General features: G+C 45.8%; 3 protein-coding genes across 4 annotated transcripts; 2 read left to right on the forward strand and 1 right to left on the reverse strand.

Annotated features, from left to right (window-relative positions):
- Positions 1–26,041: 26,041 nt before the first annotated feature.
- Positions 26,042–34,953, forward strand: LOC136531856 (protein TIC110, chloroplastic-like). The gene is made up of 15 exons (XM_066524542.1): positions 26,042–26,729; positions 27,247–27,306; positions 28,642–28,765; positions 28,902–28,970; positions 29,055–29,153; positions 29,673–29,739; positions 29,938–30,002; positions 30,270–30,358; positions 31,233–31,357; positions 31,442–31,542; positions 32,023–32,236; positions 32,753–32,907; positions 33,031–33,153; positions 33,293–34,270; positions 34,371–34,953. The coding sequence occupies exons 1-15, from the start codon at positions 26,203–26,205 to the stop codon at positions 34,620–34,622; spliced, it is 3,048 nt and encodes a 1,015-aa protein (XP_066380639.1). The 5' UTR covers positions 26,042–26,202; the 3' UTR covers positions 34,623–34,953.
- Positions 34,954–35,414: 461 nt separating this feature from the next.
- On the reverse strand, positions 35,415–36,191 carry LOC136485344 (ubiquitin-ribosomal protein eS31 fusion protein-like). The gene has a single exon (XM_066482260.1). The coding sequence runs from the start codon at positions 36,055–36,057 to the stop codon at positions 35,578–35,580; it is 480 nt and encodes a 159-aa protein (XP_066338357.1). The 5' UTR covers positions 36,058–36,191; the 3' UTR covers positions 35,415–35,577.
- Positions 36,192–36,333: 142 nt separating this feature from the next.
- LOC136485353 (uncharacterized) lies at positions 36,334–38,284 on the forward strand. 2 transcript variants are annotated; one of them, XM_066482269.1, is made up of 4 exons: positions 36,334–36,542; positions 36,647–36,700; positions 37,367–37,486; positions 37,840–38,284. In XM_066482269.1, exons 1-4 carry the CDS (start codon positions 36,507–36,509, stop codon positions 37,969–37,971), a joined length of 342 nt encoding a protein of 113 aa, XP_066338366.1. In that variant the 5' UTR covers positions 36,334–36,506; the 3' UTR covers positions 37,972–38,284. The 2 variants fall into 2 exon arrangements, with proteins under 2 accessions (XP_066338366.1, XP_066338362.1); XM_066482265.1 differs by having other exon boundaries at positions 36,367–36,542; positions 37,837–38,272.
- The last annotated feature ends 33,558 nt before the right edge of the window (positions 38,285–71,842 follow it).

Genomic DNA, 71,842 nt, shown 5'->3' on the forward strand with positions numbered 1-71,842 from the left:
CGACCATCGTCTGCTGAAGTTCGAAGAAGGTCGGCTACTAAATGAAAAGACTTCCACAAAGCTTTCCAGTTTTCAGTAGCCGTGGCCAACTTGCCAGTCAAGTCCTCGATGGTCTTTTGGGCCTGCACAAGATCTCTGTCAGCTCCATGCCTAATCAATTTAGCAAGCGCGAGTTCTTCTTTAGCTTGAGTAATTACCTCCTCAGCCTTATTGTGGCTAGTTTGAACGAGCATCTTCATCTCCTCGATACCCTCCGAGAGCTTCTGCTTTTCAACTCGGAGAGCTAGACCAAACAAGAAAAGACAAGTCAGCAGAAAAGCAAATTTGAATACAAAGGGAAGCGAAAAAGAACTCGTGATACCATGGCACTCTTTCTTCATGGACTCCATATTTTTTAGGGCCTCCTGGGCAACCACATCCCGCTGTTTTTCCACCTCAACTACCTAGGCACGGAGGGCCTTCTCCTCATTCTGATGCGTCTGACGCTCAGACTCCAACTCGGCCCGACAGAGGTCAAGCTCAGTCTTTAGAGTACTCACCTCAGAAGACAACCTTTTCTCATTCTCAGACGAGAAAAAGAAGCCGGTATGATCATGAGAAAAAGACTGAGCAAAAAGAAAGAGAGAGAAAAACAAGTAATGAGGACAGGAGAAAAAACGAACACCAAAAGAAAGAATTGCAGAAAAACTTACCTAGAGCCTTTCCCCAAAAGAAGTTGCAAGGGTCGACAAGCTTCCCTAGGCGGCGGTTAGCTCCGACAATCGATGAGTGGCATCAAACTGCTGCACCACATCATCAGCCGAAGGTGGACCACCGGAAGCAAGAAGAGGAGAGGGAGAAGATGGCCGAGGTGAAGAAGGCACGACCAGGGCAATCTCCTGGGAAGCAACGGCCAATACCTCTGATGAACCCACCGCCATGGCCACGGTCACCTCGGGAGCCGGCAATTCAGCAGTAGTGGACTCCGTCCCCCTCACAGTCACCTCAGCGACTGTGCATTTCGAGTCCTGAGACTCAGTACGCAAGGGCGCACCAGAGGTTTGACAGGAAGTCGACTGGAGGCTCGGGGAAGACGAAGGCCTGAAAGTTGATAAGGAAACTCGTCAAAAAGAATAAGAAAAAAGGAGAACAGAAGCAAAGAAATAAAACCAGAATTCACTTACCCAGGTATCTTCTTCTTCATAAAGCCAAAAGAAGACCTCGCAGGGGGAACCACAGCGGCAAAAACATCACCGCCACCCTGCGACAGGAGCAGCATAGCCGGTACCAGAGCCCTAGAAGAACTCAGTAACGGAGCTACAGAAGAACTCAGCGTCGGAGCTCTAGAAGAACTGGTATCCGACGACCGATTACTACAAAAAAATCAAGACCAAAGTCAGAACAAAGGGAGGGTTCAACAACAGGAAAACGAGAAAAGAACTCACCGACACGCAACAAGAGGCACATCATCAGCCTCGTCCTCCTTGCTCTCGACCAAGGCCACCATGGCTCTAGCTAAAAAAGGATAAAAGTACTCGGTCAAAGATAAAAACAAACAGCAAAAGGACAGAGCGTATTAATATGCTCACCTAAGAGCATGCTAGCTACGACTGGAGTACTTGGATGAGTACTCGACTGGCGAGACTTCTTGGCAGCAGATGGAGCAGAAGAAGAACTATCCGCTCGCCCCCTCTTTCTGAAAGTACGAGGAGCCTGAGGAACTAGACGAGGAACATACTCTTCATATACGTCAGAAAATATAGAAGAAACACCAGAAAGCATAATGGTAGTTTGAAACTTACTGGTCAAGGACGCCCTAGCAAGACTACCCCCAGCCTCCACATTTGCAGGGAGATCATCAAGGGGGATTGGATCAGCAAAATTATGCCCCAATTCCTATAAAAGAGTAAAACGACAAGGCAAAGAAGATTAAGCAAAAGTGGATACAACGAAAGAGAATCAAAAGTACCCGAATAAAGAAAAGAACAACTCACAGTAGGGGGTGGGTTCTTTGCGCTGTACTCGAGGACAGCAAGCAGAATAACGCTTACTCCTTTCAGCATCTTCTGGAGATGCTCGAGCACTTCCTTGTTGGTCAACTCAAGGGCAGGGACCATACGAGAAGGGTCCTCCGCCCTAGAGTACTCGAAACCGTAATGTTCGTGCTCCTTCAAAGGTTGAACTCGGTGGCGAAGAAAACTTGAAATAATGCTGAAGCCAGTCAAGCCTTGCTGCTTCAGAGTGCAAATCTTCTCGAGAAAGGGCTTGATCGTCTGGAGCTCAGCAGTCGTCACCGGGTTCTTTTCCCATCGGTCATTAACCAAGGGACCAGACCTAGAGTGAACAGAAAGAGGAGGAATCAAGTTGGCAGCATAAAACCAGTCAGCACGCCAATCTCTTACAGAATCAACCAGGTCATAGTCAAAGAATTTAATTCTAAAACCCTGGCAAAACTGAATCCCGCAGCCACCAAGAATGCTGGTGTCATCGTGGCGAGGTTGGGGCTTCAAACGAAAGAAGTAACGAAAGAAGGGAAGAGAAGGAGGAATTCCAAGGAAGGTTTCACAGAGATGAACAAAGACAAAAAGATGGAAAACAGCATTGGGAGTAAGGTGATTCAGGCTAATCCCAAAATAGCCGAGAAACCGATGAAGAAAAGCAGAAGCTGGGAGGCAAAGTCCAGCATGGACAAAGAAAATGAAGAGAATGATCTCACTAGGACCTAGGGTAGGGATCCGATGCTCGCCCGGAGCCCTCCATTCAACAATGTCCTTGCTCTGGATCAGGCCATCACCAACAAGCTCACGAAGCTGGTCTTTAGTCGTTGTCGGAGCCAGCCAAACCTTCTGGGCAGCCCTCATGGCCATGAACTCTTGGTTCTCGATCATGGAAAGTGATGATTCCTCGTCCACAAAGGCTGCCTAGGACTTGCTCATGGCTTTCTTCCTACCCATGTACTAACAGAGGCAAAAAGACACTAGGGAAAGAGAAGGCTAGGACGGCGGCGCTCAGATGGCGGCGGCAATGGTGACGGCGGAGTTGCAAAGGCTAGGGTTTTCAAGGCAAAGGCAGGGTACCAAATAAAAGGAGGAGAAAGGCCTTTAAATAGATTTTACACCGGAAAAAAAGTGGCCCACCAGGCCCGTTGTAACACGGCATGAGGACGCAACGGTCCATTTACCGACGCAGCTAAAATGCCGGACGGCTCAAATCCACACAACGGTACAGTTCAACGGGCAGATTTCAGACTTATCCATCCAACACCACGGCAGAGTTATCATATTACCACAAAAAGAACTCATCAACAATAAAGCAAAGAAGGGTTATCTCACAAGGAGTGCAACAACCCGGTCCTTATAGAAAGAACTCAGAAATCTCATCAACAACTGGGACATCGGGAAAATAAAGAATTACAACTCAGAAGACAAGATTCTTTCCATTATAACTGGTTTAAAAAAATAGAAGATTACACATCTTACAAGACCCAACGAACTCGGTACCACGAAAAGCAAAGTAGCAAAGAGGAACCCGAACACGGCTAGGCTCTGGAACGACTACGTGTTCCAAATTGCTACTCGATAGAACAAACCATCCTCGGCTACACTGTTTTCTTCAAAGGACGGACGCAGTGCATCCAAGGTGGAAATCAGCAGCATGGCGGGACAACATGGAGCAGAGAAGGCCGGCAGGCATCTGTCTACCCAAGACCGATGTGATGCTGGATATGGTGTTGATCTACACTGGACAGTCTCAGGGCAGGCGATGAGGATCAACCCAGAACTGCCAGATGAAGGAACGAAACCCACATCACAAGACTTCCTCTAACTACCGCCATGTACATCCTGGTACATTGCTGCTGCGGGATTAGCCTACCTCTAATCCCTATCACAAGACTCCCTACAGCTACGGCAAGACACACAAGAACTGCAAAATACACCTTGGGGCTGCTCTACCTCACAAACTACCATATTCATGACTACAGAGACTTCAGAACAAGCAACAAAATGCACAATGAATTAAAACAGCACTCCAGGAGGGTATCTATAGACCGAAGGAGCGGTGCACATGGACCAGGAGCACCAGCGGAACAAACCTAACAAAGGACACAGTGAAAAGACATAATTCAATGAAAGAGGACTCAGGCATGAAGGAACAGTACTCAAGGACAAGCATATTCGAAAGGATATACCAACACTGTACAACTCGTGAACAAACAACATTTACACTCAACCACCACCAAACAACTACATCTGACAAAAGCAGACTACCAGAGAATATGCCAAGACCCTGCATCTGAGTTCTTTCTGAACAAAAGAACCCGGATATATGCTCGGGGGCTGCAATAGGAGAGGTTTTCAGTTCTTTTCAACAACTCAGATTCAAGACCCTCCAACTTTTTGTTCCAAATAGCAAGAGGCTCGGGGGCTACATTCAGTGAGTGCACTTTTTCCTTCAAAAAAGCGCACATCACTCAGAAGACTTCTTCAAGACAGATGACTTCAAGGCCATACGACAAAAGAACCCGGGTATATGCTCAGGAGCCCTTCGACCAAGAATCAGGTCGATCTCAAGAAAAGACCCTGAAGCTCCTTGTGCCAACAACAAGAGGCTCGGGGCTACATCCAAATGGGAGTACTTTTTCTTCAAAAAAGGTACACACCACGCAAAGATCCCAAGAAGCGCTACACGGTTTCGCTCAAGAAAGCAGTCGGCCGATGCTTGTTCCTACTCGACGAGACTTGAAGGAACAAGACGAGGCTTCCAGAACTCAACCATGAAGTGCTCGGGGGCTTGTCGGTACGGGACCCACGGGATACCCCGCAAGGAAGGGAGAAGACCTAATCTAATTAGGATTCTTCCCCTGTACTCTTAATAGCAGTATTATTTCTGTAATCCTACTAGGAACTCTCATTGTAAACCGACTAGGACTCTGGCCTCCTGACTATATAAAGGAGGGCAGGGCTCCTTGGATCGGGAGTTCAGAGAACAATTGTACAACACTACACTTTACAATCAATCCAACGCAAAGGCTAACGCCGACTGGACGTAGGGCTATTACTCGATCGAAGATCGAGGGTCCGAACCAGGATAAATCGACTGTCTTTTGCGTTTACCATCGAGTTCCGCATACGCTGAAGCCCGAACATACTGCCCCGGGGACCCCCATGGCAGGCTATCGGTGGTCAAACATCGACACCATTGTCTCATTTGCTCATGGTTGTAAATGCTTTAGTTTGCCTTGTAGTAACTCAAGAAAAACTTATCACATATCGAGGACACTTTGGTCTATTCCACCACAGTCTTTTCTCTTTCAGATCCAACCAACCAGCCAAATGGTTTGAGGAAGTGATTATGTTTCTCAAAGAAACATTTCTTTAGAGAATCTGGAACGTTTTTCGGATCTCTACTAAATGGACCCTTAGTGGTGTGGTAGTTGCAAGAAAAAAGGAGTTCACGAGGAAAGAAGATAGGAGTTGCTACTATGTCTACTATGTGCCACTAGAGATGGAAGAAGGAGCCACTGTATATGCATTGGAGGGCTAAAACATTTGAGTGTTGTGCCTTCTAGTTCTAGACAGCTTTCTAGAGGTCTAGAGTCGAGAACTTTTTCCCCTATGTGAAAACGAAAAACAATCTCTCGTTGGCCATTCCACTCTTAGGCGCAGATGGGGGAACATGATTGCTTCAGTACCCTAAATATTTACTAGAGGTTTCAAGTATTAGATCCAAAGTGGTTAAAAAGGACAAAGATAAAAAGAGAGGAAATTGACTTTTGCACTAGTATGAGAGATGATACGTCGCAATCATAAGACGAGTTTGGCTTTGATACATTTTTTTATTTATTTATGTGGAGGGACCTATATTGAAGTACTCCATCCGTTCCAATTATGTAAGACACTTTGTCTTTTTAGAACGTCGAATAGTTTGGAACGAAGGGAGTAGATTAAGTAATGTTGCATTATTTCATGTTAGGTTTAATGTAATTAATTTGATAGTGTAGATAATAATGTATTGTTCCTTAATCTAATCAAAATCAAGTAAAACCTAAGACAAAACTAAAACAGTCTATATTTTGGAATGGAGGAAATCCTTGCGACCACAAAAAAAAATCATGAGAACCAAAGGTCATGGTTGTACCTCGTGCCCATCTAAGATGAAGTCTTAGAATTGACGTCCTATGGACACATTTGGTTCATGCCACCTAGGCGGCTCCTGGCCCAGACAGCGTTCCTAGGCGTTGAAGCGTTTGATTTCGAATGCCTAGGGTGGTGATGGCTACCTGGCCGGCGATGCCCATTAGTAGAGCAACCAAACATGCATGTTTTATTAATACAACAATTCCATTATACATGTCGGACATCATGTCCGTGAATGTCGATGTGCCAACAATAGGTATCTTTTGGAGTTGTTCGAGGGAATGCATGTGTTTATAGAGTAAATTCATAAGGGTGTCTGTGCACACGCGTTTACATCTCTATTTTGTTTCAAAGAAAAACTTATTGCTTTGATTAATATTTAGTTGCTCCGAGCATTGAAATTTTAGTTTGGCAATATAAATGCTATGTGTAAAATTATCTCAAAGAGTATTTGTTAGTCTCGTACATTTATGGTATTTACCAGTTACAGATGGAAAATCATAAAAACTCAACGGTGTAAAATATTTTTGATAATACGCGGGTTCTCTGGTTCATATATCCCTGGAGAAGATTAGAGTGAAGTTGCTCACTCGATTGAGCAGTTGCACCAACCGATAGATGGTGGGCCGAAGAAATTGGACGGCTGCGATCTGGTATGACCTCGGGGGTGCTCGACTGACGAGATGCACCGGGACGACGACCTTTACTCTTTCTGTACAAGCCATGTGGTTGGCTGGGTGACCAAAGAGTGCAAGGAATCAGGAACCGTCTTCGTCTTCGTCTTTATCTTTTTCCTTTCCTTTTTTTTTCTTTTCCTTTTTGCAGTCTTGTCATCACTTGTTTAATTGGAGCTTCAAAGAAGCAAACAGGCTCTGTGATTGAGTGGGTCTTGAGCTTAAAGGCTTAAGCCCCTCAGTCAGAAGATTATTAGGGCGTAACTCACTGTCTGATCTTTGAGAAATGGGGCAGGAAAAAGAAGATACTGATACTGACGCGTAGCTGCGCGTCTTTGGTTCGAAGATCGCGATCGAGATCCATGCTGAAAAGGAAACCGGAGATTGCAGGATACATAACACAGGTCCCGTTGACAGTCCCCTTCTGAGCTTAGTTTAATGTAACATTTTCTTAATTAAAGAACAGCAACATTTTAGCCTCCAACACACTCTGCCAAGCGGTAGCACACAAAGACACGTACAACTCTAAAAATCACTCAAGCCTCATCAGTTCTAAATCGATTTTGCCAACCCGAAGTACCAAAGACTTAAAAGTACACTTCCCTCTATTACACGACAACCTTCCTTCAATGACAAACATTTGTTTATCTTTAGACAACTGTGACTAGAGCCTGATCCAATATGTTATTCTGAAAATACCTGCAAAAATAAATGGGTTATAGCCCTTTATTTGGAATACAAAACCATTTCTGCTCAACAACCACACAACCCGACAAATAATCAACCCTACTAATTAAGGCCCCATTTGTTAGAGCTCCGGCTCCTTCTAAAAGAGCTCTAACTCCGACTGCTCATTTCGAGCTAAAGCCGTTTTAGAAAATATTTGATAAAAAACGGCTCCAGTGATAATTTTGTAATAATTTATTTTAGGTTTGTGAGGAGGAGATGGGAGAAGCCAATAAGCCACCTTTTTCGGCTCCAACTCCTCTTTACAAAAAAAGACTTTGGCTCCTCCTGGCTTCTTGTGAGGAGCTATTTATTAATAGACATTTAGCAAGGCTCGTTACAAGGAGCTACAAGAAGCTAGAGCCAAAGTTCTGCCAAACGAAGCCTAGAATTTGATTTCTATGATTTGAAGAGAAACTTGTTGCATTGGTTGAATACTAAGTGATAAATATTGCATTCCAAATAGATCTTGCAATAAGTAACTCAATAAAAAAAATAGATGTTGAATGGTTTCATCTGAACTGCAAAGCCAACATTTAGTGCAACCAGTCTAACGTCTTTTAACCGAGTTATCTTGGTCAAAATAACGCCTCCGTTTAAATTCCAAAGTAAAAAAATGATTTAAAGGTAACTTCACCTTCCAAAATCTAAACTTCTTAAGCACCCTATCTCTTTGTAAAAGGATTGTACCGAGAAGGAGCCATTCCTACTTAAATTCCACAAACACATCCTTGTCCTCATTCAGAGAAAACGACACAACTAATATAAGGTCACCAAATTCAATCAACACACCAATTTCTCATAGGTTAAAGTCCGTCTAATGACATATTTAAAGGTACAATACTTTACTACTTGACAAACAAAAACATTTTTTTTACTAACACCGTCTTGCTCTCACTAACAAATGAACCGTGGTGGATGATGGAAGATATCTCTTTCCTAAAAAATAACATAAAAATTAGGTCTCTCGTCCGCACTGAAACCATATTGAATCCCATGCCTAGTTTACTTGAAAGTTTGCAGGAGAAAAATAGTCAGTCAGTTTTTATTATATGTCAATGTCGATATATCACAATGCTTGAAATGAAAGGGTTTTGTGCTTTTACATAGATCTACTGATTTCAATCAGTAGCATGCATAAGTTGGTTTAATTACTGATGACAATTGAGTATCAAATTGATGGATGTATCAACAAGTTGGAGGGGATGTAAAAAAACAATTGTGAGATGAAAGTTCAAGCAAGTGAAGACGATGCTCGACGATTGTTTACACCAAAATTTGAGAAGAAGAACGCATGAACTCTAAACTTCTGAAATGTTCTAATATGGTTAGAGGGGGAGGGGGGAATAGCCTATTTAAAAATCTACAAACCAACTAGGGCAATTTGATTAGTATAACAAATAGCGAAATACAAACCTGCTCTAGCTCTACAAGGGTTGTAAGCCACCTATCCAATAATTTTAGTTGCTATGATCACTAAACACACAATTTGCTATGTCACTACTCACTAAGAGCTCTCACACTTGCTACACTAAAGAGCTTCACTAGATGAACTTAAACTACAAAGCAAGCTCTCAATTCTAGCTACACTAAAGAGCTTGCTACAACTAGTTTGCAAGAATATAAATGAGTGAGTAGGGTGATTATACCGCCGTGTAGAGGAGTGAACCAATCACAAGATAAATACTAAATCAATCACCGGAAGAATACCAAAGGGTAAGAGACAACCAATTTTTCTCCCGAGGTTCACGTGCTTGCCGACACGCTAGTCCCCGTTGTGTCGACCAACACTTGGTGGTTCGGTGGCTAAGGGGTGTTACACGAACCTCATCCACACAATTGGACACCACAAGAACCTACCCACAAGTGAGGTAACTCAATGACACGAGCAATCCACTAGAGTTACCTTTCGGCGCACCGCCAGGAAAGGCACAAGACCCCTCACAATCAAGACGATCAGAGCCGGAGACAATCATCAACCTCCGCTCGACGATCCTCGCTTCTTTAAGCCATCTAGGTGGCGGCAACCACCAAGAGAAACAAGTGAATCCAATAGCGAAACACGAATACCAAATGCCTCTAGATGCAATCACTCAAGCAATGCACTTAGATTCTCTCCCAATCTCACAAAGATGATGAATCAATGATGAAGATGAGTGGGAGGGCTTTGGCTAAGCTCACAAGGTTGCTATGTCAATGCAAATGGCCAAGATGGTGAGCTTGAGCTAGCCATGGGGCTTAAATAGAGAGCCCCCACGAATAGAGCCGTTGGCCCTCTGTTCTCTAAAAAGTCAGGGCGACCGGACGCGCCGGTCAGATCGACCGGACGTAGGACCCCAGCGTTCGGTCGCGCGATACACGCCACGTGTCCCCTCCTTCAAATGTGGATCGCCCGATCTCAACGGTCATTAGTACATCTAAGTTATGACCAGACGCGCTGCTTGAAAGTGACCGGATGCAGGACCCCAGCGTCCGGTCGTTTCCAGTAAGGTACGAGTCACGACCAGACGCGTCCGGTCATGCCCGATCAGACTCACTGAGCGTCCGGTCATTCTCCCTCATCTTTGTGTGCCGCCACATCAGCATTATCGGACGCTGAACAGTGTTCAGCCAGAGTCCGGTCACTTTTGAACTCAGCTTTCGGTCAAGAGACCGAGGGCGGACTTCATTGTGCGCCACTGCCCGGACGTAGGACCCCAGCCTCTGGTCACTACGTGACCAACGTCTGGTGCACTCTGTGAAATCCTGTCTTTTCTGTATAGAGTGCCGGTACACAGCGGGAGGCTGGGTGAGAAGAGATGCAGTTGTTTGGTATCGAAACCTGTTCGGCGGTTGGGCACCACCAGTTCATATGCCGTGTCAATTTGGGATCTACGATCAAAAGCAAAGTGCTAATAGCATTCAGAACGCACGCTGTGATCATCATTGTTTCTTTGTTATGGAGATAGGCATTGACCAAGCTGTTGGAATTTCGAAAGCCATGGCCTATGGGAGTTGCAAGTTGAGAAATACAGAGCGTAAAGGAGGCAGTGGAAGACTAGGAGTCTAGGACAAACCAGTCAAAACGTTGGAAGTGTAATAGCAATGTGTATCACCTTCGTGCATGTGTGTAAGCATATTTTCACAAACATTTTCAAGGGTGTTAGCACTCCACTAGATCCTAAATGCATATGCAATGAGTTAGAGTATCTAGTGGCACTTTGATAACCGTATTTCGATACGAGTTTCACCCCTCTTAATAGTACGACTATCGAACCTAAATGTGATCACACTCGCTAAGTGTCTTGATCGCCGAAACAAAAAGGCTCCTACCACTTATACCTTTGCCTTGAGCCTTTTGTTTTCCTTTCTCCTTTTTCCAAGTCCAAGCACTTGATCATCACCATGGAATCATCATCATCATGTCATGATCTTCATTTGCTTCACCACTTGGAATAGTGCTACCTATCTCATAATCACTTTGATAAACTAGGTTAACACTTAGGGTTTCATCAATTAACCAAAACCAAACTAGAGCTTTCAATCTCCCCCTTTTTGGTAATTGATGACAACCCTTACACAAAGATATGAATTGAGATTTAATTGAATCCACATTGCTTGCCCAAGCATATTTACCATGTGTAAAAGGATATGGACAAGTTTCATGAATCCCATATGGTAGCAATTGCTCCCCCTACATATATGCTAAGAGTTTGGATTGAAGCTTGCACATATGCTTAGATAGGAAATATAGGAGACAATGTCTACCAAATGTTGCTAAGGTATAAGAGATAGACCTTTGAAGCGTGATACCAATCGGAGTGCACCGATATAACATCCTTAGCACCATTAGTAACTAGACATACACAAAAAACTAGAATACCCCATGAGATCAACATTACAAGCAAGAGTCTAGTTTCCATAAAATGAACATAAGTTTAGTTACTTTAGCCTATGCATGCTAGTTTTTCATTTCACCATTCAAACATATAACTAGCATACACCACACAAGCATGGATATTGAAATTTAAAACTTGTGCCATGCAAGCAAATATATGAAATGCACATTCAAATGCAACATACAAGTTTATGAGCTTGCTCCCCCTACTTATGTGCATTTTTGATTAATCCCCTTACAATGTCATTTCATTTGTTTGCTCCTCCTATCTTACTATCTTTATGAATTTCTCACCCCCTTTGTCAACAATTAGCACAAAAGGTGAGCTCAAATTATAGATAGGTTGGGGTGAAACCATGTGAAATGAGGATCATTTTCTTAATTTGGTTCAATCTAGATCACTTGCAAAAGATATTTAACTCGGTTTGATCTAAGGACAAGCTTCTTCACACCTCCAAATAAGGGTTATCTTGTACCATGTTGAGTTAAACACTTATAGCTTATTTTCTAGATCAAACACTAGGTTTACAAGCCCACAATATATCATATGCTACCACTAGATCATTTCAAACATACAAGCAATAATGGTACCATACAAGCATCAAATTCATTTGTTTTTCTTGAATGAGCCTAGGACATGATAGGAATGACTAGATGCACTAAACAAGTCCTTAGCAATGGATGAATGACATGTCAATCAACTTTACCTTGCTTTGCTCGAAGGAGAGGCATGTCATATAATGGGGGGTTTCATCAATTAACCAAACCAAACTAGAGCTTTCAACTTCAAGATTGATCCATCAAGGAATCGATTGCATAAGGATCGATATTAGCCGATTCAGATGCGGCAACTAGATTGGCTCTCTTTATGACATCAGTGGCTCATGTCAATTAGCTATGGTTTGTCGTCGAGAAAAATGTCGTGACTCTACAAAATGGAAAGATTGGGTCCAAGTTATCTTAAGTTAGGAATGTTTTCTCTTATACCAAAGATTGTAATAAGTCGTACTTGAGTAGGATTCATGCTTAGGTTCCGGGTATAAATATTGGACCCCGGCTATTGTAAAAGGACATCCAATCAATCAATACCAATTACTTTTTTGGCTTCACTGCCAACCCTTAGGAGTAGGAGTAGTGTAGATCTCGGCGAGTTCTTCAACAAGCAGGGCTAGCATCGGTCCTGGCCGACCTCCGGCTTGTCTGTAAGTACCGTCATGGCTTATACTTCTGTTCATAAGGCTGCATCGGTTAAGTTCGACCTCCACTGCGAGCTCTAGCATAAGCTAGTTATCGATCTTATCTAGTTCAAGTACGGCTGCATCGGTTAAGTTCGACCTCCACTGCTCGAATTAGATTAAGGTCAAGTTATCGGCTCTACCTAAGGGTGGCATCCTTCTGGTAGATTCATTAAGTTACCGATCTTGCTGATGTTCTTATTGTCATTAGTTTTCAGCAATATCAACCTGCCCGATCGAGATCGATCTAGATCGGCCTCACATCCTTTTAATCCATCAGTTTATTTTGTTATATTGCGACGGTTCTTACTTTAAACGACGGATTATGTTTCATCGGTCGTTCTGCTTCTGATCTTGGTCATGCATAGTACGCGGTCAAGGCATGCCTGATCTTGAGAAGGTTTACTAGCTAGTTGAATCTAGTCCATAGCTCGCTATTATGGATGTATCGATCCGGTCGATCCCCACTGTTAGTACTTTAGATCGGAGGATGCTAGCTGGTAGATTTGTTTTCGACCGGGCATGACCCTGGCTGTTTGCTATGCCCGCATCGGCTAAATAGCCGATCGTCTGTGCTTTAACGCCTACAGTGTGTCTCATGATTCCTGTCAAATGTGAATAGATCTGTTTATTTTAAATGGTTGATTTGTTGTCTTTATCATGGCTGCCATTGACCCATTCGAACCCCACTGTTAAAGATAATAGGTTAGGTCTGATGAGTTCATAGATCTGTACATGTTAAATAGTCGATTGTTCACTATGTTGTACTCCATTTTCTACCTGAATCGGCTATTTCAGCCGATTCGCTTGTGCTTTCACACATATAGCATGTCTTTCAGAAAACCTATCAATGTATAGACGGTTTTATGGATTCTTCGGTTTTAGTTTGTTATTATCATCATAGCTGCCATCGATCCGGTCGAACCTCACTGTTGATAGTAATAGATTAGATTCAGAGCGTTTGTAGATCCATTTGTACTAGACAGTCGATTTGTTCGCATGTTATATCCTTTCTCGTTAGATTCATCGGCTCAATGCTTTACACTGGTAATATCCACCTAGCTGATGATTTTACTTACATCTACGTGCATTGTACTTGTCATCATAAAATCAATCGCAACCCACGAGCTTTACTAGTCCTTAATAGCTGATTTCTTCGCGTATCGGCTGTTTAGTCGATTTTTCTCCGTCTGGCTGCTCCCGAAGCGGCACACTTGGAACTGTCTGGGCAAGACCGGCATGTTCCACCTTAAATTACTGATAAACTTTCTCTCCTTGTCAATTGCAGGTCAAATTGACTGGCACGCCCTCGGGAGGAATTCAGTAGGATCGGCTTAGTCCCTGCGTTGAAGTCAAGCGGATCTCCAGCCTTGCTCCATCAAGCTAGATCCTTCCTGGCTTGCTGTGTGCCAGGCGCATCTGATACATTTTTGTGCCGACACACGTTCTGGCCACGCCCAGTGGGACCCCACAATCGTCATGGCAACTCACAACAACAGTGACATCCTTATGGTGCCTTATGAAGACCTACCCTGATGAGGATAAAGATGTCATCAGTAAAGCTATAGAAGAATTTCAGAACAAGTGTTTGTTGTCCTATAGCAAGACACGCGACAATAAAGTTGTTCAGAAAGTATCCACTACCAGGAGTTTTGTTGCATGGGCAGTCAGATACAGACGAAGCTGATGACTAGACGTTTCTTCATAGATGTTGTAAACAAATCTGTTCATGATGCCATATTGCACCATAATGCAACTTTCTTGAACACATTCCACAATACCATGAAAGAGGTGTTTCATGGATATCCAATTGATCAGGTTGGACCGGCCTTTTACAATATTCCACATCCGTTGACTCAAGGGACTAATCAAGCCGGTACTATCCATCAAGAAGCAGCACTAACTAGTAATGATGATGTCCAGGCAGTTCAGAGCTCATCTGAGCAGGTTCAAGGTACCACTACCAATCAAGTACAAAATAATCCTAGATCAGCAGTGCAGTATGTGCAACAGCCAACGGGACAAGTTCAGAACTAACTGGTTAATTTTTGGCACATCAAGCCAGATACCATCGTCGGCTCAAAAAATAGCGCCATCAGTGCAAAGGATTCGTAGAGATACAGATCCCAGCATCTACAACCAGAGACTTCAAGCAACAACCAACAAAGAGCCCAATAGATAGAGATTCCACAAGGATATCATTATGACACAGATTACAATACCTTTCATATAATTCCAAATCCAGGTATTAAGGTACCTAAAATCTTAATCCACAGATGGTTAGCAATTGCAAAGAAATCCAGATTCAATGCTGATGAGTTGTTGCTCAGAGTGACCGAGATGATGAAGAATCAGTTTGGTTTGAAGCCAAAAGGGCAGACCTTTTCATACAAACGTCCATATCTAGAGTGGTATGATTTGGTCGCTCTTCCTACAAATTATAGGCTCCCGGAGTTTGCCTAAGTTCACTGGCCAAGATAGCACAAGCACAATAGAACATGTCAGTCGGTATCTTACATAGTTGGGCGAAGCATCCATTGAAGAGGCTCCATCGAGTTTGTTTCTTCTCCTTGTCCCTGTCAGGACCAGCCTTCACTTGGTTTTCATCATTACCAGTCAATTCCATTGCCAATTGGGCTGACCTAGAGAAGAAGTTTTCATACATATTTTTATACTAGGACAGGAGAAAAGAAAATTACTGATTTGACGACCATAAGGCAGAGAACTAATGAATCGGGCACCGAGTTTCTTCAGAGATTCCAAGAGACCAGAAATTTGTGCTTCTCATTGAACTTGACTGATGATCAGCTAGCTGCTTTGGCCATTCAAGGAATGTTGCCAACGTGGAGAGAGAAGCTATTGGGGCAAGAGTTTGACCATTTAGGTCAGTTGGCTCAATGAGTGGCAGCGCTCAATAGCCAATTCTAGAATATGCGCAGAGATACTCGATTCCAGAAGAGTGCCGCAATTGTCGAAGTCTATAATCCATATTCAGTTGATAACGGCGATGAGGACGACGAAGAAGAAGAGATTGCTGCGGCCAAATGAAATTGGGGTAAGAAGACAGTAATGGTGCCAAACCCTTGGGGAAAAGGAGTTGAAGAAAGTTATGATTTCGATGTCATAAAATCAGACAAACTCTTCGATTTTTTGTTTGAGAAAGGGACAGATCAAGTTGCCCGTCAATCATGTTATGTTACCTCCTGATCAGTTGAAGAATAAGAAGTTCTGCAAATTTTATAACGTCACTTCTCATTCTACTAATGAGTGCAGAATTTTCGGCAACAAATACAGAGGGCTATTCAGCAAGGGAAACTCAAATTTGATATACCTCGGAAGATGAAAGTCGATGATAATCCTTTCCCAAGAGATCAGAATATGGTTGATGCTAGGTTGCTCAAAGGGAAAGACCTAAAGTCCTAACATCAACTAGGGCCAAAGAATCCGGAACCATCGACCGAAGATGCAAATATCGGCTGATGAGTATAGAGAGATTAAAGACGTTGTGACCAACAGAAGAGCCGATACGAGCAGGGAGAGACATCAAGGGATGGGGCAATAAGGCGTGTGTCACATCTTAGATTTTGTTGAATAAATGGCAACGGTAGAAGGAAAAGGATTATCAGTGTTGGCTAGAAGAGAAAGAATACCAGCGTCAATAGGAGAAAGAGAGGTATGAAAGAAAGCAAGCTGAATCACTTTGGAATCGTCCTTTTCTTCAGACATTGTTGGAATAAGGTTTGAAATTGCCTACTAGAAATAATTGCCCAGAGCGCAGTGAGCAATATTGGGAGTTTAGGACAATCTCAAGCCAACCGTCGGTCTATCCATGCTCGAGATGAGTATCATCATAATAATATGGATCGGTGCTTAAAAATAGAAGTGCTCATGATCAGCTTGGGAAGCGAGTTGTTGATCAGAACTAGGCTGATTATGAAGAAGATAATGAAGAAGAATATGTTTGGCAAGAAGGGCAATGGTGTCCAGGAGGTTTGACAAGAAGCCAGAAAAGAAGGGTGCAATGCCTAAGGAACAGAGAGCTAGAATAGGCTCAGGCATCTGGTAGACCTCAAGTGTGGCGTGCTAAACAACTAGCCGATAGGGGTCAACCATCGGCTAATATTCAAATGGCTTTTCTGTTGCCGTCAGAATTTAGGGCTCCAGCCGATCAAGAAGTCTATTCAGATTTCGATGAATTGGAGTATGAGGAGATAGTTGCCAAGTTGACAGTGATACATTAGGCTATATTTGATAAGCCAGTCAAGCATCGGCACTTAAAGGCTTTATATATAAAAGGTTTTGTCAATGGGAAGCCGATGAGCAAAATATTGGTGGATGGAGGTGCTTCTGTCAATCTTATGCCTTATACCTACTTTTCTCAAGCTTGGCAAGGGACTAGGAGATTTGATTGAGACCGACATGATGCTTAAGGATTTTGGGGGTAATGCATCCAAGACCTAGGGGGGCAATGAACGTCGAATTGACAATCGGAAGTAAGACTTTGCTCACCACATTCTTCGTCATTGATGGAAAAGGTTCATACAGTTTACTCCTTGGTCATGATTAGATTCATGCAAATTGTTGTGTACCATCGACTATGCATCAATGCTTGATTCAGTGGCATGGAGATGATGTTGAGCTGGTTCATGCTGATGATTCTGTAAGTATCGCAACAGCCGATCCAAGTATATTGGGAACTAGAAGACTTCGAGTGTTTTTCTGGCAAGCTATGGGAAGGAGGCTTCATTAAGATCAATGATGAAAGCCAATAGCCGATCCAAGCAATCGGCTCTGAGAGTTTGTTTTAATGGATAATCCAATAGATGGTACAGGTGGTAAGCTAGGGCATGGCTTCACGTCGGCTCGGTGAATTAAAGGAGATAGACATTGGTCCTAGAGATAGGCCTAGGCTCGACGTATGTGAGCGCTAAGTCGAATCCTGAGTACAAGCCAGAGTTGATAGATTTATTAAAGGAAATTTAAAGATTGTTTTGCTTAATGAGATGCCTGGCCTAGATCGGTCAATTGTTTAATCTTTGGTCTGAAGAGTTCTGGTGCAACCTATCAAGAAGCGATCGATGGAAAATGTTTGAAGGAATATTATCCTAGCAGTTTGGATCAATACTTGATAGCCGATTTGTTCAGTCATCGGCTCTAATAGCCGGTACCAGAAGGGTATCGCCTTTAGCTCAAAATTAACCCAAAAAGGGGAAAAGCCGATACGAGATGTATCGCCTATAGAGCAAAAACAAACACAGAAACAATCATGATGTATACAAAGACATTGTAGAAGTACGCTGAGATACGATCATGAAAAATAGAAGATTTTATTCATTGATTAGTTTTCCCTAAATACAAACTAATCAAAGACATTGTTTATCACATCCTGAGCGGATGTGATGTCCACAATGGCCTTCGCTGCATCGACGAATTCCTCGATCAACTCCTCGTGCTCCTTGGGGCCGTCACCCATCGGGAAACTGGTCTCCATGGTATAGAGCTCGTACCCAGTCTAGACATGTGCCGTGGCTAGTGCCACCGATGTGCCACGAAGGACGCCATGAAGGGCAATCTCCTGGACACGGGCCAGGATGTCGTGGAGGCAGGCGTTGATGAGGGGGCCCCGAGCGTTGATGGCCGCCGTAGCCACGTTCTCCGCCAGTTGGAGGGTCTGCAACTGCACTGTCAGGGCTGGCGATCACAGAAACAAAGAAGATATCAAGGCAAAGACAATGGAAATCAAAATAGAGGTGTTTTTGAAGTCCATCTTACCCGCCACCATGGCGTCGGACTCGGCCAGCCACGCCTGAGCAGCGCTGGCTTCTTCCTCGTGGCGTGAAGGGCAGCTAGAGAGACCTCGAGGCAGATCTCAAGCTAGCCGTTTTCCTGAGTTGCCTCAGAATAACGGTCCTGGGCTGCCCTCCACTCTCGGAGGAAACGCCGGGTGTCGTCGCCATTGTAGGAGTTGAAGGAGTTCGACGACGAATCCAGTGTGGAAGCAGCATCGGACACAGCATTGGAGGGCTCACTGGCCCTAGGAGGAAGTGGACGAAGGCTGTCATTCAAGACGAACCTATAAACAAGTTAGAGAAGTCCATTGCCATGAACAGAAGATATCGATCTCACCTCATATAGCGGAGGCGCTGGCTCATCGACAGGTTCTCTAGAACCTCCTCCACCGTGTGCTTGCCCCTGTTGTCCTCGCCAGCCATAAGGTTGATTGGATCTACAAAATGGGGGAAGAAAACTGCTATAAAGTTTGCAAGGATGGAGAAGTGCAAAGGAATAGGAGCAGTTGTGAGTATAGATGTGTTCGAGGCCGGAGCCCTCGGCTGGTATTTATAGCCACGAAGCGAGGTGGTAGATATCTCAGTACGTGCAAAAGGCAACTACAATTAATAGAAGGCGAAGGCACCACATCACTAGTACCGAAGAGAATAGCGGCGTTGATAACTGATGACAGAAGATTGAGGAGTTTTTCTTAATGAAGGCCAGTGTTTTTAGACTTAATTGGATTAAGGTCAGAGGTCTAGGATCGGCTATTTTCAAATTGGCTCTTTAGCCTGAGACAAGGAATACAATAGATCAACAGAAAATATGGTTATCATTGGTTCCACACAAGATACATGTTAGTATGCAGATTACAAGTTTAGAATATCATAGGATTGCTTTCAATGCTTCTAGCCGGATATCATCGACTTCTGCGATTTGTTGCTTGTATTCTTCAGCTGATCCAGGAATGTCTTCAAGGCTGCTGCAGATGGCCCTACCTTCTCTGACCTTGGTCAATAGTTCCTATTTCTTCTGCTTAATGGCATTGGGTATTTGAGCTAGATTAGACTTATGGCGATCAATGGTAGCCTTCACATTCTCCAGCTCCTTCTAAGTTCTGCATGCTTGGTTTCTAATTGGTTCAGCTCTAGCTTGATCCTAAGGGGGGAGTTCTTCAAATTGTTGATCAGCTTGTGCCAGCTCTTTGGCCTCTCATCTATTGGAATTTTCTTGGCCAATAAAGCTTCACGATTAGACAGATTCCTCTGAGCCTTTTCACCTTTGGGGCTTGATCTTCAATGATGGATAAAGGTGACAAGACTTTGATAAGATCTAGGGATAAATTATCCTTAATGGCTAAGAAGACTCTTTGCATTGAATCTACATCTTGGACCAAGTCGGCTATATTCTTCTCAAGCATTGGCAATATGTCCCTTAGCCGATTTCTGGTCTCTTCTAATAAAGCTTCTTTAGAAGAGGTGGCTGATGAGCTGATTTATCTTCATCTATATACTCTTAAAGATTAAAAGAGTAGCTCAGAGCTAGGGCAATTAAGTATCTATAAACAAAAGAATCTTGTTAGGAGGATTGAATCAGTTTATAATAAGATAAATGGTGAAGTGAATATAGTACATTTTTTGTGGTAGTCTATATCTAAGGAGAAGGAAAAGCTGATGATGCACCAATGGTGTCTAGTTGAATCGGCTCTAAACTCTCAACATTGGTATCTACAAACATCAAGGAAGATTTTTAGTTCATATTTGTTGTAGAAAGATAAACTAAGCATATGGCTTTCTTACCATCAATTGTTTGCTGGACTGGAGATTCGATAGTCTAGGTGACAACATCAATAGGATCACCTTCAATGGATAGATTGCCAGACTCTTGCCCTTGCTTGAATGTTTCCTCATGGTGTGTCTGGCATGGTAAATGATCAGAGAAGGGTGAAAACTGAATAAAAATCAAGAATTTTGAGAAAAATACCTTGGTAGCATCAGGGGGTGAAATGGAAGGACTCACATCTTTTGATGTCTTGGAAGCATCGGTTGTTTCAACCAAAATCGGCTCCTTTTGAGGATCGGCTGATGAAGGTTTGGTTGGTGCTGATTTAAATGCTTGGAGACAACAGTTCAGTACCAAGAGCAGATTGGGATGCAATGGTTGATAACTATGAAGAAAGGAACATGGATTAGAAGTTGAATATCATTTTAAGAAGAGGAGGAATTGTTTTACCTAGGCAGTTGATGGTCTCGTTCTGCGAAGTCTTTTCCTAGTAACAGTTTTCTAGGTTGTCCTTGGGCCACCTTGCATTTTGAAGATTGATACGTTACAATTGTAGAGGCAGCATGAGTTTTCATTAGCTTCTTCAGTGGAGGTGCAGTTGATCCTATTCTTGAGGCTAGACATGGTGGCTGATAATCTATAGGGTGCTCCCTTCCTGTCCAAGCTTGGGGATCGAATTTGGTGTCCTAAAAAGGTCTGTTAGAACAGTTGGTAGGAGGAATTCATCGAATAATTTTTCTAAAAAGGAATGATAAGTTACCTCACTGTCAGAAGCAAACTCTCCATCCAGAGCTATGCATCTAGGATGGACTGACCCACAGAAGAGATGGGAGTGCCATTCTTGCCACCAGGAGTCAAAAAGGTTGGAAGAGAAGTTGACTCTTGTCCAGTCATGCAAGCAAAAGGAAGAAAGATCTGATCCTAGTTGAAAGACTCTAGAGGCTTCCATTACTTCACTAATACCTTCTCTTGGCTTCAGTGTATTCTTGAAGAACAGTTGAGGAGGCAATTGACCAAGACCAAACTGACGAGCTACAAAAGAAGGGTTGTAAAACTCATAGGTTGGGAGGTTGCCTGGAAGGAAGGAACCTAGTAGACATTTTGCCGCGGCCATGATGAAATTCGGCTGGAGGACGCAAGGTTTGATGAAGGAATTGAAGATTACAGCCGCCGTTTCGTCTGAGCAGCCTGATTCAAATCGAAATTTGAATGGGAAGACCAACTCATTGTTCTCATCCTCATCATAGGGTAGCCAAGTCAGAATATCTGCATCAAACCCTCTATAAAACTTCTTGAAGAGATGGCCAATATCGACAGCAATTGTTATAGCCGATGCAGCTTCACCATAATTCATGCACTGACGGGTTCTTTCTTCTTCGCCTCTGTATTCTCATCAAAGTTGGAGGAGGGAAAGCTCAAATTCTGGAGATTTGGCCTTACAATCTTATGCATATACAAATTTAACCACATTTGTATTAGCCACCAAGGGCCGCTGATGGTGTGCACTGCTTCATTCTTCAGCAGCTGAGCGGCCACCTGATGCATCAAATGGTAAGCCGATCCCAACAGATACTTTCCAAGAGGAATTTCAATGCCTACTGCCAGATGCTCTGCCATGAGTTTATGATTGTAAGTCGGACCACAAGATGACCATAGAAGATGAATCTTTCTAACCACATGTTCAGAAAGCCACATATTCTCTCTCGCTAATAGTTGATCTGTCTCCAATATGGTTCAGAATGTAGCTTGCCCATCCTGTGCAGTCTGATATTTTGGCTAATTTCTTGGATCCGGCACTTAAGAAGTCATAAGGTTGCATTGATCCTAGTTATTCTAAGGCCTGGTCAACATATAAACATCGGCCAAAGTGATGGTCATTGGGCCATGACAAAAAACGAAAGTATTTAGGGTGTTAGACCAGAAATAAGATGCAGAAATTAGGAGTGAATCATTCCTCTCCATTCAGACAACGAGAGTGTCAAGCATTGATTCAAGTCATAAATCTCCCAATCTCCAGCCTTTTTCCCGGATACCCTACGAAACCAAGTCTCTCCATCCCCTAGGCATTTTGGGCTAGTTTCTAAAGGGAGTTTTGGTGTTCTAGGAGGACAAATCCACTATAGATTGTTTGAAGGGGATTCGGTTGGTTTCTTGATGGATAAAGTCAGATAGGATCAGGGTCACCCATAGGCCCAAGAAAATAGACATTGGGAGCAATAGCCGATGGAATCAAGAATTTCGTTCCTCATTTCCTAGAAACTAGATAAAATAAATTTGAGAAGAAAGGAAATGCAGGGTAATGGCTTGATACTTGGAAACGGGAGCTTGAAAGCATACCTCAAGGACGTGGTCGTTGGTTGCCATTGCAGCCGAAAATAGATTTGAATCTGAGCAAGATTGCTTAAAGGAAAGCTTGACAGAGCAGAGGATTTGCTAGGGTTGAGGCTTTGGAAATGGCGGCGTCGGCTATTAAGATTTACTCAAGAAAGAAGGGGAAAGCAAATGGGCCGAGTGAGTTGGAAATGATATTGTTGGGATATTATATAAAACTCAGACCGAGAAGTTAGGAGTCACGCGTATGTCTCGGAATAAACGATTGCGGCATGTTGAACTGGTAAATAGAAATTTTGGAATAAAATCATTTTATCACAAAATTGGGGGGCATGTGTTTACACCAAAATTTGGGAAAAGAACGCGGGAACTCGAAACTTCCAGGATTAAGTCATCAAGGAATCGATTGCATAAGGATCGATATCAGCTGATTTAGATGCAGCACTGGGATTGGCTCTCTTTGGATGACATCAGCAGATAATGCCAACGAGCTATGATTGGTATTGAGAAAGAAATGTCGGACTCTACAAAAAGGGAAAGATTAGGGTCCAAGTTATCTTAAGTTAGGAATGTTTTCTCTTATACCAAAGATTGTAATGAGTCGTACTTAAGTAGGATTCATGCTTAGGTTCTGGGTATAAATATTGGACCCCGGCTATTGTAAAAGGATCATCCAATCAATCAATACCAATTACTTTTTTCGCTTCACGCCAACCCTTAGGAGTAGGAGTAGTGTAGATCTCGGCGAGTTCTTCAACAAGCAGGGCTGCATCGGTCCGACTGACCTCCGGCTTGTCTGTAAGTACCGTCATGGCTTATACTTCTGTTCGTAAGGCTGCATCGGTTAAGTTCGACCTCCACTGCGAGCTCTAGCATAAGCTAGTTATCGATTCTTATCTAGTTCAAGTACTGGCTGCATCAGGTTAAGTTCGACCTCCACTGCTCGAATTAGATTAAGGTCAAGTTATCGGCTCTACCTAAGGGTGGCATCCTTCTGGTAGATTCATTAAGTTACCGATCTTGCTGATGTTCTTATTGTCATTAGTTTTCAGCAATATCAACCTGCCCGATCGAGATCGATCTAGATCGGCCTCACATCCTTTTAATCCATCGTTTATTTTGTTACATTGCGACGGTTCTTACTTTAAACGACGGATTATGTTTCATCGGCCATTCTGCTTCGATCTTGGTCGTGCATAGTACGCGGTCAAGGCATGTCTGATCTTGAGAAGGTTTACTAGCTAGTTGAATCTGGTCCATAGCTCGCTATTATGGATGTATCGATCCGGTCGACCCCCACTGTTAGTACTTTAGATCGGAGGATGCTAGCTGGTAGATTTGCTTTCGACCAGGCATGACCCTGGCTGTTTGCTATGCCCGCATCGGCTAAATAGCCGATCGCCTGTGCTTTAACGCCTACAGTGTGTCTCCATGATTCTGTTAAATGTGAATAGATCTGTTTACTTTAAAGGGTTGATTTGTTGTCTTTATCATGGCTACCATCGATCCGGTCGAACCCCACTGTTAAAGATAACAGGTTAAGTCTGATGAGTTATAGGTCTGCCCATATTAAATAGTCGATTATTCACATGCTGTAGTCCCTTTTCTACCTGAATCGGCTATTTCAGCCGATTTGTTTGTGCTTTCACACATATAGCATGTCTTTCAAAAAACCTGTCAATGTATAGACGATTTTACGGATTCTTCGGTTTTAGTTTGTTATTATCATCATAGCTGCCATCGATCCGATCAAACCCCACTGTTGATAGTAATAGATTAGATTCAGAGCGTTTGTAGATCCATTTATACTGGACAGTCGATTTGTTCGCATGTTATACCCTTTCTCGTTAGATTCATCGGCTCAATGCTTTACGCTGGTAATATCCACCTACCTGATGATTTTATTTACATCTGCGTGCATTGTACTTGTCATCATAAAATCAATCGCAATCCACGAGCTTTACAGTCCTTAATAGCTGATTTTTTCGTGTATCGGCTGTTTAGTCAATTTCTCAGTCTGGCTGCTCCCGAAGCGGCACACTTGGAACTGTCTGGGCAAAAACCGGCATGTTCCACCTGAAATTACTGATAAACTTTCTCTCCTTATCAATTGCAAGTCAAATTGACTGGCACGCCTTCGGGAATTCGCAGGATCGACTAGCTCTGCGTTGAAGCCGAGCGGATTTCCAGCCTTGCTCCATCAAGCTGATCCTTCCGACTTACTGTGTGTCAGGCGCATCAACGTGTTTTTTCGCCGACAACGATAAAATGAATAAAATACAGCAATGACTATAAAAAAATGAAGATGACTCTACAACTATTTTATATGTCAATCTAAGATGAGGTATGAGAAATCCTACATCAAAAGCCATATTACATGACAATTGACACTTGATGGCATTCACCGTTTAATCAAAATCCTTCTTGGACACTCATATAATCATACTACGTAACAACATCTTGCCACACCCTTATGAATGAATCACCATGCTCATGCCTAGCACATGACTGAGGGAAAAAAAATTCATGGAGCTTGGATTCTAACTATAACATTAGTAACAACCAGCTGGCCATAGTGATAGCGGAACAATATCAAGCAGAGAATGGACAACTAGGTCACAGTCTCACAGAACACACGGATGCTCATATTTCCAACACGAAAGTGAATGAAACAAAAAAAAAAAAAAACGCCGAAAACCACGCGGACAGGCAAATACATGTAGATCGCACCGATAGCAACCGCGAGACGCGATAACCTTGGACGCCGGGAAGGAATGTCACAGACAGAGAGCCACACAACTAAAGATGGCAACGGGTAAAATCCGCGCGGATACTAGCCCTAGATATCCATACCCGCGAGCAAAAATCCGTGCCCACGCCTGCACCCGTTAACCGTCACAGGTAGAAAACCATGCCCGTGCCCGCTATCCGCGGATATCACATGCCCGCGGGCACACCCGTATACCCGCAAAAATGAAGCAACAAAGCACCCAACCATATCTTAATAGCAAGTAAGAAACAATATATCAAAAAATAAAAGTCTATATCTCAACATTAGATAAAGTATGACACATTGACCATACAAGAGTAATCAAAAGTACGTCTACATTAGTGTATCTCAAGTCATCACAAATTAATACGAATAAAGACATACAACCGTATATAGACTTATAGAGTCATTGGCGCGGGTCTAGCGGGTTTGCGGGTGTAGATATCATTTTTCTATGTCCACAAGCAAATATCCATCAGGTTTAGAATTACACCCATGTTCATGCCCGTAGACACAAACTTAAACCCATATTCATGCTCATCAAATTTTCTATCCACGGGCACGTGGATATTCTGTGCCCGTTGCCATCTTTACGCACAACCGCAAAGCGAGCAGACGACCGTGTACCACGGAACGACAGGAGAACGAACGCCTGGAATAGGCGAGAGAGATCACGGCGGGGCCCATCCGCGCCCGCGCAACCGGCGAGGCAAACCCTTGTTGGTCCAGCCGCCCTCGCCCGGTCGCCCCGCCGCACCAATCCCACTCCCACCCACCCCATCCCAACGCTATCCGCTGCCCTCAGGCTCGCCCGCGCCGCGTCCCCTCCTCCTCCTCCTCCTCCCCACCGGGCCCGCCGCAGCCGAGGAGAAGGCGTCCCCACCCCCGTCCGCAGAGGCAGCAGGTACCTATCTCGGGCATGGAGCTGGCACTCGCCTCCGCGAAGCCCTCGCCTCGGGCGGCGACGGGGGCCAGCCCGCCGCCACTTCTCTTCTCGCCGCTTAAACCCTTCCCGCTCCTCCGCTTCCCGCCGCGGCCGCGGAGGCCCGCCGCCGTGCGGCTCCGGCTCCGTCTCCGTCTCCGTCTCCGCGCGGCCGCGGGCGAGACCTCCTCCCCTGGCGAGGCGGTGTTCGGCCCGCGGAGGGAGCTCACGGGCATCCAGCCGCTGGTGGAGGCGCTGCCCCCCGCGGCGCGGACGGCGGCTGAGCTGGCCGTCGCCGCGGCGGCCGTGGCGGCGGGGTACGGCATCGGGCTCCGCGCGGGCGGCGGGTCGCGCGCCGTGGCCGTGGCGGGGGCGGCCGTGCTCGGCGCGGCCAGCGTGGCGGGAGCGGCCGCGGTGAACGCCATGGTCCCGGAGGTAGCCGCCGTGGGGCTGCACAATTACGTCGCGGGCCACGACGACCCCACCAACCTGGAGAGCGGCGAGGTGGAGGCAATCGCGAACAAGTGAGTTGCTCTCGTGTCTTGCTGCGGCATTGGGTTATATTGGTGAAATGGTTCGAGCTACTGCTGTGATGCTGAAATTATAGGGCTAGTCCTGGTAATCATGTTACCTCATGGTCTGAATGAACAGTCGTTATTCCTATATTTGGTAGTGAACTACCTGGATCCAATGAAGTGCCCCTTAGTTGAGGTTTTTGTTTTGTTCGTAAACTAAATATCATTGCTCGCAGATAGATAACAGTATTTTGATTAGCTCAGGCTTTTATTGTTATATCCACTTTGCCCCCATAGTCTTGCACGCTTGTTTATTTGGTTACTTAGTTTTGAAGCCCCCATAGTCCCATTTATTGTTGGAATGCAAGTAAATTTTGGTTTAGCTAGTTATGTGTTATGCTAAAAGAAGCTATGTATAATTTCCATATTTGTAAGGTTTTCTTTGTCTCTTGGGAATCTAAACTGCATAATCAGATGCTGCTGTTGCTCCTCTTCATATTCTTATGATGTGCAATTTTAATTTTAGATATGGAGTTAGCACACAGGATGAAGCCTTCAAAGCAGAGCTCTGTGACTTGTATGCCAGGTGAGTTTCTTGGTGCCCCCCCCCCCCCCCCCCCCCCCCCCCCTTTTTTTTTTCTAGCTGACGCATGTGCTTGTATGCATTAAGTTTTCTTAAATTCTTAAGGCGTCATCTCGCCTCACGCTTTAGTCGCTTAAGCGTAAGGTGGTGGTCAGTCGCCACGCCTCGCCTTACCGCCTTGATAACCATGTGCATAACTGGTATTGTGCTACTCACTATTCACTACCTGTTTCCCCCTGCATACTACACCAGTTGGAGGCACGAAAGTTTCTGCAAACAATTGCAAGAAAAAGGAATAACCACAATCTTCTAGCTGCAATCATACTATTCCTTATATATTAAGGAACAATTGGTCTCTGGATGTTTCTAATCTATATTAAGGAACTCAGGCAAGCAAATCAACTATTGCTACTAGGCATGGCCACTCAGTTTATTCTGTGTTTTGGGTTCAGTATATTTGGTGAGCAAAGATTTCAGTTTTCAGAATAGAAAAACTGGAGTTTCCGCCTCAAACTAAAACACCACACACTTCGTTGTTCGGTGCCGTCTTGTGTTTACCGAAGAAACAACATGGTAGCAAATGCTAAACAAATAAAGGGGAAAAATGACGAGATGATGCCTACCTCAGATATGAGGCAAGTTTGATAGACACAACTGAGCAAGCAAAGCATTCAGAAAGCTTGGCATGGGGGCCTGGCCATATGCCTCTGTCTGCTTGTGTGTGAAATGGCCATAGTGGCCATGGTCGTATACTTGTCATTGTCAGTGCACTCGCTGAGGCTAGCATGCTGGTGGGTGGCGGTTGTCAACTCATGCACTCGTCACGGCTGCCTGCATGTCCATGGAGGCTCGTGCCATCGTGCCCTCGATGTGGAGTGGATTGTGATGCAATGTGGGGTCAGCTGGTCCGGTTAGGGAGTGAATTGTTGTTTTCTGGACAGGGCCAATTCACATGCCTAGTGAGCTGCCTACTAAAGAACCATTAATCCTACATATTCCTCATAAATTCCCTTCTTTTGCCAGAGCTGTGCACAACACAAGCAGATACCAAGCTTGTTTGGTGGTGTTGGTTGTGAAATTTGTATTTGTGCATTTGGGTGGTCACTGGTCTCTCCAACTTTTAATTACAGTCTTTCGGTTTCGTGGATTGATGTCAACAATCTTGCCTGGATACACCTGAGGTGATGCTTTATTGTTGAAAAAACCAAGTAAACTATATAATACTCACGTAGTCACGTATCAGCATTTAGGTCAGAAGAGTATATTATTCCCCAAAGGTCTCACCCTTCTAAATTTCAGTTATTTGCTCATCCTTGTCCTGACCATGCTTTTATGCAGGTATATTTACTCAGTACTTCCTCCAGGAGATGAAGATCTCAAAGGTACGGAGGTTCAGGCAATTATAAAATTTAAAAGAGCTCTTGGGCTTGATGATGTAGATGCTGCTAACATGCACATGGAGGTATTACCTCCTGATCCAAACCCTTTTATATTTTGTCATCTATCTCCTATGCTCTTATTGTTTTCGTCTCTGTTTTCCACGTTTGCTGTGTTTTATGCCAATAAGTATACCTTTTCCTCTTTGCTTGTTGTACTAGATTGGTAGACGTATATACAGAGAGAGGCTGGAAACAAGTGATCGTGATGCTGACATGGAACAAAGGCGGGTAAGTGCCTATGCTTTGACATATGAATGAGACACTTAGAACTTTCTGTTGGCCCATATTATAACCATGTCAAATTCTTTGCAGGCATTTCAGAAGTTAATTTATGTGTCCAATCTTGTCTTTGGAGATGCATCTGCATTCCTACTTCCTTGGAAACGTCTTTTTGGGGTGACTGATTCTCAGGTAATTAATTATAAAAATACTTGTTAATTTTCTGCATACCTTCTCTCAGTTTTGAAGGGCGGGCCTGGTGCAAGCGGTAGAGTCTTATCGCCTGTGACCGGAAGGTCCCGGGTTCGAGCCGTGGTCTCCTCGCATTGCACAGGCGAGGGTAAGGCTTGCCACTGACACCCTTCCCCAGACCCCGCACAGAGCGGGAGATGGTACGCCCTTTTACCTTCTCTAAGTTTTATGCTTTGATCTCACGGAGAAAGTAGTTTGTTCGGAATTTGAAGTTTAGTTTCATCGTTTTCTGGCAATATTGCCTCAATGTATGCGAGAATTATTTAAAGTATGATGAAATTGCCCTTTGCATAGTTGTCATGCTGCTCTTGATGCAGTTGATATTTCAAATAGTTTGGACAAATGTTCGTAAAGTGTTAAGGTCACTACTCCGCAGTCCAAATAAGAACGTCATTTTTTTTACTTACCATGGTCTTAAGTATCATTATTAGATCAATTTGACATTATGTTTGTTTCTAGATTGGCATTGCTATGAGGGAAAATGCCAAGAGTTTATACTCGGTGCAGCTCAAGTCTATTGGAAGAGGTACTGCTAGAACACATAGTTTTGTTTAGGTGTTAGTTCAATTCTGAAGTCATACTATTCTTAAGATTTGCTTTATCAAGTAGATCATGTAGTGTGCTATAAAGACAGCAGTGCCAGTTTCTGTTGTTATATTCATTGTTTGATATATCTCTTATTACATCTCAAGAACATTCTGAACTCAAAATGCTATCGTTTTAGGTCTTGACATAGACACGCTCATTGATGTAAGGAGAGCGCAACTTGCATATAAACTTTCTGATGAGGTAACTCCTTTCTTCTAAAACTTTGTTTCTGTTGCTGCTTATTTGCTTTTTCTTCATTTGGGCTGAAATCTACATCAGTACTTATAGAACAATGTCATTTTATATGCATGCTATGATGCATATACACTAGTCAAGACTCAAGAGTTTAGACAAAAATAAAAAGGTCACTATATTTATCATTGGTGTTGATCTAAGTTTGCTTGGGAAAGATAATAGAGTAAATCTAAGCATGTTTTGTTGTTAAGTGACATTCTAAATTTCTTGCAGATTGCTGCTGAGATGTTTCGCGAGCACGTGAAGAAGCTAGTTCAAGAAAACATTTCATCAGCATTAGACATCTTGAAGTCACGTATTCCGTATGGAACCTACTTACCCTTTGAGAAGCGTTTTGCCAGATTTCATTATTAGATGTGCATAGAAACCTGAGTGATGTTCTAAGCTAGATAGCCCGTGGTTCCAGGGAAAGAGCATAGGCATTTTTCTAAATCCGGATATATTGGTTTGCAATTTGGTAGATATTTTGGTCATATAATGGAGAAAATATACCTTATAAGTAGCAATGGGTAATAATCTTTCACCCCATGTTTAAAACACGAGATGATCCATCTTTTATTTATGTGCCAACCTTTCTCACACATGGCCCTGCCATGTTATGGTTGCAGCATTGTCTTGTCTATCATAAGCAACGCCATAACATTATCAAATCTCTATTTAAAATCTGAACTTTAACTCAGCTCATATAAAGGTAGGTGTGCCGTCAATAAATTTGATGAGTATTTTTGGTTTATACATTTGCTTTTACTACTAGAGGGAGTATTTAACTTTCATTAGTAGCACCCAAGGCACCTGTGCATTTCTGATGGAGCATGAAAAGACCATGATGATGCATACAAAATTGCTTGACTTCAGACCAGTAATAATTAGCAAAAGCATGAATGCAGAATGGCGGAGCTTGGCAGCAAGTTCAGCAGGGGCCAGACAGAGAAATCAGCTAGATTAATTAAGTAGGAAAGAGCTTGCTATTTTTAAGCTGATAAGTAGACACCTAATGGACATCACAAATGAGCAGGAGGGGCCATGGCCCATGTTGGTCTCAATGAAGCTCCGCCCCTCCACGAATCCTTGTGCAGGAGTGGTCAATCCTCTGAATGTTGTCATGCTTATAGATTCAGACTGTACCATTTCACGCCATTGGTGGATTTACCTTACTGCTGAACCATGTGATTGCAGGGATAGTCTAACTCAGGCTGTGGAAGAAGTGAACATTGTTATTAAATTTAATAGTTTGCTTACAACATTAAGCAAACAGCCTCAAGCTGATCGTTTTGCTCGTGGTCTTGGCCCTATTTCATTAGGTAAAACGGTTAAATTTTTTGCAATCATACTTTTAGTGAGCTCGACCTTGTTTAAGATTTTTTTTGGGTGCGTGTCATGCATAGCTGGAGAGCATGATCACGATAGGAGAGCTGATGATCTCAAGATACTCTATAAGGCCTATGCTACAGAAGTACTTTCAGATGGAATTGTGGACGATGAGAAGGTGATTTAATTTCTAGTTTACTGATGGTGCTTGTTTGTGTGATGACAAGTTAAGATAACCCCTTTCTAGTTATTTTTTTTGAGGGGAAATACAGTAGGGGAGGCCCCCTACTGTGCATTTTATTAAAAAAAGAATGAAGAGGAGTTACAGAAAATGAAGACAAACCTGCATAGGTGAAAGGTAGAAAAGGCGGCATGCAACAGGCAGCCAAGAGAAAAAGAACACACAAGCTAGTCAATCGAGCTTAGCCATAAATAAATTGAAGATCTGGCAAATTGGAATAGGCCCCATCAGAAAATTTAGCTTGATTTTAGTCGATCAGTTCAATTTTGCAATGCTGCTTTGCTCTTCATCAAAATAACAGATCACTGTCAGCTTGTACCAGCATCTTGTATTGTCTGTCACATGCCTTCTGACCATTAAGATGTTATTTATTCTGTAGTATCTCAACAGAAGTTTTTCTGTGCTTAAAAAATGCAGCTTTCCCCTCTGAATGAACTGAGAAACATATTTGGACTGGGGAAGCGGGAAACAGAAGGAATCTTGTCTGATGTCAAAGCTCACATATACAGAAAGACACTTGCTAAATCATTTAACACTGAATTGGCTTCAGTCCCCAGCAAAGCAGCATTCCTCCAAATTCTTTGCGAGAAGTTACAGTTTGATCCTGAACTGGCTAGCAAGATGCATGAAGGTACCATCTCGACATTTTTTTTCTTCTTGCAACATTAATTCCACAACACAGCTGTCTGCTGTAGTAAATAAGAGGTTTTGCTCAATGGCAATCCGTTATACAAGGGATCTTTACACTGTAATCTCTGTGCTGTCATGCTGATACTGCTGCATTGGTATTTTAGACTGCTATATTGTCAAAGCTATACCTTGACTGCAGGAAGTATATATATTATATATATGTTTTGGAAAGGTAACTTGAGTTTGGTTCATATTGAGTGTGTTGATTATGGTCACGGATGAAATTCACCAACAAAAAAGTATGCCACAAATGTTTTGACCAAAAGAAGCTGCACATCTATTTTCATAATACTAATAATACTAATACTATAAATTGTATGTATAAGTATATTAATACCATGCAAACTAGGCCATTACGAGTTATGATTTTAGATTTTAATTCAAAAAATTTCTGGCCTTGCCAGTATTCAGTTTGTATTAAGAATATCATGCTTATTAATTCCTCTTCAAACTTCAGAAATTTACAGACAGAAGCTTCAGCAGTTTGTAGCTGATGGAGAGCTGAGCAAGGAGGAAGTGGAAGCTCTTATGGCATTCCAAGTGCGTCTCTGCATCCCTCAAGAAACTGTGGACGCTGCTCATACTGAGATCTGTGGACAACTGTTCGAAAAGGTGACTCTAAATCTTTTTGATTGAACTCCTTTGTAGTTGTTTAGATTTTGTTCCATATCTTGTTCAGGCAAAGCTGATGGCGTGTTCTGTATGAGCGCTCTTACATTTGTTAGGACATTTCAGGTTGTCAAGGAAGCCATTGCATCTGTTGATGGATATAATGCTGATAGACGAGAGGCTGTTAGGAAGGCAGCACAAAGTCTAAACCTGAAAACGGAGGCTGCCATGGCGATCTTTAGTAAAGCAGTATGTATCTTGCCTTTGAAAAATGATACCACCTTATTTTCTCCTGATCTTCTCTGATATATGCTATGTGTATTCTTTTATATTTATTCCTTCAGCAAAGCTAGTTCACTATTCTAAGTTGTCACATTCAAATGATCAGGTACGGAAGTTATTCTTGAGCTACATTCAGAGAGCAAAAGAAGCTGGGAACCGCATTGAAACTGCAAAAGAGCTGAAGAAGTTAATTTCCTTCAACATAGTTGTTGTTAGCGAGCTTTTAGCTGACATTAAAGGAGAGATATCTCCAGTGGCTGAAACTGAAGCATCAAGTGCAGCATCAGAATCTGAGGGAGAGGATGATGAACATGAATGGGAATCATTGGACACACTGAGAAAGACTAGACCTGATAAAGAGCTCAAAGAAAAGCTGAGAAAGTCAAGCCAGAAAGAGATAACTCTCAAGGATGACATTCCATTGAGGGATAGAGCTGAGCTGTATGAAACATACTTGATGTTCTGCATCACTGGGGAGACGACTAACGTATCATTTGGAACAGCTATCTCTACAAAGAAAGACGATTCAGAGTTTTTAATGCTAAAGCAATTGGGTGACATACTTGGTTTAACTCGCAAAGAAGCTCAAGATGTTCACATTAAGTTTGCAGAGAAAGCTTTTGTGCAACAGGCGGAAGTAATTCTTGCTGATGGGAAATTAACAGAGGCTAAGGCTGACCAGCTTGCTAAGATTCAAAAGCAGGTTGGTTTGCCTACTGAACATGCACAGAAAATCATTAAGGGTATTACAACTACAAAGTTATCTTCTGCTATTGAAGCCTCTGTTGCTCGGGGTCAGATCGGTATACAGCAGGTGCGAGGGTTGAGGGAAGCAAACTTCCAACTAGATAGCTTGATTGGGGAGCCGCAGCGAGAAAGCATTTATAGGAAAACTGTTGAAGAGATCTTTTCTTCAGGTACAGGGGATTTCGATGAAGAGGAAATGTATGTAAAGATTCCAGCTGATCTCATAATAAGTTCTGAGAAGGCCAAGTCAATTGTTCAGGATATTGCAAAGGTTAGGTTGGAGAACTCCCTTGTTCAGGCTATTGCCTTGCTTCGTCAGAAGAAGAGAGATGATGTGGTATGGTACTAAGTTCCCCTTTATTTGCTCCTTGAAAATTCAGTTCTGGAAAACTAATTTAATTTTGGTATGTGCACTAACTATAAAATTCCTATTGCAGGTTTCATCTCTGAATGACATGCTCGCATGTGACGCTGCGGTCCCTGCATCGCAACCCTTGTCATGGCCCACACCAGGAGAGCTAGATGATCTATATGCCATCTACCTAAAAAGCATTCCGAGGCCTGAGAAGCTATCAAGGTTGCAGTACTTGCTGGGCATAAGCAACGAGAAGGCTAACAAGATCCGGGACGCGGCCTCAGAGGGATCGCTGCCAATTGCAGCTGAAGAGAAAGAGGAGTTGGCCTTCTAGGAAGGGGCACAGTTTTGTTAGGGTAGCCACCAGAGTTGAGGTCCCTTGCCAATGAACGAACGAACTTGGTGATGTGGCCAACAGCTGCTATTGTAGCTAGGCGCATACATGTTTTTGGAATAGGAAAGCGACGTGTGATCCTGACATATTGCATAGCTATCTGTATAGACAAGTCAATGACACCAAAATTTGGTGAGTCTTCATTTGCTGTTGCATTCCACCAGACCACACTGAAAGCGTTTTGTTTTCTGGTTTATTGTTGCTCTTTTAGTTCAACAATGTATCACAGCTATGACTGCAACCCTTGCTTATAACCTGGATTTGTTGTTAACCTACCTGGAGTGCTTTAGGGCAGTTTTTGGAGCCTTCTGTTGCTTGACATCAGCATCCTGTTTGCAAAATGTGAAATGTGCATGATTTTTCAGCTCGTTAGCCTGCAGAGTGCAGACGCAGTAGATAAAGCCACCCGAACACTATGATCACACTCAAACTGTCTGATTTATCAACAGCGGGTTACCAGATCGAATGTCAGACACATAACAACTATTTAAAAGAAAAGCCACAAACACTTCTATTTGCAGAAGAAAAGGAGGCCATAATCCACTCCCATCAAGATGCCTTATAAAATGCAAAATTTCATATTCACTAAGAAATTTTATATTCACTAAGATCTGTATGGAAAACATGAATTTCTCAGGAGTCAGTTCATTTTCATAAGATAAGAAAAAGCATTCATAAGAAAACATAGAAATCAGGAAAAAAAAGATTCCAGTATGATTGCTTGAACTAAGGCTCTGTTCGCTTCTCAGCTTGTTTTTTCAGCCGGAACAATATTTTTCTCTCACAGTAAATCAGCCGGAACCATATTTCGGCTTGTTTTTTCAGCGACGCAAACGGGGCCTGATTATCAGGCTCCTAAAACATATTATCTGACTCCTAAAACATACGAAGCCACCTAGCTATCGGCCGCGCTCTGATTCTCGACGACGTAGGTGAGGCCGCACCTGCCGCAGGCGTGCCGGTCGGCGTGCGCTGCCATGAACACGCCTGGGCCGCACTCCGTGTTGGGACATTCCTTGCGCAGCCTCTCCACCTTCCCCGTGGCCTCATCGACCCTGTACCGCCCGAGCACGGCGTCGAGCCCGGCGTTCCTGTGCTCGTGCTTGCCCTTCTTGGGAGTGGTGAACGTCGTCTTCTTGCGCTTCTTGCCGCCGCCGAGGAGGCGGAGGCACAGGTTCAGCACATCCTCCTTGTGGATGTTGTAGTCTGCCAGCGTGGGGCCGTCCTTCAGGTGCTTCCCCGCGAAGATGTGGCGCTGCTCGTCCGGCGGGATGCCCTCGATGTCCTGCACCTTGGCCTTCACGGACGCCACCGTGTCCGACGGCTCAACCTCCAGCGTGATCGTCCTCGTCAGCGACCTCACGAAGAGCTGCATCTTGACCCGCGATCCCTGGCTTCTTTCCGCTTTCCGCGGCAGCCGGAGTCGATCGAGATCCCGGCGCGCGGCGGCGGGTTGTGAACCTGTTTTTGGTCTGTGGCCAACAGCCGTGCCGTGTGACCCGTGCGGTGGATGTATGGAGGCCGGGCTCGCTCTCCTGTGCCGGTGTGCGACGTCCGATCGGAAACGGACGGCCGACCCAGGTCGGCGCACGATTCTGAGCCGCGCACGGCACGGCAAGGGCCCGAGGCCCCGAGCCCGGCCCGGGACGCGGAGACCGACCTCACCCAAACAGGCGCATCGCGGTTGCATCGCACAGGACAACGAGACGCCTGACGGCCTGAGAGGCTGAGACCGGAGGAGGACAAACACAGAGAGAGAGAGAGAGGAGCGCGGCGACCCGGGCGCCGGAGCCCGGAGGGGAGGGGAAGAGACGAGAAGAGGCGATGGCGGCAATCGGGTCCTCCAACATCGGATTCCAGGTACGTGCGTCGCCCCATGTCCCGCATGATGGCTGGTAGTTTCCTGATTGGGCACCCTGCTGGCTGCTGCTTAGGGTTTGATTCGTTTCTTGAATTTGCTTCAGCTGCTGAAGAAGTCTGGTTGGAAGGAGGGCACTGGCCTTGGAGCGCAGGAGCAGGTCTGTGTCTGGATCCTTGCTTACTCCCGCATCACAACTTCATATTTTCATTTTCCCCAAAATTTAACGCCGACCGATTTTAGTGGTATTTGTTGTAGTTATGTCATTGTCATCTGCATATTGATGCTTCAGTCTGTGCGGTTTCAGCATTATTGCCTTTCTGCACACTAATCGCAAATAGACTGTCTGAATTGTATAGGTTTTTGACAGATCAGTTCAGAGGGCAAAAGGCATGGGGAAATAAATGTTGTTTGTGTGGGTCGCTGATCACATGGATTTTTGTAATTTAATAATTTTTCATCTCCATAGCTGGTAACTCCAAATGTTTAGGGCCTGTTTAGAATTCGGGAAAAATTTCCTCTTCCTGTGTTTTTCCTGTGAAATTGAACTGATTCCTGCGAAATTCATTCTTGCACGATTCCTGCCTTCTTTGAAGGGTCCTGTCATCCTGTTTTAGCTAAGCAGTAGTGTAGTTTTGACTGATTCAGTTATCTTTCTCATCAATGCACTTTAATCAAGAGTTACGGTTTGGCGATCTTATTTAAGAAATTGTGGTTATGTGGCACACTGACACTTGATCAAGCCAGTGTACAGTGTAGCACAGTTGGTCTATTTTGTTTGTTATTGCTTACTCTGTTACTCACTAGCCTCAATTGTGTGGAACAGGGAAGGTTGGAGCCTGTAGAAACTCGTGTTAAGAATAACAAGCGTGGTTTAGGTTCTAAAGAACCAAAACCAAAGCCTAAGGTTGAGGGTGATGTTGAAACAAATCCCCAAAAGCCCAAGGTGAGCTGCTGACGCGATTGTTACAATCCATTTAATTTTTTTTATTACTGTAATAGAGTTGTCGTTCCCCATTTTTTGTTTATCTTGATTTTTTTTGGTAGTCTACAATACTGCTGACCTTTTTGACTTTCTGAATTGTGTTGTGTAACTTGGAACGGCTACTTTTTTTTTAATAGACACCTAAGCTCTCCTTGCATTGCCTTGTTTAATATTCGTATGATTTAGTAAATAATAGATATTACTGCTTATTTCTTTATTAAGCCTTTAGATACCTTAAACTGTCTACTTTTAATCATCACATTGCCTGATGGGGGTTCTAACTTACTGTTTCAAACATGTCACTGTTGCAGCAGGATGTGCCGTCAAAGAAAAGGGCAAAGTTAGCTGCAAAGAGGATACGAAAGATGCAAGAAGAGGAGAAGCGCTTGAAAGAGAAGGAATTTGAGATGGCTTTTTTCAGGGAATTTTGGCCTGATAATGTGTAAGACAGAAACTTCAAAAATTGACATTGTAGCTGCTGACCTTGCCTGATATAGCGAATGTATAGGCTTGCCAAATGCGGCAACTTTTGCTACCATTCTGTCATACGGTCATCCCAATTGTGCTGGCATACAAAATGTTACCCATCCAGTCCGTGGATGATTTGGCACATGATTTGTGGCTAGGGTTGGGCTGGACAAATCCAGTGTAGAATTGTTCATGCATATGATCTTCTAATTCTAATACATGATAAGTGTTTTTTTTAATTCATATCTGTGCACAATATCTTGCCTTGCCAATACAAAGATTTATATGGCTCAGAAATCAGGCAATGGTTCACTATTTGTTATGGGCTTTTCGTATATGTACTCCATTACCCATTGCGCAGAAGGGAGGCTATCTATTTCAATTGTGTTCTCTTTTATGAAAAATGGAAGCCTTCTGTTTTTAATACTAGCGTTTCTAGGATTGGCCCTTAACTTCTTTTTCTTTTCACATTATAATTTCTTGTGTTCTTTCCCTTGCCTTGCATTCTAAGCCTGATGATTTTTCTAGCTCCTTTTTTTTGTTGTTGTTGAAGCTGACATGTTTCGGCAACTATTATGTCTATGCATCCATAGAACTAAATTGCAATATTACGTCAACGCATGTATGCAACTTTTCAGAAGTTGTTGATCCCCTTATTCTTGAAAGGGTACTCCATGATCTACTCCTTGGTCTCAAAATAAATTCACTTCTAGAGTTGTTTGAAGTAACATTAAAAGTTTGACTGAATTAGTCATAGATGAGAGTACTCTTCTCAATATAGAAAACTAGAAGAACGTCCCGCGCGTTGCTAGATTGAATAAATATCATAATACATGTTAGTGGATGATTTTTAACATTGTGATGTGGACAAACTAAATATATGTTAGTAAATGATGTAGTTTGTTAATGTGAATAGCTTGAATGAAGACGTGATGGCATGTGTTAGTTGGATGTCTTAATGGATGTTGATGTGGACACTTTGCATGACGAGATAGTTGTATGTGCTAGTGGGATGTTCTAGTGGATGCTGATGTGGACACTTTGCATGACAAGATAAATTGCTAGTGGGGTTTAAAAATATAAGATATACAGATACAGATATAGATACGGTAACGCTACTATTAAGATGTCCGGAAGGCCGGACGTCTCGCTCCACTCACTGCCGCATGCGCCGCTCGCCTAAAAAACAAAATCAACTCTCGCACGCCTCGCTCCGCTCTGCTCCCGTCCTTACCCCTTCCGCGCTCATCCCCTATTGCAGCGCACCAACGCCTGTGCCCTCCCCCACCGAGAGCCCCCAACGCTTGCAGATCCGATAGCCCTCTCCCCCACCCCGGCGAGATCCATGGAGTAGGAGCGAGATCCACTCGCCTCCGGCGAGATCCATGGGGGTGGCGCAGCGGTGTTGCAGGAGAGTGGCCGGCTCTCCTCCACCCCGACACGACGCCCTCCCCACCCCCGGCGACTGAGCTCCCCCCTGGCGGCCATGTCGCTTCTCGTCCCCCATCCCCCACAGTCGCCACCGAGCCAAGCCCGGTACTAGTGGTGGTGGTGCTCGTGCGCCGCCGCTCGCCGTCGGCTCTGACCCTGATGGCTGGAATCGACCGACCTAGGCTTCCCCTCCCCTATGTTGCAAATGTATGTTTCAGGTGTTTCAGTAGTTTCAAAGGTATGTTACAATTGTTTTTTATGGATGTTGCAAAAGTAGATCGGGGGATGTTGCATATGTTGCAAGTGTTTCAGAAGCATGTTGCAAGCGTTTGTTCAAAATGTTTCATCTGTTTCCAGACGTATGTTGCAATCGTTTTTATCTGGATGTTGCATCTGTTTTCACACATATGTTGCAACATTATGTTCCAAATATTTCAACTGTTTCAGTCTTATGTTGCAGTAAGTGTTTTCATGTTGCAATTGTTTTATGTGGATGTTGCATATGTTTCACACACATGTTGCAAGTGTATGTCTCAAATGTTTCATCTGTTTCAAATGTATGTTGCATTCAAGTGTTTAGTGTTACAAGTGCAAACCACTGGTGTTGGTGTCCATGAGGAGGGCAAGGCCAAGCCGCGACCACCGACGCATGGAGGAGGCGCGGGCTACCGCCATCAGTGTGGGGAGGAGGCACATGTCGCGCAGTGCTGTTGTGGAAGAGGCGGGGCGAGTCTTCGGGCGGCCTAGAAGAGACGGACGTCACGCCGGTATGGAAGAGGCGGGGCGAGTTATCCAAGCAGCGTGGGTAGCGGATTTGAAGCGGGCGTGTCGGTGTTTCGTACGAGCACCGGCAAGTAAATTTATAGTAATGCGCGTTAGGCTCGGATGGTGCGCTAAAGGACACAAGATTTATACTGGTTCAGGCCAAATGTCCCTATGTCCAGTTTGTTGCTGCTCATGTTATCAGCACCGTGAACGGTCTGTAGTAAGGGGTACAAACAATCGAGAGAGGGACTGGTCCCAAGTCTCTGATGGAAGGGTTGAAGGTAGGTCAAGAGGTTCGAAGCAACTTGACTGTGTGTATCTGTGTGTCGTATTGTTCGGTCTCAAGAGTCCACCCCCCTGATGGAGGAAGCACATCCCCTTTTATAGATGAAGGGGCCGGCTTTACAAGGATGAGGGCTCTACCTTATTCTTATGGCTCACGTCTACCCAATCCTCCTTCTTCATTCTGATGAGTGCGAAGGAAGATAAGTGCCTACAATACTGTTGATGTCTTTATAGAATGTCAGGTTGATCACAGGACATTGCCCTGCGCAGGGTATGGGCTGTAGCACAGTGGTTTTGACTTATTAGCCTCCCCTTTCCTTGCTCCGCACGCCTTCTGGTTCTTGTGAGTCTTCATCGGAGGGACGAGGGGTCGGGATCCGGCGTAATGCCGTGGTCAAGGCCTTCTGACTTGGCGGACCTGAGGGGTCGGGAAGCGGGCGCCGCTCCCTTGGGCCCATAGCGTGGTGACAAAAAATCCGTCATTCGTGGAGATAGTAAATCCTTTTCTGGAGCTAGCAGTTGTCGTATATCTTCATCGGGTTCCGTGTCCCAGGGCTGAAGGCGGCGCCTACAACTCTACAGGGCGAGGAGCACGCACCTGTACAACCTTTCGGGCTCTGCGGCACCCGAAAGGGTCTAAAGCACCTGTCCCGTCATCCCCTGGCAGTACTTTTCCTGCCAGGGCGCAGGGTATGGTCCTTGGAGCCATGGTTGACCCGAACGTCTTGTCTTGCCCCATACTTATCATCTTGAGGGAATGGGGAGAAGTTGTCAGGTAAGATGAATCCAATCTTTAGATATGGAGCAGGGTGAGACTCGTTCCTTGCCATCGGGCGAAACGGAGACCAATTCCTATCTCTCGGGCGAGACCGACCTCGCCCCTTCGGGGTCGGGTGAGGTGGAATCTATCCCTCAGCCCTTGGGCAAGACCGAGCCCACCCTAAAGGCATCGGGCGAGACAGAGTTTATCTCTCGGCCCTCGGGCGAGACCGAGCCTATCCCAAAGGCGTTGGGCGAGACGGAGATTAACCCTGAGCCCTCGGGTGAGGTAGAGTTTATCTCACAAAGGCGTCGGGCGAGGCGGAATCTATCCCTCAGCCCTCGGGCGAGACCGAGCCTGCCCTAAAGGCGTCGGGCGAGACGGAGTTTAACCCTGAGCCCTCAGGCGAGGCAGAGTTTATCTCACAAAGGCGTCGGGCGAGGCGGAATCAAACTCCTGTCACTCGAGCAAGGGATGAAACGGCGCCCTTATGTGTCCAGAAGTTTTTCACGTTCGGTGGTTATTGGTTCCACCTTCTGGGGTACCCCAGTATTAGGTCCCCGACAGGGCGGTTCGGATGTGAGCGCGGGAAACAAAGGTTGCACAGGTGGCGCACGAATCCAAGTGGATGGGGTGGAGCAGCCATGGGCGTCCGGACAAGACACAGGCGTCTAGATGTCCGGACACTAGTGCTGCCGTAGAAAATTGCATCAATACTTATAATACTAAATTAGTATCACTACCAATACAAGGTTAATGAGATTTATAGAGTTAACTGTTACACGAAGCTCACTTTTAGTCTTAGGAAGTCAAAACCAATGTCACTTAGCTCTATCTAATGATATATCCAGTCTGTTCCAAAACATATAGGTTGTTTAGGTTTACCCTAAATCAAACTTTCTAGTTCTGATAAAGTTTAGAAAAATACCAAATAAATCCACCATTGGAACATTTTTTACAAGTTTAATAAATATATTTACTGATATACACCTTGAGGAGGCGGATGGAGCCATTGGACCCTCCCTGAGCCCTCCACACCACCCCCCGCTCAAAATCTTCTGAAATCCACCCAAGATGCAAGGCCAAAAGCCAAATCCACTTCAGATCCTACTCCTCAACAAGATCTCCCATTCAAGGGGTCATTTGCCTGTTTGGATGTCCAGGACAGCGTTGCAGCCACGTCAGAGGTGGAGGCGGCGACCTGTATGGAAGATGAGACCGTCGGAGCCTCAGTCGCTGCTGCACCCCCGCCCGCCATAGCTGCAGTCACCCACGAGGTGTAGGGGAAGTGCAAGCCAGATCTATAGGTCCACCTGGTGGAGGTGCGCGTGGCCGCAGTAGACGCGTGGCCCGAACTGGTGTCGGCATGGGTGGCATGGGAGCCCATCCCCAGCCTGCCGTGAGGCCGCTGCCGCCCACATCTGACCCATACGGCTCCCCGTCCGTTGCCTCCCTGTCGACATCGGAGTCGATTCCCACTGTTGCGGCCACCCAGCCACGTGTGGGTGATGGTGCTGCCAAGACCACCACGTGGCTGCCCCCACCGCCACCTGTTGCAGCCTCACGGCGCCCTCTAGAAGCTGTCTTCTAGGCGACGGGCCCTAGTGATGTAGCCAACCCCTGCTGCGCGTTGACGCCAGCTGCCCACCGCCAGTGGATAGCACCGATCCGCCCCAGCCAACACTAGATTCGAGCCCCTAGCAACCTGATCTATCGACTCGTGGGCGAGGTGAGGTCGCCCCATGGCTTCCAAGGGAAGCCGCGTCGGCCGGGCCCAAATCTGTTGCCATGTCGTCGCCCCCAGCCTCCACAGCCACCGGCACCCTCTCGCCCCATCACAGCCCTCCGCTCGGCCCAGGCAATCCCTAGAACCTGGCTGCTGCCTCGCCTCCACCGGTGTCCGCCACGGGTGGAAGGACGGAGGATGAGACGCTGGTCGTCGTCGAGGATGTCTTGGAAGGCGAGGATAAGGATGACGATGAGGAAGCTGCTAAAGCTGCATGAGCGTCCACACCGCATCCACCTCGCCAGTGACGGCAGCTCGCTCGGGCAGGTCCTCGCCGTTCGCCCTATCCCCACATGCCACCCCTTCTTCTCCACCCATCGGTCCACTGGCAGGAGTAAGTTTCGATGTTAGGAGGAAGACCCCTTAGTGGGCAACTCCGACGATGAACTCGCTTCTTTTGCCACGCGCTTGTCGTACCTGGATGTCGCTCGCAAGCCTCTCCGGACCATGCCTCCACCACCGGTGGGGGCTCCAGACGCTGCATGTGCATGAAATCCTTCTTCTTGTACTCTAGGTGTTACACTATAAATCTTTTTCTAAAACACTGCATGTGCATCATGTTTATGTAATAATGTATGAATTATTGTGTGTAAATCAATTTCTGTGACTTGAAACATTCATCGAAAACGTGAAACGAATGTTATATTTCATGTTGCGTTATATCACTTAGGGTTTTTAACGAATTTTTATTGAACGAAAATACTATAGAACGCATATTCGTCACTTTAATAAAGTTTGTAGTGTAAGCTTCGTAGGTGATGATGAAATACTTGCGGTCAAGAACGGGATTCGCTAGCTAGTTTATTTAGTAGCCTGGAAATCGCATTCGACGCGAAACCGTTTGAGACTTAGCCGAAATTCCTAAGTCGGACAACGCCTTGACGAAGCTAAGTTCGGCAATTTTCGTAGAATAATCAGGTTAAGTAGTGGTATGTTCTTAGGGTTTGTTTTGGTATCTTGACATGCCATCTCGAGTATGGAATAGATGGTTTAGCAACTGGATCACTGAGACACATTTTTTGGACGCTTTAAAAAGCGTGCACGACACGTTCCCGGTCAACGTCAGCATCTGGATGCGATCACCGTCTCGGTTTGGCTCGACGCCGTAGCCTTGGCTTGCCCAGGCATGCACCGTCATGTAGGCCGCACCGCCGTTGCCGTGCCCTAGCACGCGCTCACGCACACGACGCGCACGTGCACGCACGCCCGCACGCGTGCCACCGCGCTAGCCGGGCCTGCCATTGGCTCCGCGCTGCTAGCCACTACCACCTGCTGCCATACCCATGCGTGCTCACCCACACCATCACCTTGCCACGCATGGGCCTGCCCCACCTACCTTGCCATCACATCCATGCTCGATGCGTCACAATGCTGCTGCCTCTCCCTTGGTCGGCGTCGTCCACTCCGACGCGTAGGGCTGAGCCACTGTCGGCTTGTGAGTTATGGCATTGTGTCCAAACCATTCCTGTGTGCGCTTGACTGGTTCCCCATCACCCTGTAGCATGTGCGCATTCATGCTTTGAGTTGACAGCCGCGTCCCGCCATGGCAACGTCGCGCCAAGCCATGCTGGTCATCCCCTGTTCCTCTGTCGCCTTGGTCGTTGGATCCGCGCTTGCAATTCGACCTGGTGGAGCCGCCTCGGTCCCATTACCTCAGTCCACAGCTTCATGGTGTAGTCAGCCAGCCACCCAACCCCATCACGCCGTGATCCGTGCTGTGCCATGCTCCAATTTGGACTTTTCCTCCCACCGGGCCATTAAGACCGTCATGGCACGCGTCATCGGCAAAGCCCCAATCCAGAGTTCCTCGTGTTCAATTCGTTGCACCGCTAGATTCGCCTCCACCTACTCACCACCCTGCGTAACCTTTCCTAGTCGCTACCACCTTCTAGCCTCACCTAACGTAGCTTTGCCACCGCCATGCACCACCGCACCATCTGTGCACATGCGGCCAGCTCAGCTCGGGCCGTCTCTGGTCGAACCGCCACCTTGTCTGTGTCCGTGGTAAGTCCTTCGAGCTCACTAGCTACCCCAACTTCCCTGGTGTTGTTGTAGCTCACCAAAATGTCACCGTTGTCATTGCAGGAGCTTCGCCGCCGTGGACCGGCCTTACTATGGTGTCCCGGCTCGTGCTTTCTTCGCCCATCGTCTCGCGCTCGCACCTAGGTTGATATCGGCTCGCATTTGGGGGTGGGGAGGGACTGGTCTGCCCGGCGTAACCGCCCGATGCTAGTGCCGCCACGTTAATGCGCGCGCGGGGGGCCCGAGGGTATGGCTATGGTAAAGATGGAAAGGGGGAGGGGCTTAGTTATAAGATAGCTGACTGGTGGAATAGTGCTTTTAGTACTCGCATGATTATCGGGTAGGCCGAGGGCGTTTTCGCAAGATGACCGGCGCGCGCGGGTCTTCCCCGTCATGGGCCGTCGTCGCGCAGACTGGGCCACGCCGTGTGTCGCGTGCGCACGCGCATTGCGCCTGAGTGGGCCGAGCCACTCGCGCTTGGGCCGCGCGGTGGGATGCGTTTTTCAATTTCCAGTGAAGTTATGAATGTTTATTCAATTTAGTTTTGAGCTAAACTTTGAAAAATAATAGTAAATTCTATAGATGTCTAAAAATAGTGAAACAAAATTTATGAGGTTCACAAAAATGTTATCTATTTGTTAGTGTAGTTAGTTTATAGTTAGCTATGATAATGATTGGTTCATAAATTCAATTTAGAAAGCGTAGTATTATTTGGCTTAATATTTGTAGGAATTTTTGTGGCAAATTGATGATAGCTTTAGCCATAAAATTTTTACAACAGGTTCATTAGATTATTATGTACTCACTGTAATTTTTGTAACCCTAGAGTAAGTTGATAAATAGAGTAGTTAGAACCCTTGTTTTATCATGTATAGAGTAAATCGGTATTAAGAGTAAGAATACTTTTAGTTGCTAAGATAATATATGTCATGCTGCATACTTGTTAGTGGTAACAATAGGTAACTTAACACCTTAGTCGGTACGACTAGCTTAGTATCTTGATAGATGTATTTTTATTTTAAGAGTTGTTGTTGCCATATTACTAAATGTTGCATCATTATTTCATGCATGTTGATCATGAGTTGGTAGAGTTCGTGCCTGTGGATGAACAGTACTACGAGGAGGTCATTGAGGAGTACGAGGAGGAGATTCTCGTACAGGAGGGAGCCCTAGAGCAGTTCATTGCTGACCTTGTTGACCCACCGCCTGCCCAAGGCAAGCCCCGGTGCATAACCTCTATTTTTGAATAATTACTGAATTTATATATGATGTGCATTTACTTTATAGGTATTTTATGAAAACTACATGCATATATATACTTACCTATGAGTCCTACTAGTATAGGTTGAGTAGCTGCTATGCTCAGTATTTCGGTAGCGTGAGTAACCTACCGTTACTCACAATAGGTGAAAATTATGATCACTCATGATAAAATGGTGGAAAAGGAAAATGGTGACCGGGCAGGGATATGGTTTGGGTATTGGTGGGTGTAAGAGGTGTCCTGCGGCCAATAGGGCGTAGTTTGGTTAAACTTTTTCCCTGTCTGTGTCGGTTAAGGGCCGGCCGTTGTATTGGACGTTAGGCAAGTCACAGATCTATTATCCCGAGCACATACTTGGGTATGGGCGCAGGGAAGATTTGTTGCTCTCTTATCATGGGTTGTGGCTCTTTCCGGACCGACTGATTGGAGGCGGGGATGGTGGAGGTCTAAGCACTACACTAAGTCTGGGACTTAGGAGCAGGGACTTGGAGTCTAAGTTTGGACAGGGACCTAGACCCCATGACAAGAGGGTGATGGGTTGGTCCTGCTTGTGCCTAGGGCACAAGTAGGGTGTGTGTTTTTGGGGTACCCAACTGGGCACATTGATTCACGAATCGCCGTCGTGTCGGTACGACTTGTCTAAACTCTAGCACCGTAGTAAGAACTGAAAGATGAAAGGTGAAGAAATGGAACTGTTGCTCAACTCTTGATTGAAGGTAGAATAGGTGCTTACATAGAATGGATAGATAATAAATTAATCATGACTGCTAATAATAAAATTAAATAAGGATTCACTACTAGAATTGCTTTCTGCAAAAAGAAACCCAGCAAACCATAAAGCTTTGCATATTCCTTGGAGTCAGGAAATTATTCCCACTATTTGGATAAGTCTTGCGAGTACATTGTGTACTCAGGGTTTATTTTCCCCTGTTGCAGGTTCAACTTGAGAAGTACCCATTGTGTGAAGGATTCTTCTGGTGGGCACAGGCGAATCCTTATTCTTTATCGATAGATGTTTATTTTTATTCTGCTGTTTAATATTCCGCACTCTGACTTTGGGAATGTAATAATGTAATTTTTTAGAACTCTGGATGTATGAAATGGATTAAGTATTGTAACTCGTTCTCATTATTGGATCCTTGGGGAAAAATTGTGGATCTTTTGGGCTCTCCCTTGGGGTGTGTCCGACGGAATCTGCCCGCTGTTGATCGCTTTCGGGGTGCTTAGTGTCTAGTGGAAGACGAGCGCCTCCGTAAGTACGTTATTTCGGGCGGTGCTGCCACAGTTGATACCAGAGCCTATAATGAGTTTACGAGTTCATCACTCTTTTCTAAAACTTAAAGTTTGACCAACAAAAGTTTTGTGAAAAGTAGGATGCGCTAAAATTATGTAAATAAGTATAAGTCCTAGCAAAATGGTCTATCTATGATAGCAGCACTGGTTTTATCTAATTAGTTTTCTATAGGTACACTGACTTACGTTGCGTAAGAAATCGCTTAGCATACAAAAAGTGAGTGTGCGATGTGCCGAAACTTTGCGAATGCCGCTATATTCCAGCTTGAGTGAGTGTACTGGCCGATACATGCATCATGATAACAACATCTTGCTAAAGTCCCCCTACACGTATAATTGAATTAGTAAAGTGATATGAGAATTAAAGAATGCTTTAATAAATGTCTTGTCATTTCTCTAATCCCTTGCTTCTGATCTGGAGGGTTGTTCTAAGTGGATGGTTCCTATCACTTACTGATGAACTTGAGATCCGGTTGTGGGAGCACCAGCGCTGGGGAGGGCTAAGGTGAAAGTGGCCGGGGCAATGAGCATGACAGCGGGGAGAGCCATGAGGCTCCACGTCTGGCTCCTCCTCCTCCTCCACCACCTCCTCCGATCACTCACGTGGAGATGATGGTAGAAATGTTGGCTACTCGCCGTGAGTCAGCCCGTGCCATGGAGTTGCTGGCATAGGCTATCTGTGGCTTCGCCCGTGGAGGCCACGGGGGCAATGGTGGGAACGGGGGTGGTGCCCGTGGTCCTAAGGGACCTTGCTCTTATCAGGACTTCCTCAAGACGCACCCGCCCATGTTCACACCGATGGCTGAGCCCCTGGTTGTGGAGCATTAGCTTCGCATTCTTGAGCAAAAGTTTCTATTGCTCACCATGACTGATGAGCATAAAGTGCGCTTTGCAGCGCAATAGTTGTTGGGGTCTATGAGTGCATGGTGGGATACCTTCAATGCCATGCATCAGCCAGATCACCGGGTGACCTGGCAGGAGTTCACCGTAGTATTCAGAGAATTTTATATTCCTGTTGTTGTTCTCAACAGGAAGCTAACTGAGTTCCTAGACCTACGGCAAGGGAGTATGTCTATAATGGACTACGTCAATAAGTTCAACCACTTGTCCTAGTATGCTGGAACCCATGTGGACACTGATGAGAAGAAGAGGGACCGCTTCTATCGTGGCCTCTCTTGCAACTTACCGAAGGAATTGTATACTGAGAATTATCAGACCTTTGGGGCGATGATGAATGCTACCATCACCATGGAGGGCTTGCAGCGTGACTCGCAGGGCGAATGGAAGCGCAAGCGGGTGGCTACGGGGTCTTCTAGTCACCCCCATACTCAAAAAGTACAGGTTGTCAGGTGGGTGCCCTATCAATCTTTAGGCGGGCATTCATTTCGACAGCCTTAGCAGACTGTTCAGGCTCCTTCCACGTAGTACCATGCACCTACTCAGCAGGTGCAATATCAGCAGCCCCAAGGACAGCAGGTCCCACCTCGTTTGGGATAGGGAAACAAGCCGAGTGCTTGTTTCAAATGTGGTAAGGATGGCCACTATGCCCGAGAGCGTCCGCAAAACCAGCCGGCCCGGTCTGCTCAGCCATCGGCTAACTCTAGGCTAGTCAAGCGGACAGTGATCAAGAAGAAAGTGCTAGTCAGTCGATCTGGACAGGTGAATTTCACGGAGGCTGAGCAAATATTGCAACAGGAACCGGTGATGGCTGGTATGTTTAACATTGATTCCCATCCAGCTTATGTGTTGTTCGATTCTGGTGCATCACATTCTTTCATGAGCATGGGATTTGTAGACCGGCACAATATACCTCTTATGGCTATACCATTTGCCTATAGAATCCATATTCTGGGTGCGCAGATGTGCGTTAATACTTAGACGGACACAGTGAGCTTGGTATTAGCCACTCACACTTATCGCCTCCAATTCATGGTGCTGCCTGGGTAAGGCATTGATGCAATTCTTGGAATGAACTGGTTGCGGGTATATGGGGTAGTCTTGGATTTGAAGCAGAGTTGTAGAGTTACGGCTTCCTTCTTCTAAGGATAGGATGTCTCTTCTTGTACCCTTAGATCCAGTCTTACCTGTTGCTGCTCATGCTGAAGCCTCTCCTGATCTTGCCTCTATTCCGATAGTATGTGAGTTCCTAGATGTTTTTCCTAAAGATCTACCTGGGCTGCCACCGGATAGAGAGGTGGAATTCTCCATTGAGCTAGAACCTAGTACTACTCCTATATCCCGACGCCCATATCGCATGGCTCTAAAGGAATTGGCTAAAATGAAGAAGCAGTTGGAAGAGTTGCTAGAAAAGGGCTTCATCCATCCTAGCTCTTCACCTTGGGGTTGTCCAGCCAGTTTTATAAAGAAGAAGGATGGCACTCTTTGGATGTGTGTGGATTACCACCCTCTTAATGCGGTAACCATTAAGAACAAGTATCCTTTGCCCCGCATAGATACTTTGTTTGATCAACTAGCTGGTGCCAAGGTGTTCTCCAAGATTGGCCTTCGTTCAGGCTATCATCAGATCAAGATTAGACCACAATATATACCAAAAATAGTTTTTTCTACTAGGTATGGGCTGTATGAGTACCTAGTAATGTCTTTTGGTCTCACCAACGCTCCTGCATTCTTCATGTACCTGATGAATTCAATCTTTATGCCAGAGCTGGACAAGTTTGTTGTGGTATTCATTGATGATATCCTAATATATTCCAAGAATGATGAAGAGCATGCCCAACACCTTTAGATAGTACTGGCTCGATTGAGGGAACACAAGCTGTATGCTACATTCAGCAAGTGTGAATTCTGGTTAGATCGAGTGTAGTTTTTGGGGCATGTTTTGACACCTGATGGTATCTCCGTTGACCCCAGCAAGGTGCAAGAGGTGCTAAATTGGAAGTCTCCCAAGTCTATGCACTAGATTCATCAGTTCCTTGGTCTAGCTGGATATTATCGGTGCTTCATCCTAGATTTCTCCAAGATAGCTCAACTGATGACCAAGCTGCTCCAAAAAGAAGCCAAGTTTGATTGGAGCCTAGCCTGTGAAGAAGCCTTTCAAGCTTTGAAGACATTTCTGACCACTACTCCTGTGTTGGCCCAACCAGATATTGATAGACCTTTTGATGTATATTGTGATGCCTCAAAGATGGGGTTGGGATGTGTGCTTATGCAGGATAGGCGTGTGATAGCTTATGCTTCATGCTAACTGAAAAAGCACGAAGTGAATTACCCCACTCATGATTTAGAGCTAGCTGCTGTGGTCCACGCTCTAATGATTTGGAGGTATTACTTGTTGGGCAAAAAAGTACACATCTTTACAGATCATAAGAGCCTCAAATATATTTTTACTCAGTCTGAGCTAAATATGAGGCAAAGGAGATGATTGGAATTGATCAAGGATTATAACTTGGAGGTACATTATCACCCCAGAAAGGCTAATGTGGTAGCTGATGCCTTGAGCCAGAAGTCACATCAGGTTGATGAAACACCCTTGTCTCTCAACCATGCAGAGGTGCTGGCTCATGTTGCCTTGGTCTCAGAATTACTTGAGCAGATTATTCTGGAGCAAAGGTAAGATACTTTAGAAATTCCTCACATCAAGAAATTGATTGCCGAAGGTCATGGCCCACACTTTAGTATTGATGAGCAAGATGTAGTGAGGTACAAGGATAGATTGGTGGTTCCATCAAATGAGGAGCTGAGAAGGAAGATTTTGAATGAAGCTCACCATTCTAAGCTGTCTATCCATCCTGGTAGCAACAAGATGTACCATGAATTGCGCCACTTGTATTGGTGGTCCAACATGAAGCAGGGCATCACCCAGTACATCACGGAGTGTGACACTTGTGGGAGAGGTAAGGCCGACCACATGCGTACTCTAGGATATTTGTAGCCCTTGCCCATTGCTGTGTGGAAATGGGAAGATATTTTCATAGATTTCATTGTGGGTTTACCCTGCACATCCAAGGGCCATAACTCTATTTGGGGTCATTGTGGATCGCCTTACCAAGTCAGCTTATTTTCTCCTAGTGAATTTCACATATTCTGCCAGAAGGTATGTCAAGTTGTATTTAGACCGGATTGTGACCCTGCATGGAGTCTCCCTTACTATTGTTTCTGATAGAGGGTCGGTTTTTATCTCTCGCTTCTAGGAGCAACTCTAGGAGTGTCTTGGTACTAGTCTCCTCCACAGTTCAACCTATCACCCCTAGACTGATGGACAAACAGAAAGGGTGATCTAGGTGCTCAAGGATATGTTAAGAGTTGTGCCATTTCTTTTCCTGAGAAGTGGGATGGATGCCTGAACTTAGCTGAATTTTCTTACAATAATAGCTACCAAGAAAGCATCCGCATGGCACCATTTGAAGCTCTACATGGAAAGAAATGTAAGACACCAACTCATTGGGTTGAAGTAGGAGACCATGGATATTTTGGGCCTAATTTCATCAAAGAGGCTTGAGAGCAAGTGAGCATTATTTAGAGTCATTTGAAGGCAGGTCAGAGGCGATAGAAAGATTATGCGAACAAGCGTAGAAGGCCTTTGCAGTTTGCAGTTGGGGATTACGTGTACCTCAAGGTGTCTCCTATGAGAGGAGTGCATCAGTTTGGTGTCCATGGGAACCTAGCTCCTCGATATGTGGGTCCTTACCAAATTTTGAAGCAGTGTGGCCCAGTTGCTTATCGTCTCTAGCTTCTCGATATTTTATCAGTGGTACACGATGTGTTTCATGTCTCATAGTTGAAGAAATGTTTGTGGGTACCAGATGAAGCTGTAGAAATTGAAGGACTTCCACTCTAGCCTAATTTGACTTATATTGAGTACCCTGTTAAAATCTTGGATGAAAAGGAAAGAGTGACAAGGAACAGTGTGGTGAAGTTCTACAAGGTGCAGTGGCAAAACCACTCTGAGGATGAGGCCACGTGGGAACAAGAGAGCTATATATTGAAGCATTACCCCCATCTTCTCTCTGGTTCAGATAGGTAGTGGTTTACATTAAAATGTATTTCCTATCTCCTTTCCCACACTAGGCACATGAAATCTCGGGTCGAGATTTTGTTTTAGGGGGGTGGATTTGTAACACCCTTGGTGTTACACTATAAATCTTTTTCTAAAACACTGCATGTGCATCATGTTTATGTAATAATGTATGAATTATAGTGTGTAAATCAATTTCTGTGACTTGAAACGTTCATCGAAAACGTGAAACGAATGTTATATTTCATGTTGCGTTATATCACTTAGGGTTTTAACGAATTTTTATAGAAAAAATACTATAGAATGCATATTCATCACTTTAATAGAGTTTGTAGTGTAAGCTTCATAGGTGATGATGAAATACTTGCAGTCGAGAACGGGATTCGCTAACTAGCTTATTTAGTAGCTTGGAAATCGCATTCGACGCGAAACCGTTTGAGACTTAGCCGAAATTCCTAAGTCGGACAACGCCTTGATGAAGCTAAGTTCGGCAATTTTCGTAGAAGAATCAGGTTAAGTAGTGGTATGTTCTTAGGGTTTGTTTTGGTATCTTGACGTGCCATCTCGAGTATGGAATAGATGGTTTAGCAACTAGATCACTGAGATACATTTTTGGGACGCATTAAAAAGAGTGCACGGCACGTTCCTGGCCGGCGTTAGCATCTGGACATGGTCACCGCCTCGGTTCGGCTCAGCGCTGCAACCTTGGCTTGCCCGAGCACACACCGTTGCGCAGGCCGCACCGCCATTGCCACGCCCTAGCACGCGCTCACGCACACGACGCGCACGCGCCCGCACGCCCGCACGAGTGCCACCGCGCTAGCCAGGCCTACCGCTGGCTCCGCGCTGTTGGCCGTTGCCACCTGCTACTGTGCCTATGCGCGCTCACTCACTCCATCACCTTGCCACGCATGGGCCTACCCCACCTACCTTGCCATCACATCCATGCTTGATGTGTCACGACGCTGCTGCCTCTCCCTTGGCCGGTGCCGTTCACTGCGGCGCGTAGGGCCGAGCCGCCGTCGGCTTGTGAGTTATGGCATTGTGGCCAAACCGTTCCTGTGTGTGCTTTACTGGTTCCCCATCACCCTATAGCACGTGCGCATTCGTGCTTCGAGTTGACAGCCGTGTCCCACCATGGCAACTCACTCCAAGCCATGCCGGCCATCCCCTGTTCCTTTGTCGCCTTGGCGTCGAACCCGCACATGCAATTCGACCTGGTGGAGCCACCTCGGTCCCATTACCTCAGTCCACAGCTTCGTGGTGTAGTCAACCAGCTACCCGACCCCATCGCGCCATGATCCGTGTTGTGCCATGCTCCAATTTGGAGTTTTCCTCCCTCGAGGCCGTTAAGACCACCATGGCATGCGTCGTCGGCAAAGCCCCAATCCAGAGCTCCTCGTGTTCAATTCGTTGCACCGCTAGATTCGCCTCCACCTACTCACCACCCTACGTAACCTTTCCTAGTTGCTACCACCTTCTAGCCTCACCTAACGTAGCTTTGCCACCGCTGTGCACCATCGCACCATCCATGAGCACGCGACCAGCTCGGCTCAGGCCGTCTCCAGTCGAACCGCCACCTTGTCTTTGTCCGTGGTAAGTCCCTCGAGCTCACTAGCTACCCCAACTTCTCTACCATTGTTGTAGATCACCAGAACGTCACTGTTGTCATTGCAGGAGCTCCACCGCCGTGGACCAGCCTTACTACAGCATCCTAGCTCATGCTTTCTTCGCCCATCGTCTCGTGCTCGCGCCTAGGTAGATATCGGCTCGCATTTGGGGGCGGGGAGGGACTGGTCTGGCCGACGTAACCGCCCGGTGCCAGTGCTGTCATGCCGATGCGCATGCGGGGGGCCCAAGGGTATGGTCGTGGTAAAGATGGAAAGGGGAGGGGTGTAGTTGTAAGATAGCTGACTGGCAAAATGGTGCTCTCAGTGTGCGCACGATTATCGTGTAGGCCGAGGGCGTTTTCGCAAGATGACCGGCGCGCGTGGGTCTTCCCCATCGCGGGCCGTCGACGTGCGGACTTGGCCGCGCCGTGCGTCGCTTGTGTGCGTTCGTTGTGCCTGAGTGGGCTGAGCCACTCGCGCTTGGGCCACGCGGTGGAATGCGTTTTTCAATTTCCAGTGAAGTTATGAATGTTTATTCAATTTAGTTTTGAGCTAAACTTTGAAAAATAATAGTAAATTCTATAGATGTCTAAAAATAGTGAAACAAAGTTTGTGAGGTTCACAAAAATGCTATCTATCTGTTAGTGTAGTTAGTTTACAGTTAGCTATGATAATGATAGGTTCATAAATTCAATTTACAAAGCTTAGTATTATTTGGCTTAATATTTGTAGGAATTTTTGTGTCAAATTGATGATAGCTTTAGAGATGAAATTTTTATAGTAGGTTCATTAGATTATTATGTACCCACTGTAAGTTTTGTAACCCTAGTGTAGGTTGATAAATAGAGTATCTAGAACCCTTGTTTTATCATGTATAGAGTAAATCGGTATTAAGAGTAAGAATACTTTTAATTGCTATGATAATATATGTTATGTTGCATACTTGTTAGTGGTAACAGTAGGTAACTTAGCACCCTAGTTGGTAGGACTAGCTTAGTAGCTTGATAGATGTATTTTTATTTTAAGAGTTACTGTTGCCATATTACTAAATGTTGCATCATTATTTCATGCATATAGATCATGAGTTGGTAGAGTTCGTGCCTACGGATGAATAGGACTATGAGGAGGTCATTGAGGAGTACGAGGAGGAGATTTCTCATGCAAGAGGGAGCCCTAGAGCCATTCGTTGCTGACCTCGTTGACCCACCACCTGCCCAAGGCAAGCCCCAGTGCATAACCCCTATTTTTGAATGACTATTGAATTTATATATGATGTGCATTTATATTATTTGCATTTTATGAAAACTACATGCATAGATATACTTACCTATGAGTCCTACTAGTATAGGTCGAGTAGCTGCTATACTCTAGATTTTGGTAGCGTGAGTAACCTACCGTTACTCACAATAGGTGATAATTATGATCACTCATGATAAAATGGTGGAAAAGGAAAATGGTGACCAGGCAGGGATATGGTTTGGGTATTGGTGGGTGTAAGAGGTGTCCTGCGGCCAATAGGGCGTAGCTTGGTTAAACTTTTTCCCTGTCTGTGTCGGTTAAGGGCCGACCGTTGTATTGGACGTTAGGCAAGTCACAGATCTATTATCCCGAGCACATACTTGGGTATGGGCACAGGGAAGACTTGTTGCTCTCTTATCATGGGTTGTGGCTCTTTCCGGACCGACTGATTGGAGGCGGGGATGGTGGAGGTCTAAGCACTGCACTAAGTCTGGAACTTAGGAGCGGGGGCTTGGAGTCCAAGTTTAGACAGGGACCTAGACCCCATGACAAGAGGGTGATGGGTTGGTCCTACTTGTGCCTGGGGTACAAGCAGGGCGTGCATTTTTGGGGTACCCAACTGGGCACATTGATTCGTGAATCACCACCGTGTCGGTACGACTTGTCTAAACTCTAGCACCATAGTAAGAACTGAAAGATGAAAGGTGAAGAAATGGAACTGTTGCTCAACTCTTGATTGAAGGTAGAATAGGTGCTTACATAGAATGGATAGATAATAAATTAATCATGACTGCTAATAATAACATAAATAAGGATTCACTACTAGAATTGCTTTCCGCAAAAAGAAACCCAGCAAACCATAAAGCTTTGCATATTCCTTGGAGTCAGGAAATTATTCCCACTATTCAGATAAGTCTTGCGAGTACATTGTGTACTCAGGGTTTATTTTCCCCTGTTGTAGGTTCAACTTGAGAAGTACCCATTGTGTGAAGGATTCTTCTGGTGGGCACAGACGGATCCTTGTTCTTTATCGATAGATGTTTATTTTTATTCTGCTGTTTAATATTCCGCACTTTGACTTTGGGAATGCAATAATATAATTTTTTAGAACTCTGGATGTATGAAATGGATTAAGTATTGTAACTCGTTCTCATTATTGGATCCTTGGGGAAAAATTGTGGATCTTTTGGGCTCTCTCTTGGGGTGTGCCCGATGGAATCCGCCCGCTGTAGCTCGCTTTTGGGGTGCTTAGTGTCTGGTGTAAGACGAGCGCCTCCATAAGTGCGTTATTTCAGGTGGTTCTACCACAACTACTGCCATGAAGCGGCTTTTTGTTACATCATGGTGGTCTCTAGTACGATAGTATTATACAGTGTAGCGATATCCTAATCCACAGGCAAGCTTGAGCTCGGTCAAAACCCTAGCTTCGATGTCTTCTTCCTTCGATTGAAATCTTCGCATAACTCCTAATCCTCGTGGTATGCTTCCTCATCGAAGTCTTGGTCCTCCTCGGTGCCGAAGTCTATGAGTCAACAACGGGTGAGTACATACATACTCAGCAAGCCCTAACCATAGGATGGAAATATGTGGAGTGGTGATCATATTTAAGGGCTGAGTCCTAGCGGAGTATTACCATTCCCACTAGTCCCCGAGTCGATATTAAGGTTTCATAACATAGTTTCATTACACATAAAAGTAAATCTAATCATATTATCCCATCCTAGCATCTGCCCATTCTAAGAACGTGGCTATTCGAATAGATTTGATGAACTCTGCAGAGGTGTACAAATTTCCCCACAAGATAGGTGCAATCCCTTCCATGATCAGCGGACATAATAGGCCTAACGAGACCCCATACCCGAATGTACGCGACCTTAGATGTTCATATAATTATACCATGGCTTCTCAGGAGTTGGAAAACACACCAATCTCGGGAGGATACCTGATCATCCCATCTCATAATCCCAGATGATACCACATCATCCCATCATACAATCTGGGACGATACCTAATCATCCCAACATAATAGTGCCGATGATACCTAATCATCATATTAACAATAAAATGGGCTCGAACATGGCCAACATAAACAATAATATGGGCTCAAACGCGGCCAAAAATCCAAGGGCTTAATGTGGAGGATCACATAGCAACCACACCAACCAGGCCACAGAAGATCACATAGCATCCGTGCCTGCTCCTGATATTCCACTGCCAACACCAGCCTCCTAGTATAAACTATACTTCTATCTAATGGGGTGTGGGGTCAAGTCTACCCATATAGACATGTGGCTATACCTAATATCTCACTAGGCGAGAGGGACTACAAACCGGTCCTTATGTGACTAAGGCCAGTATCTCCCCACATGATCCCTTTCTAGGCGATCCTGCCATGATAATCTACCTCCATAGATTACCACCACACGCCCCCTGTCGGGGTTTTGTTCTAGGTTTACCAATTTTATGTACCACAAATTATTATCCCTAAGCTCATTCATACCATGGAGCTCATAAAATAGCAAGATAAGTATTTATCTTAATTCAACATTAATCATTAATCATATCATAATAACCGAGCTCATATTCTAGGATAATGATTCATTTAATGCATTTAGTAATATTTAAAGCAAGATGGTAGAAGGGAGGGGAGCTAGGACTTGCCTTCGTTGTTGTCTCCTTCCTGCACGTCTACGTAGTCTGGGTCCTCTTTTTCCTGGTAGTCACCGTCGTCTGTCGGGCGTAGCTATCGAATGAGACTACTGCCAAATAAAAGGGCAAAAGCAAACATAGAACAATATGGTGGTACTAGGTGAAATGCATAGAGCTAGATTTTAGATGAATTTTAGAAGTGGTTTCATGCGAAAAGGAGTTAGGATGCAAAGGTTATACATTTTAGAAATTTAACCTATAGTTAATTAACTAGGTGAATTTTTGTATGCATTTTCTAGTGCATGAAAATATGTGCAAACTACATGATTAATTTCCTTATTGCATCTAGTTTATTTACAATTTTTTTGAGAAATTTTCTAAGTCAGGAAAATAGATTTCTCACCCTCTGCGTACATTACTCGGGTGCACCCAACATTTTTAGATGGTGCACCCGTCGCTGTGTGTGCGCGCATGGCGTGTGTGGTTGACTGGTGGGGCCGCGGTGGTGATGGCGTTATGGCCGTGGGCCCGCACATCAGAGGAAGGAAAGGGGAGGGGGAGGTTAACAGATGGGAACGACTGTTAATAAAATGGCGTCACCGTCCAATCCCACATGGCAGCGAGGGGAGAGAGGGAGAGGGGAAACGGCGGTCGGACGGTTGCCGTCCCGGCGTCGGGGAACAGGGGAGGGGGTTCGGGTTCACCAGAGCGGGTTACGCCGGTGAGGCTGAGCCCCTGTGTAGGTGGTGAGGTGGTGAACGGGGCTTAGGAGGCCAAGCCACAATCGTCGGTGGTGATCTAGGTGCCAGGGCATGACTGTGGTGGCGGTGGCGGCTCACCGGAGGAAACACGATGGCACCGAGCGGTGGACTTGGCCTTAGAGGCCCTAATCGATCTAGTTAGCTACGTGTACGTGGGTGTGGGTGAGTGGCGAGTGCAATGGTGACAGTGTGGTGCTTAGCCGAGCCCTACCGGCGGCGGTGGTCGGCCACGGCGGCTCGGCGGAGTGAGGTGCACAACAGTGCAACACAGAGCGATTTATGGTCATCTAGCTATAGCAGAAGGTAAAGGGGAGGCTCTAGGGCTCACCTATGTCACTAATTTGCCCGAGACGTAGCAAAGAAGGGGAAGGGGGAAGTGGCTCCAATGGCGACGACGGCCCCCAATCTGGGGAAGAACTAGACTGAGCTCAGAAGGGAAGTGGAGAGGGGGGAAGGAGGGTGAGATGAGGTGTTCTAGCTCCTAGCAGAGCTTAGAGTGAGGACGGCGAGGGCGGAGCGTCACCAACCGAGCCTATTTATAGGCCAGCAATGGTGGTTCGGCCGGCGAGGTATTTTCACGCCACACACACTGCCATTGCAAGCGCTCATGCTCAAATTGGCTAGGTCGGTTCGCCACAGTGCGACCTTATCCATTCGCATGGCAAAGGTTACTTGGCGGCTACCCATGGTGGTGGTGGTGGGGAGCGACCATGGCGCCGCATGTCAATGGCGGCACAGTGAGAGGGAGAGAGGAGGGGAGGGGCATCCGTGGGGCTGGGAAGGTTCGCTAGAGCGCGGTCGATCTTATCCACTCGGTGCTGGGTGGGCAGAGCATAGCCATGGCATGGCCGAGGCGGGTGCCATGACGTGGTATTCCCGTCGTCTAGAGGTAGATGATGGTGATGACACGCGGGCCCCATCCATTAGCGGGTGGAAGAGAGGGGAAGGCGCTGGCGCGTGCGGGATGGGCTTAGACGCCACGATGGGCCATCCTATTATAGAGGGAAGGAAGAGGGAGGAGGGAGGGCTGCTGTTGCTGCGGGCCGAGAAAGGAAGGGAGGGAGGAATGAGCCTAAGTGGCTTTTTCATTTTCCAAATCCTTTTTCCATTTCCCAAATTTGTTATGCATTTGAATTCAAATTGGAATATGCATGCATGTAGGGTGTACCACCATATGTTCACAAGCAAGCAAACTTCCACTCACACAATTCAACACATTAAGTTTATTCCTAAGTGAACCTATTTCTACTAACTGACACCTATGCTAGCTGTACATATTAGTTCCTATGCAAAGTTTTCAAAAGTTCAACTTTTTAGTGTTTTTTAAATTAGGACAAAATTCAGGGTGTTACACCGGGGTGCCAAGGAGCATCGCCTTGCGGGTCCAAGGTGACCCAGCTTGTCACCGGGAGGTTGCGATGCGCCTTGCCAGGCACTGACACAGTCGCTGCCTCATCGTGTGCAGCAGTTGACCACGCCATCATCATCGCTGTAGCAGCACCACAACAACAGCCTACCACTATCACCACAAGATCGAGGTCTTCGTTGTCCCGAAGAACATGGAGCTTGCCGTGTCTGAAGCGGACTTCTCCCTTGTTCTTGTCATGCTCGTTGGTGGGAATCAGCCAACTGTCTCGCCGGCGGAATTTCAGGCGCACCTTGCCTCGACGTACGAGGTGTCAGAGGGCGCGATGAGCGTCTGTGCCTGGCTCGGGGGAAACTTTACACACGAGCATCATCTGGACGGCCGCCCTAGCTTGTCCTACGAGGTAGTTCGCCCTGAGGCTGAGGCGGACCTAGTGCTGTGGAGCCGGCCGAGGCAACTGCCACCCGCAGTTGACTCAACACTGGACACAATATTGGTTGAAGTGGCCATCCAAGTTCTGCCCCCAAATTGTCGCTCCATTTCAGAAACAGGCCATGGGGACATGGCGACCAACGTGGTCGATGATCCTAGCGATGTCCAGGCGGTTTTGACTTCGCCCAGGGAAATGGAGATGCTGGGTGCGCCAAGGGACTCCTCGAGCGATGACGACGTGGGTTGGCCAGCATCGACAGGGCTTGTACCCCCTACACTTCATGAAACACTAGAGGCGTGGCTTTGCCTTCCGTTGTAGACGCCCCTCATTCGTGGTCCGCCTAGGCTGCATAGGCCTAGGACATCGCTCTCCGTTCTGTCACTGCGGCGCAGTGAACGCCTTGCTGCGAAGCCACGTGAGGCGGACTCCACCAAGCAGGCTCAGTTCATGCTCATGCAGAAGCTAGGAGTTGTAGCAAGCTCGCTCAACGTCGACTCTGGGATGGTGCTCAAGTACAAATCAACCTTCCAAGCACCGTTATCGGCCTCCAAGCAGGAGGCGCTACAACTTCTTTTCGGTGGGGAATTTGACCCGATGGCCATGAACTTCGATATGGCCGGGATGGACGAGGTGTAAGGTGTATCCTTGTATTAGTCGCAAAATAGTATCTTGTGTAATCACAACCATGTGCGAGAAATGTGAGAGGTGTGGGCTGTGGGTTTCGGTAATCTTTGGATTACTGTAACTTGACAGTTTTGTTTGTAACAAAACTTTCTACTCATGCTTAATGAAAAATGTGCCAAGGCACGATCTCGAAAAAAAACTGATATACACCTTGATGTATTCTTGTATAAACTAGATAAAAGCTAGAATGATTTTATTTATGACAAACCAAAACGGCCTACATTTTTAGGAAAAGAGGGAATAGCTCTCTATTATTTATCCGTCGTCCACCAAACTGTATAACAAGGCTAAACTCGTTGGGAGAGCCAAGAAGGTAAGCAATACTATCAAGTCATTCGGTCACTCACTGGCCATATTTGGCCTTGTAGTTATAGATGAAAATGGACGGAAACGAACGAAAAATAGCTCTATCGTTTTCATTTTTTATTTTTTTTTACAAAAACGGGAGCGGGAGCCGGACAGCCGGGAACAAAACACTACTAGAGGCGGCTTCTTTGCCCAGTGCCTGAGGCACTCAGCAAAGGCTGATATACACTCGGCAAAGCCTTTGCCGAGTGTTACACTCGGCAAAGGACGCTCGGTAAACAGTTTATCGGCAAAGACCTCTTTGCCGAGTGCACTTTATCGGGCACTCGACAAAGGCTTTACCGAGTGCCAATCCGACACTCGGCAAAGAAAAGTGGTCGTGACGGCGAGCACCACCGTGACAGTGGCTTTGCCGAGTGTCAAGGTCAAGCACTCGGCAAAGGTACCCGCTTTGCCGAGCGTCGTTGACTTAGACACTCGGCAAAGGTGGCCACTTTACCGAGTGCCGCCGACAAGACACTCGGCAAACATGCCACCTTTGCCGAGTGCCTGGCCCATGGCACTCGGCAAATATGTGATGTTTGCTGAGTGCAATGGCCATTGCACTCGGCAAAGCATGTTCCCAGGTAGTTTCCAGGTCGTCACTTTGCCGAGTGTCATGGCCATTGCACTCGGCAAAGTGACTGAAAACAACCTTTTTTATTTGTTTTTTACATCCTATCTAAACAAACAGAAGATATATATAACAAACATCACCAACATCACATATATATCATCAACAACACATATATATCACCAACACCACATATATATCACAAACGTCACATATATATCACAAATGTCACATGTCTCACAATATATCACAAAGACGTTAGCTTCCTCATCCCACCGCTCCTCCTCCTACTCTCCCCCGGTGCAGCGGTGCTTGTCCTTCGGTACAAGGACGTTAGCTTCCTCATCCCACCGCCCACCATCTTTGTTCATTTACCTGCAATTAAAAAGAGTAAACCAATAAGCACAGATAAACAAGAAGTACTTAGAAAGAGATGCAAAATAAAAAAACGTAATTACAAAATAAAATAGTATTACATGTATTAGAAATAATCTTCATAATCGGGATTAGCTGCATCATAAGTCTCATCATCACTATCAATCATGTTGAAATAATCAACACTATCCAAATGAGCAATGTTGCCATTGTCATTGTCTAAATGTAATCACTCAAGCATTTGTAAGTCCTTCACATTTTGCACCTCATCTCCAGCGTCCTCTTCAATAACTGTTTCATTGTCTACTTCCATTCCGATCGCTTTGGTTAAGTCTATCTCAAACCTCCCTTCTAGTCCCTCTTCTTGAAAGAACTCTCCGTCATATGTGTTTGGGTCTAAGTTGTAATCTTCTTCGTTTGGGACAGGCACTTTACCGTGTGGCGATACCCTATGCACAATATCCCAACCCTTAAGATGCCTTTTGGTTTGACACGCATATGGGAGATAATAAACTTGCGTGGCCTGTTGGGACACAATATAGACATCATCTCCTGGTAAGACGGAATCCTATCGAATTTTGACTAGACCAAGATTACAATATGTCCGTCTTGTTGCTTCAGGATCAAACCAATGGCATTTGAATATGATGGGATTAAAAGGTTTGGAACCATGAAACTTGAGTTCGTATATTTCTTCAATTCTTCCATAATACTCGACCTCATCAACGTCGAGCGTAAAAACTTAGGAACTTGTGGTTCTTCGATTGGGCCGACTCTGCTCGTAGCTTGTGCGAAAGCGATATCCATCATGTCATAACTAGAAAATGACCTGACCCTATAGGCAAAGCCATCGGCAACCTGTCTCAACTCGGCACGCATAGACGCATCCCTCTGGCCCTGCAAGCTCAAGCAGGATACATTGTTATATTATTCGCACGTATGAGTAACTTAGAATGTCAAACTAAGTATGAGCTAAATTGGACGGTACCTTCTGTTTGAACCAAGAAATGAAATCGAGCATTCTATTTCCCGCACCCTGTCTAAGAAGGGTATCTAGCTGCTGCGCAATAGGATCCCTTGATTGACGCCAGAATTCATGAAGAAATTCCCTGTACCAACGAGAAACAAGGGGTTGGATGCAGAATAGTGACAACGTATTTAACAAGTTCATTGAGAACTTACTGCATGTACGGCGCCACTTCATCAAGGTTGGTCAACACGTATAGCTTGATATGGCGCCACTCTTCATGATTCAAGGTCTTGGGGGTCGATGCACTTGCGCTTCCGAGTTGCCCTCGAAAAAGGCTGAGGTTCGATTCATTTTCGCCAGCATTGTAATGAGGGGTTGGATTATACACGCTAGGGAGATTGTCACCATAGTATGTTGTTGTGAAGTTCGCCACCTCCTCTAGAATGTATGCCTCTGCAATGAAAGCCTCGATTTTGCATTTATTTCTACATTTCTTTCGAAGAACCTTTAGACATCTCTCGATTGGATAGCACCAACAGCCCTGCACGGCCCCCCCCCCATTCGTGCCTCATATGGGAGGTGCAAAATCAAGTGCTGCATCGGATTGAAGAAGCCGAGTGGAAAGATCTTCTCCAACTTATAGAGCAAAACATGTGCCATTCTTTTCAAGTCAGCAATCACGGTCTGAGATAACTCCTTGGCACAAAGCTGGTGAAAGAAATAGCTCAACTCTGCCAGCACTAGCCAGACATGCTCAGGGACATAACCTCGAACCATCGCCGGAAGAAGCCGCTCAATCCATATGTGGTAGTCATGACTCTTCATCCCTATAACTCGTATAGTAGATAAGTTCACTTCCCTCCTTAGATTAGCTGCATACCCATTAGGGAACATTAACGTCTAGATCCATTCTAGTACTTCCCTCCTTTGGGGCTTGCTCAAGACAAAATTGGCCTTAGGCCTTCTCCAAGTCTTGCCGCGACTAGGAGGCTTCATATGTTGGTTTGGTCTATCGCATAACGTTGCCAGATCCACTCTAGCCTTAATGTTGTCCTTTGACTTGTCATGAATGGCCATGATTGTTGCCCAAAGTGCCTCGGTGATATTCTTTTCAGTGTGCATTACATCAATGTTGTGTGGAAGGAGAAGGTCATCAAAATAGGAGAGCCGAGTCAAGCCTGACTTATGGGTCCACATATGTTGCTCTCCATATCCCACAAAACCACCTTCTAGATTGACCACGAGACCATCTATCTGTTCACGAACCGCGGCACCAGTCATTATCGGTGGTGCAGGGTCTGTCACTATGACACCTTTCGTAAAGTTCTTGATGTCTCGTCTGAATGCATGGTCAAGAGGGAGGAATTGCCGATATTTGTCGAACGATGATACTTGCCACCCTTTGGCAACCAAATGAACCTCAGACCTTCCTTGCATACTGGGCATGGGAATTTCCTGTGAACACACCAGGCACAGAATATCCCATACGCCAGGAAGTCATGCAGGGAGTAGTGGTACCAAACATGCATTTTGAAGTTTTTCTTTGTAGCTCGGTCGTATGTCCATACCTCTTCCTCCCAAGCATGGACCAATTCATCAATCACAGGCTCCATGAACACACCCATATTATTCCCTGGGTGTCCAGGAATTATCAACGACAAGAATACGTTCTGTCGTTGAAAGCATACACCGGGGGGGGGGAGATTGAGGGGGATAACGAACATGGGCCAACATGTGTATGGGGCAGCCATCATTCCATAAGGATTGAACCCATCTGTTGCCAGCGTAACACATACATTATGAGCCTCTTTAGCTTTCTCATGATGAATGCCATCAAAGTGGGTCCATGCTTCACCATCGGATGCATGTACCATCCTGTCAGGATTGTATCGTTTGCCATTTTTGTGCCATGTCATCTGTTTCGTGGATTCCTCGGTCATGTATAGCCGTTGGATCCTTGGTATGAACGGAAGGTGCCGTAGGATTGTCACGGGAATATCAAGCTGCCTCTTCTGGCCATCGCCAGAATCTACCTCCAGGAACATAGAGGATTTACACTTTGGACAGTACTTTGCTTCCACGTATTCTTTCCTAAATAGGACGCACCCCTTCGGGCAAGCATGTATCTGCTCATACGTCATCTTAAGTGCACGAAGGAGTTTCTGTGACTCGTGCATGCTCTTTGGCAGAAGGTGACCCTCCGGAAGTAGGCTGCCAATAACTGTCAACATACCATCGAAGGCGTCTTGACTCAGGCTATACTGAGACTTTAACGCCATTATGCGTCCAATGACATCCAGTTGAGAAACCTTTGTCTGGTCGTGAAGGGGTTTCTGTGCCGTGGCAAACATGTCGTAGAACACCTTTGCGGTTGCCTCTGGCTCCTCCTCCATACGTCCTTCAGCGAACTGTGCCTCGTGATGGTCATTTAACATGTCTGCTACCCCGGCATCAGCATCATAATCCTCGACGTGTGGTCTCACCACCTCCTCTCTCATACGATCGACTTCACCATGGTAGACCCACCGGGTATAGTCTGTCGTAAATCCATTCTTCCAAAGATGTTCCCCCATGACCTTCTTCATTTGTCTTTTCCTGTTAGCACATTTGCTGCAGGGATAGCAAATTTTACTCGCTCCTTGAGCAGCCACGTCAAATGCCCGTTTCAAGAAAGCATCGGTCTTGTCGATCCATTCATTGGTGACCTGACCTTGACTTGCGCGGCCCGTGTACATCCACTCATGGTCCTCCATCCTCTAACATATATAGCGACGAGTAATATAAACATCAATTGCATCTACACAACGTTCCTACTATCTAATAGGTGAGGATAGGTCTTAATCCCACGCGAGATCAATAGATGATGTTAGTTTCCATGCTCTACTCCTATCCGAGACAGAATTTTGGCAGCACCTCCCCGCTATTCTCCAAATACACGTCCTGCTAGGGAGAGTGTGTATCCGGAGAACAAAAGGGAGATGATGCCGAAACACTGTCTCGGATCGGAGCAGACCATGGAAACTAACCCCACCTACGCATCCGCGGGCTGTCCAAAAAAACGTGGACAATTCAAAACAGATACGGTTTTAGATATGGAAATATCAGCATATTTCCAACTGTATCTCTTTCGAACGGGAGACGCCTAACTGGGTTACGTGATCTACGACCATGATACGGAAAGAGGGGTTATACCTAGGGTGGCGGTGGAGTCAGGCTAGCGGGGCCGTGGCGGGTCGGTGCAGTGGCGAGGCGACGCGGTGCAGGCAGACCCGCAGCGGCGAGGAAAGCGATCGGGGTCGCCGAGGTACTTTGGCTCCGCTCCGACGGGCTCTTCTCTGCAAAAAAAGAAACATAAAACTGTCAATACAAAATTTCGGCAGCACCTCTCCTGCACGGCGAGGTTTCCAAAACCTGCAAGAAAACCAACGGCACGATGGCCGAACGGCACGATGGCCGACATGCACAAGATTATGTAAGGAACACCTAGCAACGTAATCAGGATAAGCAAGGATCAGGGATTACAAATTCAGGATCTGTATCAGATTACTAATATATTCCATAAGCTATATTAATTTATGACAAACATCAATCCATGCATCCACAATCCATCCATGCTATACCTCAGAGTTGCTTCGGCGGCCTCCTTCTCTTCCTCTTTCTTCCTCCTCTCTTCCTCTCCTCCTCCTCCTCCGACGGCGCGGCGCGGGGGGCGGTGCTGGCTCTGGCACGCGGGCAGCGGCGGCGCTGGCGCGGGCGGCGATGGCACGAGCGCGCGGGCAGGGGCGGCGCTAGCACGGGCGCGCGGGCAGCGGTGGCGCTACCGCGGGCGCTCGGGCGGCGTTGGCGCGGGCGCTCGGGCGGCGGCGGCGCTGGCGCGTGCGTGTGTGCGGTGTGTGTGGGCCGGCCCAACCGACGAGGTTAAATCCCCCCTTTGCCGAGTGCCCCCGATCTAGCACTCGGCAAAGGTTTTTTTTATTTTTTAATTCTTTGCCGAGTGCCACCTAGCCTGGCACTCGGCAAAGAGTTTTTTTTAAAAAAAATTCTTTGCCGAGTGCCCTCGATCTGGCACTCGGCAAAGTATTTTTTAACTTTTTAAAATTCTTTGCCGAGTACCAACCGGCCTGACACTCGGAAAAGAGGGTTTTTTTTTTAATTTGTTTTAAAAAAATCTTTGCCGAGTGCCGGCCGTCCTGACACTCGGCAAAGAGGCTCGTTTGCCGAGTGTCATTTTTTTGACACTCGGCAAACCATATTTTTTTTTACTTTTGACCTCCAAACTTTTTCTGCAGTCCTCATACAATACCTGGTACTACATGTTCCAATGTGGTACATTTCTCAGACTTTTTCTATATTTCTTTAATTTATTTCATTTAATTAAATTTTCTTGGATAATTCAAATTATAACTGCTAGTCATTCGAATAATGAAAAAAAAATGAATGGAAAAATGATATTCATGCTATTTAGTATAATGTTAGGCCGTATCCAGGAACAGACCACCAATTTCGAACATCTTGTTCACGAAACATGACCACGAACTTGCGGTCGAGTTATTTTTAAATTCTATAAAAAGCAAACGAAGTTCGAAAATCATGAAACTTGTCAAGATGTCAAGATATCATATGTGGAGGCTGTGATAAAAATTTAAGAAGGTTTCACACAAGTTTGTCATGTACGATGCTTACCACCTCGTCGACCTCTTTATGAAATCATGAAACTTGTTCGGAGATTCTTCGGTTGCAGTCGGAGAGGACCAGTCGAAGCGCTGCCCGCCGAGGGTCATCGTCGCGTTGTTTATCACCTCGAACGTGACGGCGCCGGCCGTGACGGCAGCGGCCAGGAGGAGGAGAGAAGCTATGCCCACTGCGGCGAGCTTCATCTTGTGCTAACGCCTCGTGGTAGGCTAGTAGCGTGCAGCGCACGTGCTTTAATTTGTGAGCGAACGAGAGGTGGTCAGGGTCATATTTATAGGCAAGTCAGATCATATTTTGATCTGCTTGCCAGAGCTTGGTATACGGTGTATCTTATTTTGTATCAAGCTTTGAATTGGCTCGGCGCCAACATACAGCAGCTGAAGAACTGCTGTGTACCACACAAGAGTCCTAGCATGCTCTACCGTACGCAGCCGACTGATCGTCATTAATTACCTCCTTGGTTTGTCAGTAGTATATATCTTCATTTGTAACATGTGTATAAGAAACGCGACAGTGCTTACAAATGTCACGCTGTCCTGGATTTGTTGCGTTGCTCTTGCCGGCAATGCACCCCGTGAATGTGTAAGCTACAAGAGGCTAAGAACAACTATAAATAATAAGATAAAATAAGCGGGTTATAGATTGCTACATATAGGTTAACATGTTTGTGCTGAGTGAAGAGGGAGATGGCAAGAAAAGTGGCCTGCCAATCTACATCTAACTATAGCATGGATTCTACCAAGCTGGTGAAAGAATGAGAGAATAGAGGTGCGCTAGGAACGAATCTAACTATAACATGGATTTAAATACTAAATGGATAATCTGTATACAAATTTGGAATTTTATCTGTACCATACCCGAATCCGACTATGAACTTGAATTCCTGATACATATGTGTACGTGATATATCAATATCCGACACATCCTACACTACCCATATCCGACTCGAATTTTATAAAGAAACTACTGCCCCCCATAATATTCATTCGTATTTGGTCCTGATTTCATCCCTAGTGCCAGGTATTAACATCCTAACGTGCTCTGGAGCGCGTCGGTTGGCTAGCCAAGCATTGTGAGCATATTAAGACATGTTGAAGGTAGTGGCTCATCCTGAAGCAAGATAAACTATTATGGTAAAATAGGGACCATGCGGTGGAGAAGGGTGGTGACACTGAGGCTTTCTTGTCATTAAAGAGAGCATCCAGAAATCCACATTGCTCACATGGAGAGTACAAGAAGACATGTGGACAAGAGGGTGGTGAAGATGGCCGTGGCGGAACCAGGGGGCCAGCAGGGGCCGTGCCCCCAGCACAGTAGATTTTTTATATATCCCTATAAATATTTTTTACAGCACAAAAATACAAAAAATCATCCATTTTGTTATCATATATGTTGCGACTTTTTGTTACAAATACTAACTACATATGTGAGAACACTGAAAAAGTTGTTGAGACATACAATTATGTATATATTTATCATGCTTAAAGATGCCATCTTATTTGTCCGACCCCCTTAATCAAAGTTGCTGATTTCGCCACTGGAAGATGGCATGACCGAGTCAAGGAGGAGGATGATGGTGTCGTGGCACTTGGTGTCGTACATGCGTCAATATTAGGGATGATGAAGGTGGCATCAATCAAGTCAAGAAGTAACGCAAATGAGTCAAACCTTGGTAGAGGTCATACACTCATCAACATTGGTGAGTCATACTTGTGGGGTGTGTAAGAGAGTTTGTTGGTTTGATCCTTAAAACCAAGTATGGAGGTTTGGGCCTCACAACCATAGACAGAGGTTTGACTACTTTGGGCCTCAAAACTAGGGTGTTAAGTCTAAGGATGCATGGCGTCATCACGAAGCTTGCATTGAGGCTAAGCAAGTCGGAAAGACTCCAGGCCTGTCTGATGCATTTAAAAAAATTGGACAGGTTTACTCCTAGGGGTATTTGGGTTGAGTACATAATGTAAGTGTATTTGGGAAAATAGCGTGCCCTGTGTGGTGCACAACTTTGGAATTATTGTCTCATTTGAGTGGTTGAGAGTTTTTCTTAGGGTTAGAGGGAGGGGAGGGGGAGGGGGAGGGGAGAGAGAGAGAGAGAGAGAGGAAAGGCTATTTGTTTTTAAAGCTTTTTGTCATCTAAAATTTTTGTTATTAGGAGTGGCTTGTATCCCAATGTCTTGAGATAACCCAAGTATATGTGATATCAGGCATAATTTAAATTTGGCCCATAGTGGCCTGTATGTTGAAGTGATATTGTGGGAAGGTTTATTGCCACCTTAGTAATTGATGGAGGCTTCTAGAGACCGTATTAACGTCCTCAAGTTAACCCTTTTATGTGAAGCTAGCATAAAAAGTAATTGTGTTGGTGTTGTCCGGGACCAATACTAGGGTACCCGAAGAGGAGCTAATAACCATCAACATTGACTCATCTGAGCAGTGAAGAGCGTGACTACAGTTCCAACCGACCCCTAGGTACGCAAACTCCGCCTTGCCCGACCCCTGAGGGTTGGCTCCGCCTTGCCCAACACTGAGGCCACGGACTCCGCCTCGCCCAACCCTCGAGGGTTGGCTCCGCCTCGCCCGACACCGAGGCCGCGGGCTCCGCCTCGCCCGACCCCGAAGGGTGGCTCCGCCTCACCCGACCCTTGAGGGTTGGCTCTGCCTTGCCCGACCCCCGAGGGTTGGCTCCACTATGCCCGACACCGAGGCCACGGGCTCCGCCTCGCTCAACCCCTGAGGGGTGGATCTACCTCGCCCGACCCCGAGGCCACGGGCTCCGCATCGCCTGACACCGAGGCCACGGGTTTCGCCTCGCCCGACCCTTGAGGGTTGGCTCTACCTCGCCCGACACCGAGGCCACAGCCTCTACCTCGCCCGACCCCCGAGGGTTGGCTCCGCCTCGCCCGACACTGAGGCCACGGGCTCTGTCTCGCTCAACCCCTGAGGGTAGCTTCGCTTTGCCCGACCCCGAGGCCACGGGCTCCACATTGCCCGACACTAAGGCCGCGGGCTCCGTCTCGCCTGACCTCTAAGGGCTGGCTCCGCCTCGCCCGACCCTTGGGTTTGGGAACCACCTCACCCGAGCCTTGGGTTTGCGCTCTGCCTCGCCCAGCCACTGGGGAGGAACTCCGCATCGCCCGACCCCAAGGCCGAGGACTCCGTCTCGCCCGGTGGGGACCCATACCGCCGTTAACCACTCCAGGTCCAAGCGTATGGGCCTAGGTCAAAGCTCTGACGCCAGGGAAGAGACTTGCACACCTCGATGTAGCCCATGACGGGTCATACCTAGGGGTTCATGTCAGGAACATCGTCGGGCGTACTGGTGCTGTTCTGCCTAACCCCCATATGAACACTAACAGGCGCGTCAGTTCACCACGATGTCTACTAGGACGGAGTGGAGCGCCATGATCGGCAGACGACGCCTGCACATGGCGCTAGTGACGGACAGGGCCACGACATGGAGCTATCCCTATTGACGTCTACAGGGTCAGCGGGACCAGCGTGAAGGAAAAGAAGGACCCGATGATCCTAGAAGACTTCTTCTCCTTCTCGTTCTCCCCTTTTCCCCTGATTGTA

Source organism: Miscanthus floridulus, chromosome 1 (genome assembly GCF_019320115.1).
Source record: "Miscanthus floridulus cultivar M001 chromosome 1, ASM1932011v1, whole genome shotgun sequence".
In the NCBI taxonomy this organism is placed as follows: Eukaryota; Viridiplantae; Streptophyta; class Magnoliopsida; order Poales; family Poaceae; genus Miscanthus; species Miscanthus floridulus.

Coding starts and splice junctions, on each gene's coding strand:
- LOC136531856 (XM_066524542.1), top strand. CDS start 26,203: ATGGAGCTGGCACTCGCCTCCGCGAAGCCCTCGCCTCGGGCGGCGACG. Junction 32,908..33,030: donor GTGGACAACTGTTCGAAAAG/GTGACTCTAAAT, acceptor AGGACATTTCAG/GTTGTCAAGGAAGCCATTGC. Junction 34,271..34,370: donor AGAAGAAGAGAGATGATGTG/GTATGGTACTAA, acceptor TTCCTATTGCAG/GTTTCATCTCTGAATGACAT.
- LOC136485344 (XM_066482260.1), bottom strand. CDS start 36,057: ATGCAGCTCTTCGTGAGGTCGCTGACGAGGACGATCACGCTGGAGGTT.
- LOC136485353 (XM_066482265.1), top strand. CDS start 36,507: ATGGCGGCAATCGGGTCCTCCAACATCGGATTCCAG. Junction 36,543..36,646: donor CCTCCAACATCGGATTCCAG/GTACGTGCGTCG, acceptor AATTTGCTTCAG/CTGCTGAAGAAGTCTGGTTG. Junction 37,487..37,836: donor CAAATCCCCAAAAGCCCAAG/GTGAGCTGCTGA, acceptor TCACTGTTGCAG/CAGGATGTGCCGTCAAAGAA.